The sequence below is a fragment of the Leucoraja erinacea genome, chromosome 21 (assembly GCF_028641065.1).
Source record: "Leucoraja erinacea ecotype New England chromosome 21, Leri_hhj_1, whole genome shotgun sequence".
In the NCBI taxonomy this organism is placed as follows: domain Eukaryota; kingdom Metazoa; phylum Chordata; class Chondrichthyes; order Rajiformes; family Rajidae; genus Leucoraja; species Leucoraja erinaceus.
The window spans coordinates 26,148,282-26,220,370 of NC_073397.1; positions in this window are offsets into that span (position 1 = coordinate 26,148,282).

Sequence of the window (72,089 nt, forward strand, 5' to 3'; positions counted from 1 at the left end):
CAGTTTGTTGGTTGATTGCCTTCAGTAAAAATTGCAAATTGTCCCTTGTGTGTAGGATAGTGTTAGGTTATGGAGATCGTTGGTCGGCACGGACTCGGTGGTCTGAAGGGCCTTTTTAAGCGCTGTATCTCTGAACTAAACTAAACTAAGATGTTCAAATTTGAATGCACAATGGCATTGGTTAAGTAATGAAGGGAAGCAGCCACACTGAAGCTTAAAAATAATTGCCTTGTGATATTTGAATTAGGAAAAGCAGAACACAAAGAACCACACCCTCAGCATTTTATGGCAATGTGATGAATATCAGCACATGATTAGTTATAACTCATTTTAAAATTCATACTTCATGTCAGTCTTTTTATGAGATTGCATAAACAAGCTTTCATTGTTGGTAAATTGCATTTCATTCACTGAATTAATTTTCAAAAGCAATGCTAATTGTCTTCGGGTTGAAAATTGTAAAGCTTTCCATTGCCTTTAATAAAATTACTTCCTCAGCTTAATTCTTCCAGTTTAGATCTTTATTTCTTTATTCTCTATTTACTAATTTCAGAACCTTGTAAGGTGCATCCTGGCACAACATGGGTTTTCCTACTGTAACGGACATAAATACACGAGTAGCACAAATGTGGAGTTTCCTAAATCTTTATAGACTCCAAATATAATCAACCATATACCCAATAACATCTTCTCAGAGAATACCTGCAGTTTAGTAGCAATATAATGAGGTGTTCCAGTCTGGATTCATCAGCCTTAACTTGCGATGGTTAAAGCCAAAGATCTGGTTAAAGCCATCCACAGCTTCAGAATCCGCTTTCTTGTAAGAAGTGCATCTTGGTAATAAATACATTCTCTATCCACATTCTAACAATTTTGCTTGCCCAAGCCCTGACTATGATGGTTGATGTTGGCAAATCCAATGTTTAAAGAGAATTGATATGTACCACACAAAACACTGGAGTAACTCAGCAGGACAGGTAGCATCTCTGGAGAGAAGGAATGTGTGACGTTTCGGGTCGAGACCCTTCTTCAGACATGTACTACTTGATATGTTTTACTTGTATTTCAAATACTGAAATAGCATTTCTTAGCTGAGGCTTTAGAAGACACTGGTCAGACTGCATTTGGAGTATTGTGAGCAGTTTTGGGCCCCATATCTGAGGAAGGATGTGCTCATACTGGAGAGGGTCCATAGGAGGTTTACGAGAATGGGTTAACATATGATGAGCTTTTGACGGCACTGGGCCTGTACTCGCTGGAGTTGAGAAGGACGTGGGGGGACTTCATTGAAACTGACCAAATAGTGAAAGGCCTGGAAAGAGTGAATGTGGAGAGGATGTTTCCACTAGTGGGAAAATCTATGACCAGGGCCCATAGCCTCAGAATAAAATAACATACTTTTAAAAAGAAGATGAGGGGAAATGTCTTTAGTCAGAGTTTGGTGAATCTGTGGAATTCATTGCCACAGAATGCTCTGGAAACCGTCAATGGCTATTTTTTTAGGCAGAGATTAACAGATTCTTGATTAGTAAGGATGTCTGGTGTTATGGGGAGGAGGCAGGAAAATGGGGTTGAGAGGGAAAGATAGATCAGCCATGATTGAATGGCCAAGTAGACTTGATGGGCCAAATGGCCTAATTCTGCTCCAATAACTTATGTACTTACGAAGTATGGGCACCAGTAATACTCGATTCATCAGTCTTCAAGATATAACTCAAACCAGCAGTGTTCCATAAATAATCCACTCATCTAATCCAAAGAAGATTGCCACTGGTTTTGTGTTGATACAAGGGTGATTTTGATCCTTCGTCTATGGTGTGGCAAGTAATGCAACTCATCATAAGAAATGTAATGCGTTTGCATTATCCTGATGACTGCATCATATTTAATGAACAATGATCCCATCAATTAAAGATGCTGAAGTTCATAAGTAATGAAGTGGTTCTTTATGACTATACCCTATCATCAAATCCTGATTGAAGTATCAAATTATTTTAATATGAGCTTCAGGTTTAATATATTGACTTCAGCAAAGACTTTCAAAGCAGTTATCATTCAAACCAATATTTCCTCAATTCTACACAACATTTAATCCAAACCAGCTACATACACCCGTGGGCTAAAATTTTAAAACAAAAACAGCTATCTTTATTTAATTTTCTTCACCTTCAGTCTTCACCAATTATGCAGAAAACTATTATACAGATAATTGCTGGCTTTACCTTGCACTAAACATTATTCCCTTATGGTCAGAACTGAACGAGGAGGAGGACACAAATGCAGGCTCGGTCACAGGGCAGATCAGTTTTCAGAGTTTAATCGGTCCAAGTCGGTACACAGGTAAGCAAAAACGGAGGCAACAGTACAATCAAGGAGCAGGCAAAAACAGTGGTCGAAAAACAGGCAATGGTCGAGATAACAAGGTCAAAAGATTTCTAGAGCTGGCACGAGGTGATACGAAGTAACATACACAACGAACTGACAATGAGAACTAAAACACGAAGGGCTTAAATACAGACTAGCAGGGGATAACGAGACACAGGTGAAACACATCAGGGCGGGGCCAACAATCACATGAGGGTAAACAACCTGACAGGAAATGGGACCTGAAACAAGAGGAGATGTGGGACACCAAAAATAAAACAAGAATGCAAACTCTAATACTAATAACCAATAAGAAACAGAAACTAGATCAAATGCGAGACCTGACACTTATCATGTATTTATACACTGTAAATGGCTCGATTGTAATCATGTATTGTCTTTCCTCTGACTGGATAGAACGCAACAAAAGCTTTTCATTGTACCTTAGTACATGTGACAATAAACTAAACTGTAACTGGACTTCATTTTTTTTCTTGGATTGTGACCCTTATTTCTAATGATGGTGAATCATTACAGGCCATTCTGTATTGCCAACCATCATGGATTCTTATAGTTGTCTGTCACTTTGAGAGGGAAATTATTTGAACAGTGAGCTTTCAGCCTTTATCATAGAAAGTACCAAAATAATTTATTTCAGGCTTCTTCAAAGCCAGCCACTTTCAGATATTTCACTCGTCTAACTGTATAAACGTGGACCAAGGGCAATATCTGCAGCATTACAGCATTTCTCCCATATGTATGATCATAGGAAGCAGTGTAAGTGAAAGCCTCCATAATAGATGCTGAAGCTTGTTGATCATGAGCTAAAGTATTCATATTTGACAACAATAGTCTTGGTAATTTTTTCCTGATTAGTGTTAGTTTTCATTATTTTAGTAATTACATTTTGTTTTGCATTTTGCTCACAATGCCTTCTAAACATAAGTAAAGTAACTTGAGCGAATTTAAACATACTTATCTTGACTAAAATGTTTTATTGAAAACTGGGTCTTAGGAGCCACTAGGATCTCCTTCTGGTCTTTGCTGTTTGAGGAAAGAAGAGACCAGAAGAGAAAAGAAGAGACTATTAAGGCAGCATGGTGGCGCAATGGTAGAGTTGCTGCCTTACTGCGCCAGAGACACAGGTTCGATCCTGACTAATGCTGTTGTCTGTATGGAGTTTGTATGTTCTCCCCGTGACCTGAGTAGTTTTTCATCAGGTGCTCTGGTTATCTCCCATACTCCAAAGACGTACAGGTTTGTAGTCCCTAGTGTGTGTAAGACAGTGTTAGTGTACGGGAATCACTGGTCGGCACAGACTCGATGGGCCGAAGGGTCTGTTTCCACGCTGTATCTCTAACCAAAAAAAACTAAATTAAAGCAGAGAAGGATGAAGGACCCAGCATAGGCACAGCAGAGAGAAAGAACATTGCCCTACTCTCCACAGCTCATGACCACATCCCCAGGTAAACTACTTCACTTTGACCCATGGCGATGTTTTCAAAAGGTTGCAATTCCCTTGTTAAGCAATAACTGAGGTTGTAATAGCTGTAAGATGATTGCATTCAAATCTCATAACTATGATCAAAGTCTATTGTCAAATGAGTCCCACCTGTCCAGTGCAATTTTGGCATCAAACTTAATTTGATCGTTTGGCTAACATGAATTTCTCTTTTACAGTGTATACAACTGTTATTTGTAGTTCAAATTGTCTCTCTTTCAAATTACTCTTCCTACAATAATTAAAAGCAGAAAGTGTTGAGAATACATGGTGGGTCAAGAAGCATCTTTGGAGAGAGTTGACATTTGTGTTGGATCAATGATACTTCATCAACAATTAAAACATTCTTCCATCATGCCCCAATGTGTATCTCTATAGTGATGGAAACATTGAACTAACAACATTTAAACTGGGAAAATACAAAACTGCCAATGGTGCTAATCTGAAAGAAAAACAGCAAATACCCAGTGGGTTAGGCAGCAGTGGTGAAGAGAGAAACAGCATTAAGATTTCATACCGATAACCTTGCATTAGAATGTAATTTTTTTTTAAATCCTGATGACTAACAATCACCTAAAATTCAATCATCTCTCCTCAGATAGTATCTTATTCACTGAGTACTACCAACAGTTTTTTGGTTGTTTTTATTTCACACGTTTATACTTCCACTAATTACTGATATGGTATCCAATGATTTGAGTTAGAAACTCAAATATCGCTCCAGACATGTGACCAAGATAATCCTGGTCCTCATTTTTAAATCCTGCCACCCAGCTTCCCAAGCCATTGTCTTTTAGGAAGAAATAAACCGCTGGCAACAAAAAAAAGGACAGAGGTTTAACATGATGGAGGGTTACGATGTGATATACGCCTCTGTACAGCTATGGCAGAGAAGGTGTCTGAGGCTATTAAAAATTCATAGAAGAATTAGACATAATCAACCAGAATTGGATGATATAATCCTGTTGTAGCTAAACCACCTTTTCATAATGGTTCTCCATAGTTTCTACGATTTGTACTGCATTTCTGAGTCCTACGATCCTACAAGACTTTTAACAATTTCTCAACCTGCTGCACCACTCTCAAAAATGTATCAACAAAATCACAGGTTTTTGTGGCTGTGTAACTCCTCAAGAATTTCACAGTTAGTTATATTACCTCTCCATGTTCTTTCCACTGAAGTGTATCACATCAGACTTTACTTCACTAAATTTAATCTGGGATGTGTCTACACATCTCATTGTTGCTCCTCATATCCATATATAAATATCAAGTTCTCTCATTTTGGTGGTTACCCTTGATGCCTCATTCAGAGGAGCGGTTTACATCTGTTATCATAGGTTTCTAAGTTAAAGTAAGCTAGTGATTTTAACTGCCGACCAATTCAATTTATACTGTGAAGGCAGAATTAATATTGAATTCATCTTACAATCGTAGTCATACAGAACGGAAACAGCCCCTTCAGGCCAACTCATCCATGCCGACCAAGGTGCCCAATCTAAGCTAGTACCATTTGCCAACAAAAATGGACTTCAAGTACTGGAGTAACTCAGCAGGTCAGGCAGCATTGATAGAGATCATGAGTAGACAATCTTTTTGGTCAGGCTCTTTTTCAGATGTCTGCCCATTTTTGCCTACATTCCTCTCAATCTTTCCAATCTTGAAAAAATCATCCACGCATTCATCTTTTCCCGCCTTGACAATTGCAACTCCCTATACACTGGCATCAGCCAATCATCCATGTCCCGTCTGCAATTGGTCCAAAACGCCGCAGCAAGGCATCTGACGGGTACCCGTAAAATGGACCACATCACCCCGATCCTGGCCTCTCTCCACTGGCTCCCAGTACGGTATAGAATCAACTTCAAGCTCCTCTTATATGTTTACAAAGCCCTTAACGGGGCTTGCCCCCCCTCTATCAAAAATCTTCTAACCAACCATTCTACCTCCAGGTCCCTCAGGTTGGCTGACTTGGGGCTACTGGCTATCCCGCGGTCTAGGTTTAAGCTCAGGTGTGACTGCGCTTTTGCGGTTACAGCACCTAAACCGTGGAATAGCATCCCGCTCTTCATCAGAACTGGCCCCATCATCAACTCCTTTAAGTCACGACTCAAAACCTATTTCTACTCCCAAGCATTTTTGAGCCCCTCTGAGGGGGTGCTGTAAACAGTTTATGTATGCATTGTTGGGTCTGTCTACCATTGTATGTATCAAATTAGTACCTGCACTGATGTGAAGCACTTAGGTAAACGTGAGTTGTTTTTAAACGTGCTATACTGCCGACGTCAGTGAGAGGTACGGACAGGGGTTTCTGCGGCAACAGACGGGATTCGAGGATGGTGTGCTGCCTCCCTGGTGCCAGGATCCAGGATGTCACGGACAGAGTGCAGAAAATCCTCAAGGGCGAAGGTGAACAGCCGCAAGTGGTAGTGCATGTCGGCACAAATGATGTCGGAAAGAAGGGGATTAATATTCTGCATCGTGACTTTAGGTAGCTCGGAAAAGTGCTGAAAAGCAGGACCTCCAGGGTGGTTATCTCCGGTTTGCTTCCAGTTCCTCATGCTGTTGAGAGCAGGAATAGGGAGATACAGGACCTGAATGTGTGGCTGAGGAACTGGTGCAGAGGGCAGGGATTTAGATTCTTAGACCACTGGGATCTGTTTTGGAGTAAGGGGGAACTGTACAAAAGGGACGGATTGCACCTTAACAGTAGGGGCACCAGCATTCTGGCAGGCAGGTTTGCCACGGCTACACGGGTGGTTTTAAACTAAATAAGGGGAGGGGGGTGTCAAATGGAATAGTCAAAAATGGAGTTAAAGTGAAAGAGAGTAAAGGGATAGTTAATGACCACAGAATTAACAGGAAAGAAAGCTCACAAATGGATAGGAGAGTATGGCCAAGTGTAATAGGGATTGATGTGAAAGGTGAGATGCGTAAGGAATTAAAAGTATTGTATATGAATGCGCAAAGTATAAGAAGTAAAGTAGATGAGCTTGAGGCTCAGTGAGAGGTTGGCAGATATGACATTGTGAGGATTACTGAGACGTGGCTGCAGGAGGATCGGGCCTGGGAACTTAATATTCAGGGTTATACATCCTATAAAAGGACAGGCAGGCGGGCAGAGGAGGGGGGGGGTTTGGGTGGGTAGCTCTGCTGGTGAGGGATGGAATTCAGTCCCTTGCGAAGGAAGACATAGGGACTGACGAGGTAGAGTCACTGTGGATTAAGTTGCGGAATTGTAAAGGCAAGAAGACATTAATTGGTGTTATCTACAGACCCCAAATAGTAGCCCGGATGTAGGGTGTAAGTTGCAGCAGGAGTTAAAACTGGCATGTAACAAAGGTAATGCCACTGTGGTGATGGGGGATTTCAATATTCAGGTAGATTCGGAAAATCAGGTTGGTTCAGGACCCCAAGAAAGAGAGTTTGTAGAGTGCCTCCGAGATGGATTCTTACAGCAGCTTGTAATGGAGCCGACCAGAGAAAAGGCAATTCTGGATTTAGTGTTGTCTAATGAACCAGATTTGATAAGAGAACTCGAGGTAAAGGAACTGCTTGGAGGTAGTGATCATAATATGATTAGTTTTAATCTGAAATTTGAGAAGGAGAAGGTTAAATCGGAAGAGGCAATGATGCAGTTGAACAAAGGGGACTGTGAAGCAATGAGAGAGGAGCTGGCTAAGGTAGACTGAAAAGGGATTCTAGCAGGAATGACGGTGGAACAGCAACAGGCATGGGTTATTGATTTGGGATGATCAGCCATGATCATAATGAATGGCGGTGCTGGCTCAAAGGGCCGAATGGCCTCCTCCTGCACCTATTTTCTATGTTTCTATACACATACTTTATTATTATTATTATTATTATTATTATTATTATTATTATTATTATTATTATTATTATTATTATTATTATTATCCATGTAAATGTCTAAATGTATTATGCAATATGTACATGGGAGGAAAGAACAATATATAGAATGTACTTGAGAATGGTTCAGGGCATAATTATATATATGTATATATATATATAAATGTAAGAGAATACATTGACTGTGCTCCCATAACATTTTGCACAGCACTCCCACCCCACTCATTAAAGATTAGAATGAGAAAATAAATGCAGCAAAGCTTCATCAGTCTATAAAACATGTCCAGAGCAATCCACTAAAATTTTACTTTTTGTTAATTGTTCTTCATCAAGCAGAGAGCAAATGAGAAGGGCAGGCTTGCAAAGGTTCCATTCAGGGGAGTCTGGACCGCGATGATTTCTTTTATAAAAAGGTATTGATTTTAAATATGTCTCTGTTACTTCCAGATAGAGTACAAAAGCAATGAGTTGAGCTCTGGTTTAGACATTCATTCTTCATATACAACGGACATTGCAATACTTCAGTATGTCATGAGAAATGTTTTCCAGACCCCCAGGCTCAATTTTTTAAAGTTTGCTGTAAACTATTACTTCCGATATGTGCAATGTTTGCAATGTATATGTAAATCATCATTGCAAGCTCAGCAATAAACAAATAAAATGCCAAAAATATACTAAAGTCTGATAAGGATTTGCAGCGACAGATATATAAGAATGTAAGGGGCATTGCTTTCAACAACCATTTACTCCTGGTTATCTATGCATTTTACTCGACTTCTGAAATTCAGTTCTACTGAAATCAATAGACCCAAATTTCAGAAGCAAAGTTCAACACACAGCCACTATTTTATCAGCTGCTAAGCACTTGTGGTCAAGGACAAAATTCTATCCTCTGTCTTTTACCTTGCATTTCTACATTAATCAGAGGTTTCATGTGAAAAAAGGTGGTACTTTGCTGTAAAAATGCAAAAGATTGTCTTTATCTCCTGATGATTGCGAAATAAATGTTTAATACCACAGATTACAAATTAAATAATTGAATACAAAGGAAAATAACTTTAAACTGCAGCCAAATAATTGCCTTTTATTACCAAACCAGAATCCTGAAAGGGTTAAAATGATAAGCCGATTAAAAAAAAAAAAAATCTGTGCATCAATGTTGCAGGTCAGAATGTGCAGGTCATGACTATATCTGCCACTGCACACTGTGACAACGTCAACTATTCCCAGGTCTGCAGCAGCACGGATCAGATGCAAAGAGGAGCATCTCTGCTTTACCTTGACAGAGCTTGGTCCTCAGCCTCAAAGCAGTACCCTACTGCCGCAGTGTGCATGTTCCACTCCCCGCACTGTCTGTCCTCGTGGCCTTTCCGCACAAGATTGCTGAATTAGCACTTTCAGGAGCATTCCATCCTAATTAAAGTATAGACCATTATAACAGTTTGAAAGTAAATAATTAGTGAAATTCCGCAGTGCCATTCTTACTGTGGAAGCTGCCTCAGTCCAAATGTTATCTCTGCAGCATTTGCTTGCACTCGTTAGCTTTTGGAGCAACACAGAGTGGGGGTCAGGGCTTATTTGGCAACTTCATCTTTGCCAAGGGGTCTTTACTAACACTAGGCTACTCTTGCAGGATTATGTTGCAAGACATCTGATTTGTGTCATGGCTTTCAAGCCAAATTATGAATATTAATTATTTAGATGTGTGCTTCTCTGCATTATTTTTTAATTATCCTTTCAAAACTAATGAATGCCCATTCTCAAGTTAAGTGCCTTGGGGGAACAGAGTACAAATAGATTTTATTAAAACAATTCTGGGGATTTTTTCTGCATTTTCATGGTGCCAAAGGTACTAAATTTCCGGTAGCTTTGTACTTTGGTTTCCTGTCTGGAGTCCTGAAAGAGATTCATCAACTCCTTTATCTTTTCATGTGGTTTCCTTGAACAGTCTAATGTTTTAATTATTAAGTAAAAAATGGGTGCCTATGAAGAAATGCCCAACAATGCTTCCTTTTGCACTGAAAAGTCAGAATAACATTAAAGTTGCAGCTTTGCTTTCTAAAACTTCTGAAAACAATTTGCTGATGATGTTATCGAGGCAATTGGAGGAATGTTTGCAATATTTGTTTTAGTGTTTCTGCCCCTATGAGTTATTTCTTGTAGATGCAGATAATGACATTATAAATCTTACTCTCAGGCAATTACTAAATGCTGGCACAGCCTATTCCCCACTGGGTGATAGTTTCAGCCTGTCTACATATTACAGCTACACTTGCCTTGGTCATTAAGAACTAATCTTGGATTTATGGCAAGTCCTTAAAGTTCACAGCACTTTAATAATAAAAAGCAAAAAAAGAAATAGCGGGCAGGTGGTTACAATAGGATGTAACAATGAACATCATTTCTGGTTCCAGTGGGACAGACTGTAATATGTTTAGAAAATTGTTGCACATGAATCTAAAGACCCATTTACAAAGACATCAAGAGTAAATTTGGATTGACTTTAGCCAAATTATCTGACTTTAGTTCAGATGCTTCCGCCGTTTCTTTGGGAGGTGGGATGACCCATGGGGAGTTTGAATCTAATCTAAAAGGATGACACAAATGCAGAGCACATGCATCACTATAACCCACACAGTGCACGTAAGCAGAGAGCATTTTGAGATATGCTGTGCTTCGTTCTGTTTCCTGCCGTTGCACGGGGAAGTCTGGAAATAAGCAGAGCGAGTTTTAATATGACTTTTCTCATAAAGCACATTTCATTCAGCCCCGAATCCAAATTAGCCTGGGATACATCATTCAGATACTGCGGTTTAACGTAAATGATTCATTTTGATTAAATCTAAATAAAATCTGTCTCTGGAAATGATCCTGAAAGGAATGCTCTAAGCCTGTCATCCAAAGGATATGTGTCAGCAGATATTGATGCAAAAGATTAAGAATGCAGAGAAGGAGAACAGAGCTGCAAATTGCTTGATACCAGTGCTAAAAGTTGTTTGCCTTGAGATGCTTCTTGAATGCATACGTGGCATGAATATTTAAACATTGAAAATCAGATTCTTGACCTGACTTTTGCATAGCAATCACATTATACAATTTGTTATCAAATGGATTTGGATGTTGGTGATCTCTTTGTTCTGACTGCCACCTAAACACTGTCAATACTCTGAGTGAGAGCTTTTATTGGTTTGATCAACTCTCTGAGTGCAAGGTCGCAGTCTTTTGTTCTGCTTTCCAGTGTGTTCAAAGACATACCAAAACTCAGCATGGCAACGCTCCCATTTGCATACATCCTATCATCAATGTAATAATGATGGTTTATCACGCAATGTTTTTTGAAGCAATAGAACAATAACATTCCCACTTAACCAAATGGCTGGACTCTCAGCAGTTGACTAACTACAAGCCTTGAATAAATCTAAGGCAGGAACAATCTCCGTATTCTCTGTTTCTCCGTATTCCCGACTGATTGATAAATTAAACTGGGATACTTCTGTTCAAGAGATCTTTGAAGGACATGTTCACATCATGTGGCCTGTGATGACATGGAATCATGTGGTCTATGATGACGCTCCTATTGAGTATGTCTATTGGTTAGAAAGCATATGTACATAGAAACTGACATTCAATTTATCATCAACAATTTATTGCCTGTCAGCAAGAATTTACCATTTAGAAAGTGATTACATAGGAAATCAAAGCACACAATGGAAATAACAGACCCGCTGCAAACTTTGAAGTATTGTGCGTCTTATTTTCCACACTTTGTTAATTTTGGTAATGAAATGAACATGATGGTAATGAAATGAACATGACTTAAGACGTTGCAATGCCCCCAAAAAAAAGCTCGACATTGTTCAATATTCCTGTCCCTTAAAAATAGAAATTAAAGCATTCAATGTATTAGCACAAAGTAGGTGAAAATACCATGTGGTATCTTAATGTGGAGCCAGTGTGTGGTGAACCAATCTACGTTGTCACTCCCCCACAGCGAACAAAGAACCATTCTACATTTCCTTGGTCATCGTCTGCTTTGATCTCTCATTTTCACACCTTGCCCTTCCATCTTTCTAGTTTCCCTCTCCTCTGACTCTCAGTCTGAAGAAGGGTCTCGACCCAAAAATGTCACCCATTCCTTCTCTCCAGAGATGCTGCCTGTCCCGCTGAGCTACTCCAACATTTTGTGTCTATCTTCGGTGTAAACTAGCATCTGCAGTTTCTTCCTACACTCGTGGGTTAAGATGTAGGTGAACATAGTTAAAAATGTATTGCACTCCATCGATGAGCAATGGTTAATACTGTCAGTAAAACCTTCATGTTGATGGATACTTTATTCCTAAGGAGTTGCAATGCTGCTTTCACCCTGAAACAACCCAACCTTCCTTACTTCATTGGAGCCATAAACATGCTCACAGGGTTGCTAATTGGTGGTAGTGTACACGCACTTCATACTTGGCTGATGACAGCAAGCACTGATCCAGGCAAAGAAGCCAAAGTGAGTCACAATGAAAGAAACCAGTTATGTCAATGAACAAGCTATTGCCATACACAGAATGTACTTCAAGTGTTTGGGCAGATCTAGAAGCACTCTTTATTACTCATCAGCCAAGTTTACAGTGTATGCTACTCTGCACGATATTGGACAGCCTTTCAGCATTAGCCAGTAGCATTGCCATCTGGAAAGCAATGGATTATGTTACTGCTGAAATATTTAGTTAGCCACTACTACGGGACATATGCAACAACCTCATCCAAGGAAACTCTTGATTTATTGTAAGATTGCACCACACTCACTGACATAAAGCAATCCAGCTAATACTGTGACTACTTTCTGCACATCCTCCACTGATACCCTCAATTCAACCCTCCTCATTCATTAACAAACAATGGAAAAGCCAATTTATCCGAAAAAACAATAAAAAAAATGAACAGTACAGAAAGTGCCAAGGGATAAGTTAAAAGTTCAATCAATGAATCGACACTCAACAGTATAATATATTCTAATATATCCATATGTTTTTCCTCACGTAATTGCTAAGTTTTACATGTTGTTTCCGCACTGCTCCCAGATGGTGCAACATGTCTGTTCGAGGTAGATGGCTTGACAGGAAGACAAATTTTGGGAGAAGCAGCTTTGACGAGGGCTTCGAGGTGAGTATAGTTATGGAGGATGATAATTTGGGGTGAGGGAGAATGAGATAGTATAGTAGTGAGAAGTTGGGATCGCTCTAGTCTCCACTTCCATGCCTTCTTGCGACTTCATCATTTGTTTATGTTTCGTTTTTTTAGTTTTAGTGATACAGGATGGAACCAGGCCCTTCAGCCCACCGAGTCCGCACTGACCAGCGAACCCCACACATTAACATGATCCTACACAGCTTTCGTTTACTCTGATTAGCCAAAGATCAGGTGATAATGTGGTGATGATCATTCATAGTGCATTCTCACTTCCATGGATGCTCAGGATACTTCCTACACAGTACTACCTCCTTTATGAAGTGGTATAAAAAAGAACCATTGGCTGCTGCGCTCCACTAATTTGAGAGCATCCTTCTTTTATTGACCCTAAACAACAAATAAGGCATTAAAATGACAAAGAGGAAACGATTGTGCAAAGTATTAATTCTTCTCTTGGCATTCTGGAAGCAGACCGCGCGCTGACTAGTGAAATTGTGTTCCAGACTGCACAATGTCTAAACAAATAAATTTAAATAAGCATAATAATAAACTGAATGTTCTTATGAAACTTCATATATTCATGTAATCAGCCCGTAAGCTAATGAGGTATGGTAGCATAATGGTTAAGTTACTAGGCTAGGATTCAAAGATCTGGCCCATTAATTTGGAGATGTGATTTCAAAGCTTATCAGAGCAGTAGTGAAATATATTTCAGAGTAAATATGGGATATGAAGTTAAGATTGGTAATGGTAGCTACGATACCCTGGATTGCTGTAACGATCCATTTGACACATTGACTTTCTTCATGGAAGGACATTTATACCGTCAAGCCTGTCTGTGACTTTTAAAAGCCTTCTCGTCAGAAAGAATTAGGATAGAAATTAAATGCCATCAAAGTCCCCATTCCCTTTCTGATCACCCCAAAAGACAGTTCCCTCTCATGCATGGGTACTGCAGATATATACAGTAGATGCCTGCTGCTAACTCTATAGGGTTCATGTTGATGGTCCCCTTCACGTCTCAAGGCAATTCTGAAGGGGATCTCAGCTTCCTCAGACCACTTATGTGTTACTCTTCTCATTGGATGCCTTTTGCATCCATCTGAACATCCACAGAAGCACCACAGGTGATCAGAATGGGCAAAGTGTGGGTGAGGGATGGGGCCATAGCTAAACTAAATGGTGGTGTGGTAATGGTTCAGAGTGTTAGCACCGTGCATGGAACAGGAGACATGGTGATGGTATCTGGGGAGGATGTCCCTGATCTTTGCTTGATTAAAGTCACTGATGATGATGGATAGGGATCTGGGCTTGCTGTCTGAAAAGGGTTGACAACCTGGTAAAATCCATCCGATGCCTCCTTGGCATGGCTTGGTTGCTATGTCAACTGATGACACGATAGTAGAGGTGAATTCCCTGGGTCGATGAGGCGGACAGCATTTTATGATGAAGTATTGCAGGTTAAGACAGCAGAACTGAGTTAAAACCATCACATCAGTGCACCATGAGGCACTGAACATAAAACAGGCTCGAACATCTTTCCCCTTCCTTGAGGATTCAGTATGGTCCATACGATAAATGGAGAAACACTTAGGTTGCCCAGCAGAGTCGGATGTTTCAGACGTGAACTATGTTTCAGTCAAACAAAGTAGTCCCTGATCTCCCTATGAAACAGCGGCCTTGCTCCGAGCTCTTTAAGGGTCTTCTTAAGAAATTGCACATTAGATTGTAGGAGATAGACACTAAGTGCTGGAGCTGCTCAGCAGGTCAAGAAACATCTCTGGAGAAAAGGAACGTGACTGTTGAAGTGAAGAAGAAGAAGAAGAAGAAGAAGAAGAAGAAGAAGCCTGAAGAAGGGTTTTGACCTAAAACGTCACCTGTTCCTTTTCTCAGGAGATGCTGCCAGACCTGCTGAGTTGTTCCAGCACTTTGTGTCTATCTTTGGTATAAACCAGCATCTGCAGTTCCTTCCTACACATTAGCTAGGAGTATGCTAGTGAGGGTGGGGGAGCAAAACACTCTTGTTTCAGTTATACCTGCATAACCCCCCTCCCACCGCACCCCTCCACTCCGCCCTCCTCCCCCCCCCCCCCACCCAATCAACCCCCTTAAAAATAGTTCACTTTAAGACCGGCAGGACTCGTGGGATCAGAAAGTTCAAACAAAAAGTATTGTTCAAAGTAACATTAGCAAATTTACAGATGACACAAAGCTGAGTGGCAGTGTGAACTGTGAGGAGGATGCTATGAGAATGCAGGGTGGCTTGGACAGGTTGGGTGAGTGGGCAGATGCATGGCAGATGCAGTTTAATGTGGATAAATGTGAGGTTATCCACTTTGGTAGTAAAAACAGGAAGGCAGATTATTATCTAAATAGTGTCAAGTTGGGAAAAGGGGAAGTACAATGGGATCTGGGGGTCCTTGTTCATCAGTCAATGAAAGTAAGCATGCAGGTACAGCAGGCAGTGAAGAAAGCGAATGGCATGTTGGCCTTCATAACAAGAGGAGTTGAGTAAAGGAGCAAAGAGGTCCTTCTGCAGTTGTACAGGATGCTAGTGAGAACACATCTGGAGTATTGTGTGCAGTTTTGGTCCCCTAAGTTGAGGAAGGACATTCTTGCTATTGAGGGAGTGCAACGTAGGTTTACAAGGTAAATTCCCGGGATGGCGGGACTGTCATATGCTGAGAGAATGGTGTGGCTGGGCTTTTATACTCAGGAATTTAGAAGGATGAGAGGGGATCTTATTGAAACATATAAGATTATTAAGTGTTTAGACACGCTAGAGGCAGGAAACATGTTCCCGATGTAGGGGGAGTCCAGAACCAGGGGCCACCGTTTAAGAATAAGGAGTAAGGCATTTAGAACGGAGATGAGCATTTTTCACACAGTGAGTTGTGAGTGTGGAATTCTCTGCCTCAGAGGGGAATGGAGGCCAGTTTTCTTGATACTTTCAAGAGAGAGCTTGATAGAGTTCTTAAAGATAGCGGAGTCAGGGGATGTGGGGAGAAGGCAGGAACAAGGTATTGATTGGGGATGATCAGCCATTATCACATTGAATGGCGGTGCTGGTCTACTCCTGCACATATTGTCTAATAATAATCTGATGATTCAGGAGCTGCTTTGATATCGCGATGATTCAGTGTAACTGTGTGTTGTGGTCTGCCTGTATGTCTGTGTATTGTGAATGAAGGCAGGGTATCTGGAGCGCATGCTGAAGCAGCAGAGGTGTCACCTGATGTATCTTATGAGGGCATAGTACTCTTCTGACACTGTCCTCAGTCACTGTGTTTCATCCTCAAGAAAAATTCCACGTCACAGTATGAAAGCTTAGAGGCCAGCTCCTTCCTCCCTCCAGCCATTATACCTGTTTGAAAAAGTAGTTAATCGCCTTGAAGAGGTCACTTTAAGACTGGCAGGCCTTGTGGGATCAGAAAGTTCAAACAAAAAGTATTGGAACAGGTGCTGCTTCCTTTATACAGAAACATTAAAAGAAGGATCTCGACCCAAACATCACCCATTCTTTTTCTCCAGAGATGCTGCCTGTCCTGCTGAGTTACTCCAGCATTTTGTATCCATCTTCGGTGCACTAGGATTGTTTAGTAATATTGCACTCCAAATATATTGGAATCAATTTGAGGAAGACAAGTCATGCAGTATTATCTCGATTCTTCAGAGCTAGGGTTAATGGATTTTCAGGCTATAACACTTTATTGACCTTGCGTACGTCACCAAATCTCAGAAGCTACACTGAATATTGAATGGGCAGATTGAGAGATCCATCGTGCCCTGCTGAAAATCTGATTGCATCCAACATGTCCAAGTCTGGTCATAGAGCCAAACGTGTCTTAATTATATGTCAACCTATCTCTGCACTAATTCATGCTACACTGTGTTATTATTGATCCTTACAATATTTGTACCAGTTTGATGGTTCATTAGAAGCTTAAGAAGCTTTGCAACTGTGTTGTGGTTGACTGCAAGCATTCCATTCCCACTGACAAATTACAATCTGGTGATGTGCTCATATCAAAGTGATGTGTATTATGCAGGTCAAAATTAATATGTAAAATGTAGAAATTCATCCGTTATCCTTAACATAAACGCAGACAATCTTGTGCGTTATCCTTAGAATGTCACTTCCTTACTTTCAAAATAACTAAATTTAGTTTCAAGGAAGTTTTCGATCCTACTTTTAATGTAAGCACATCATAATTATAGGTGCAATCCTGCCATTTTTTAAATAATATTTTTATCCTGCCTCTTATTGATATTCTGTGCAAAATATACAAGCTGGAAGAACACAACAGATCAGGCAGCATATGTGGAGGAAATGAATGAATGACATTTCGATTCGGGACACTTCTTCACACTGATGTGTTTTGCTCAAGATTCCACCTGCAGTTTCTCGTGTATTTCTTATTGATATTTATCAGCCCTGAATGTTCTCCGGTATTTCCATCAAATTACATGGGCCCACATCCTTCCTGATTAAAACACAACAATATACAGGACAAAAATCAGTTAACAAGCATTTTGCATACAATACATCAGAGTCCACTTAAAGTAATTGACTTTCCTTAAATATTTTATAAATAAAATGTTTTTATGCAGGCTTCAACTATTAAAAATTCCAAAGCATGTTCTAAAGATGCCCAAGCACATAATTGATTATGTTTTTGAGTTTACTCCTCAAAACTAAATGTCTTCCTCTCTCAAAATTACAATGAATAATAAGTTAGGAGTCTGCATAGGATGGGGTCATGTTCTGTCATCCTCTTAACATGACAGTGCATAAGAACTAGTAACATAAATATAATTGAGATCTTTTGAAAGTTCCCATCATATTTGAATTCTCTGCATCAATAAGTGAATCCTCCTGGGTAAGGGAACAAAAATAATCCAGGGTTATTCACACAGCAGTAATTAACTACCAATAATAATTCTGAAGAAGGGTCTCGACCCAAAACGTCACTCATTCCTTCTCTTCAGAGATGTTGTCTGTCCTGCTGAGTTACTCCAGCATTTTGTGTCTATCTTCAGTGTAAGCCAGCATCTGCAGTTCCTTCCTACACAAATAACTACCAATGCCTTGCTACCTTAAATTTAGAAAGGCATATTGCCATTATATCATGTGCTATTCTGTCGTGTGCTTGCTTCCTGAATAACTACAGAACATCATGCAGTTTGTTCACTGTCAAATAATCATTTAAATAATTTCCAATGAGATGAGTTAATACCATTGCATTATGAAAACTACCAATAACTCTCAAAAGAGTTCAGTGTGTCATCTGACCACAAAATAACTCCAGATAATGTGAGCATTAGTTAGAAGGCAAGTTGACAGATTTTCCCCTTGACTAATTGAAAGAGGGCAAAGCTTGCCTAAGCCCCCAGGGTGACTTTATTATTAAAGTATGTCCTCTTGCAAAGTACAATAGCATTCGCAGAAGACAACAGATGGGGACGGATTGAACGCGGCATGAAATTTTAGTGACAGTGCCACACAAAGAGCAGTTTCCATTTATATAGCAACTCAATGCAGCTAAAATATCCCGGCTGGTACAGGAATTTCATCATACAAATTGATGCTGAACCATGAAAAGAGTTATTCAGACAGATAGAGTAATCGAGTCATACAGCATGGAAACAGCCCAACGCCATCACCAGCCAACATTTCCCAGCTACACTAGTTCCATCTGCCTGCATTTGGCCCATTTCCCTCCAAACCTGTCCTATCCATGTACCTGTCTAACTGTTTCTTAAATATTGGGATAGTCCCTGCCTCAACTACCTCTTCTGGCAGCTCATTCCGTACACCCACCACCCTTTGTGTGAAAAGGTTACCCCTTAGATTCCTATTAAATCTTTTCCCCTTCACCTTAAACCTATGTCCTCTAAGATTGGATCAAAACAATCTGTTTGGAAGTGCTTTAAAATGGCAGAGAACTGTGGAGAGGCAAAAGGAGGGATCTCTAGAGCTGAAGGTGAGAAACCAAAGGTAAAACTGGGGATAAGCCAGAGGCCAGAACTAAAGAAGCAAGATATCTCAGATGATTAAAGAACAAGTGGACATAACAAAAATAGGGACACAAATTGCTGGGTATAACTCAGTGGGTCAGCCAGCATCTCTGAAGAACATGAATAGGCAACATTTCTGGTTGAGACCCTCAATTAAAATGTCATCTCCCTACCACAGAGACCACTCCCGCCACAATTCTTTGGTTGACTTATCCATTCCTGTCCAAACCATCCCCTCCATGGGCACCTTCCCCAGCCACCAGAAAAGATGTTTATTTTTAATATACTTTTCCCCATCCGTGTTCTACTAAGGCTATGGATGGATTTGAAAGTAAGGATGAAAATCAGTTCGGGGGGAGTTCCCACCGCCATGGGTACCATGTAATCCCGTGCAATCTGCTCCATGGTTGGATAGTCGGCGACTATACCGTCTCCCCCGCCTGGTTTGCCAGGTAAGGAGGGGGCTGTGGACCCCCGCAGGACCAAAAACAAGACCCGTCAAAGGGCGGATGAGCTCCAAGTGAGGCAACGACCATCCACACTTCAGTAGAAGTTGCGATCACTGTCATTTATAGCATTGTAAGGCATTGATGTTTTCAACAATGCTGATGATGATGAGAATTCTAAAATTCTCACGTTAGGGGAACTACTCATGTTCTCACATGCTCAATTCAACATCTTCTCTGTCTCTGCTCTTGTCCAGGCAATCATGATTCCAAACACCTTTACAAATCTCCTTGCAACCTTCCCTCTCTCCATTAACAGACTCGCTCATTTCTGTTATCTGCCGTGTGAATCTTTCTTGTACATTCTCCATTGCCTCTGCTTCTTTTCTATTGTACACAGGTCAGAACTGTGAAAAGTACTTGTGACCCAGTGTGACCCAGCTACGACCCAGAAAAACTTAGACAGTAAAATGCTGGAGTAACTCAGCGGGACAGGCAGCATCTCTGGATAGATGGACTGGGTGATGTTTCGGGTCGAGACCCTTCTTCAGTCTGAGTCCCGCTGAGTTACTCCGCCATTTTGTATCTTTCTACAGAATAAACCAGCATCTGCAGTTCCTTTTTACACAATTTAATTAACTCCAATGTTTTGTTTGCATTTTTTAATTGCTTTGTTGCTCCATGTTGCTGTTTCTAACCAGTTGCTTACCTTTGTCACTGGATGTTTTCCTTATTTCTACAGCAATCAAATGTAGGTGCTGGGAATGTTTCTGTTTTGCCACTGTGAGCGCAACATTGTCTGCTGTGAGTGCATCACCTCCTACTAGTTACCTGTGTTGAAGTTCATTTCCCACTTGACTGCTCAGACTGAAGATCACCATCATGCAGAAAGATGCACTTGGAATCAACAGCTTATAGTGTTGCTTGTTCCTTCAATTGCATCCTTAGAGAGGTTAATTATAAGAATCCTTCCATTTGAATGTATTATCAACATTAGTTGTAGCACTGTTTCTTGCACATGCATTAAAATTAACATCCTTCCAACTGTATTTCTTTACAAGTAGACTTTCAGTCTGAATTATCAAACTTCTTTAGGCTGAAAGATTTCCCTGAAATATATAAAATGCAAATGCTAATGGAGTTCTATTGTCTGGATCAGCATAGAAATCGAAGTGCTATGATGCACAAAAGAAGATCCTCTACCTTTAAATCTCTTCATTCCAATAAAATTCAAATTGTCAATCAATCATGATCTAAGAAACAATAATTGCAGACTGCAGCAATGTTAAATCACAATATCATTACAAAAATATGGCATGGATTAGAAAGGTATACACATGAGTACTGAAATGCATCATTCTGGAGGCAAATACCTGTAAGTCACACAATTTGGAATTAGATTATAGTGGAGGAAGGTAACCACAAAAAGCTGGAGTAACTCAGCGGGTGAAGCAGCATCTATGGAAAAAAGTAATAGGGTCGAGACCCTTCTTCAGACACTGGAGATTCTTCAAATTCTTCCTCTTGCATGGAGGAAAGACTGGATATGTATTTCACTGAATAACCAAATTAAACATGATATTAAAACAAGTCCATGTTGCTAATTTGGCTTCCTTGGAAAGATGTATCAATAATTCGCAACACTGCAAACTTATCCATAGCCCTATAAATAATTTTCCCATTTTTGTTTTTAATATTATTTTTGTAATTTCCTCTCAGTTCCTTTTGGGCAGTAGATTCCTCATTGTAACACAATTTGTTACAAAAAATAGAATATTTATCCTATTAGTTCGGCTGGCTTTTAAAATTCTGCCAGAATCAAGATCAGGAACCTTCTGCAACCATAGGAGGAAATAGCAGCTGGAATAATATTATTCATTAGACACTAGACACCAGACAATAGACAATAGATGCACGAGTAGGCCATTTGGCCCTTCGAGCCCGCACCACCATTCAATGTGATCATGGCTGATCATACACTTGCTAAAGGATCAGCTTTCATTTCCCAGACCCATAATGTGCACATGCATGAACTTGGACTATCTTCTTGTCAAAATCTAAAGAGAACCAACAAAATTCTCATGATAGACACAAAGTGCTGGAGTAACTCACCTGGTCAGGCAGCATCTCTGGAAAAAGGACATGTCGTGACCCTTCTTCAGTCCCGTACTCGAAACGTCACCCATCCTTGTGAGTTATTCCAACACTTTGTGTCTATCATCGGTATATACCAGCAACTTCAGTCCCTTTCCACCCAAAATTCTCATTAGGTCATTGTCTCCTCCTAATTAAACAATCCACGATGAAATGGCCACAGAAAAGAGAAAAATTCAAAATTAGAGCATTCCAGATATGCTTTTAAGTCATTTGAATGTATTTATATTGTCATAAGATCATGATCATTAGTGATAGGTGTAGAATTAGGCCATTTGGCCCATCAAGTCTATGACATTCAATCATGGCTGATCTATCGTTCCTCCTAACCCCATTCACCTGCCTTCTCCCCATAACCTCTGACGCCCATGCTAATCAAGAATCTATCTAGCTCTGTCTTAAATATATCCACTAACTTTGCCTCCACTGACTTCGGTGGCAAAGAATTCCACAGATTCATCAACCTCAGACTAAAGAAATTCCTCTTCATCTCCTTCCTAAAAGAATGTACTTTAATTCTGAGGCTATAACCACTAGTCCTACTCTCCTATTAGTGGAAACATCCTTTCCACATCCACTATAAACAAGCCTTTCACTATTCTGTCAATTAAAATGAGGTCCAAATAAAAACCTGCCAATTGAGGTCCCCCCTCATTCTTCTAAACTCCAGCGAATATAGTCCCAGTACCATCAAATGTTTGTGTCCGCTTATACAAATATAACACTTGTTATATTGTGACAGTGTCCACAGAAATGTCACTCCTTCTCCTGTGATATGAAAACCATTTGATAAAGTCCATTGTTAAAAGACATTAATTGAACTCACAGGTTGAAGGGTAAAAATAATGAGTGTGAATTTTTACGAATTGTGTTGGTAAGGTTGCCTCGGGATTAACTGCTAGTTCTGTACTAAAATACAAGGCTCAGAAACCTCAAAATAAATGGTTAAACCTGCAGTGGATACCAAAGTTGAATAGGTAGTGGAATTGGAAGAGGTACATATTGAATTAAAGAAAGATTTTGGCACAGTAGGTGGGCAGGAAAAGACAATGCAACCCACGTGAAAAGTCATGTACAAGAAAGGAGAAAATAAGGTACATGAATGGAGTTGAAATGGGCGAAGATGAAACTGGAGATAGCTTGGGCTCTTGGTAGCCATGATCACCAACCGATGTAAGGTAGTTATCTAGAGTATGGTTGATATAGCTTTATAAAACTTCGAAGAACCTTTTTTGTGCACTACTTAAAACATAGTTACAAGCGCACAACTATACAGTAAGAAACAAAAGAAGCATTCAGTTAGCAAGACGCACAGCTGGACTTTTGTTTAAGACTTTTGATTTATGAAGAAAGTCTGGAAACTACGATAAGCAAACTAGAAATAAAGAAAATTTGTTTTTATTTAGAGTTTGTTAAGGTCGCAAAGTCTGCAGGACATTTTAATTGAAGTAAATGCCAAGACCACATAATAATTTCAGAGCTGTATGCTATTTCCAGGCAGCTGTTAAGATCTCTCTAAGATGAATTAAAAAGGGCTGAAAGACATTACCCATTTCTCATTACCTTGCAACTTATCAAACCAAGGTATTACCAAATTTCACACGTATGGGTAAGTATTACACAGGAACAACTCTTTTAATGTTAAAGCAACTGAAAACTTCAATAAACACTAATATGGAAATAAATACAGTATGTTTATGTAGCAGCTGAAAATACAAGTATTGTTTAATTATCACATTGACATTACCAACCAAGTTAAGAAAATTGTTAGGAGATTGTATCATATAAAAAAAAGAAAATGCCAGGGATCTAGACCAAGAGTGTAAACAAGAAAACAACAATCAGAGGCTATATAAAGGATAGCCAATACGATGTAACCAAATGCCCAAAGTTAAGTATGCCCAAAGCAACCATTATAACCAAGCAGAATTAAATCAGGAGAGGTAATTGTTGAAAACAAGTGAAACACTGCCCACTGCCACATTATTGTTAACATATTCATGGAGCTAATGATGAGATAATTCACACCTAGGCTAATTCAGACATTAGCGAATGCAATGGAACAAATTACATCGAAGTAAGAAAGAAATTATTTAATGTTTCAACTTCATGAAGAATGTGAATTATGCTGTAAAAGATGATGCAAAGTGTGTTTAACAAAAGCAGGTTTAGGGCAGCACAGTGGTGCAGTGCCAGAGACCCAGATTCGATCCTGACTACAGGTGCTGTCCATACAGAGTTTGTACGTTCTCCCTGTGACCACGTGGGTATTCTCTGGGTGCTCCAGTTTCCTCCAACAAGACATACAGGTTTGTAGGTTAATTGGCTCCTGGTAAAAATTGTAAATTGTAAATTGTCCCTGGTGGTAGGATAGTGTTATTGTACGAGGTGATCGCTGGTTGGCGTGGACTCGGTGGGCCGAAAGCTCTAAAGTCTAAAATAAAGATAGATTATTTAAATCAGCAAGTGGCCACTCTGTACATGAGCCACATGCGATACATTTTTTGGCACTTTATTCACACTATGCCAGCTTAAGAATTATATTGCACATTTAAACAAAGAAGTCTCACAAATGAAAATTATGAATTATTGCATTAGTTTATGAGGTTATGGAGGTAACTCCCCATTCCCTCCACCTGCTCTTTCCCTCATATCTCCAAGGGTTTTATGTATTAGCTATGTCCATGAATGGATCCTGTTTATCTTTAAGGCTGCATAGCACTATTCAAGCACTAATTCCTTTTTCTTTCATCTAAATCCACACAAAGCATTATTAGGCTTCAGAAGATCAGGGCCTCTGGGATTGAGAGATTAATAGAGGAGGGTACAATGATGTAGGCTGGCATGTGAAGAAATAATTGGGAAGTGCAATTTGATGGAGGATTATGAGTTAGTCATGGGGGTGAGATGATGGAGAATAAGTTAAAGAGTCCTGACCCATCACAGTCCTAGGGAGCTCCCTTTAAAACCATACTCTTGATGAGAAAGTATCACAACAATTACCATTAGGGATCAGAACTATGTTGACTAATTTCTCCTGGCATGCTTGAAACAAAACTCAAAAGAAGAATTATGTTGTCATGTTTCCATCTTACACAGAAAATGCATTGGCAGCAAAATCATAATTATTTCTTAGTGCCTTTCAGATTTCTGGAGTGCCACGATTCAACCCAAATTCATTGTAATCAACAAGTCAGGCAGCATCTCTGGAGAAAAGGAATAGGTGACGTTTCGGGTCGAGATTCTTCTTCAGACCTGACCCGAAATGTCACCTATTCCTTTTCTCCAGAGATGCTGCCTGACCCGCTGAGTTACTCCAGCCTTTTGAGTCTGTCTGCGGTTTATACCGGCATCTGCAGTTCCTTCCGACACATTTCATTGTAATCACGTTCCATTCTGAGGGAAATCAGGTTTCAAACACCCACGACTTAACAAACAGCACAACTCAGTTCATTTTCTTGGCAGTCATCTACTACATTTGTTTAGTTTGTATTAATTCAGTCTCGTCATCTGTCCATTTCCCTCCACAGATGCTGCCTGACCCGCTGAGTTCCTCCAACATTTGTATTTTTGCTCAAGGTTCTGGAGTCTCTCATGTCTCCATTAAATTAATTCATGATGTTTTTAAGAACCACTCTGATAATAAATGAAGGTTCAGAAATTAGCTATCACCTTGGAATTAAAAAGGTTGTTTCTGCTTTGCTATTGTATGCGTCCAGACGTAAAATAACACCGATGAAGCATTTTTCCGCAGTTGCTTTCACAACGACGTTGTATCTTTACAACTGTGATATTTTCATTGTAATTAAAAAAAACCTATGCCAGTTTGCCATCTGTGCCAAATTCCTTTGGCAAGGTAACATGAAGTACCTGGCAATGACAGCATTGTGGTTATCATGGCATGTTCTGGCCTCTGCCAGTACATTCTGGTTTGGCACAATATGATGAATGGTTATATTGGCTATGATGGTGCACTATGATTAACATGTTCCTACCACATTTACTTTTTGAGGATTTTCTTCAGAGCAGAAATCAAATTCTGAATTATTCCAAACATGTATTCCTGGCTTTAACTTCCGATGTTGGGAATTTTGTTTGATCTGTGTCATTACTTTTGGTTTCATATGCATATTGACAATTGGAATATTGCTTTACACCACTGAATGTGTATACCATTGTCTAATAGTCAGAGTCTCAATTCATAAATTTGTTCAGGGTTTTTAGAATTTAAGCCAAAACCTGCATTTGTTATAGAAAAGTTAAAGTTATAATTTTAATATCCGTCACCCAGAACCTATTCAAAACCAAGAGTAGAAGAGAGAATAGAGATAGAAAGAACTATAGCTAACCTCAGCAATGTTTATACATTTTGCCATTCGGTTTTCTATATAATAAAAGAACAATGTTCATTTTGATTTATCATTATTGTCACGTGTACCAAATGCAGTGAAAAGCTTGTTTGATATGAATAATGGGGCAGATATTTATTTTGGTCAGAAACATTAAAATCACAATTTGGCAATAACTGCTTCCAACATTCGATCCAATTGACGTCAATGGAATGAATGTTCAAAAGCATGACACACATGCATGCAGTTGAGGATGAATTCAATCTATTGAAATTAAAAAAACAATTCTAAAATCACCCAAGCTTTGTTTTAATAGTCAACTATTAAATGTCTAAAATTGGCTTTCCCTGAACATACTGAAAATGTCCAATCTGGTAGCCAGACCTTAACAAAAATCACGTGATCTCCTCAAGTAAAAAATGACTATAAACGTTCTTATCTTTATATTTTTATTGTCACATGTCTTCTTAGCCTAAAACACTAGAAAATGAAAACTGGCTAAAGGATAGTAAATCTGTAAAATTGGGCATAATTTAACATGTGACAAATAAAGATTTCAGTCTGAACATGTAGCTAGATATGCATATTTTTTCTGAGTATGATTATTAACAATAAGAAGTTGATATTGATCATTCAATTCATAGCTAGTTGAAGCTTGTCAAAAATTCAATGTTTGACCAATTCCTTTTTATTAGGAATCAGCAGTTTAATCTGTCAGGTTGCAGCAAGACAGTGGCACTGTGCACAGGTTTTAACAACATATACATTGTCAATATAATGCAATGATTCATTGCAGAATAAAAATCTTATGTAGATCTTTGAGAGTTAATCAAGGCTGTCACTGGTGTTTTGATCTAACGTTGATTGGCTGCATTTTTTTTTATCAGAAATGGTGAGCTTCAGTGTCCTGGTGATTTCCTGAGATAATTTGAATCTTTGCATTCCAAAGAACCTTTGAGAGTCAATTTAAGTGGCTTTAAGTAAGATATAATCAGCAAAGAGTGGGAAATAAAGTCTTTGTCTCATCACATTAATGCCAGCACTTAAAGTGGCAGTTTATCAAGAGGTACCGCACAAGGTTTTAATGAGCATGCTGCCTGTTCATGTACAGCACTAATTAATCCCATTTTTTTCACAGGGACGTGATTACTTCTTGAAACCCCCATTGTTTTTGCTCAGTGGTGAAGCACCTCACACAATTTTAATCTTCTGGCTGAGCTGGATTCTGACAACTGAATTATATCTTACTGAAAATAATTGCAGGTATCAGCTAATAAATCTAGCACATCACAAATAAATACATTTAACCAAGCACCGCCAAAAAAAGGTTTGATATTTGGATAAAGCAGTATTTCATTAGGTGTCTGTACAAGAACGCATTGTCGACCAATATAAAAACATAATTAATGCTAACGCACCAGGCTTTCTTAACACAATAGCTTCTTAGCAGATATATATTATAAAAGATGCCTATCTCATTTCAATAATGAGAAAGGCCAGCATAGCGGATACATTGAAGAGCATGGCATAAAAGAAGGCTTGCTATTTTTACAGTCAGCCATTTCTAACAGAGCCTTTCACCCATCATTCCTGGCTGTGCTTGTCTAACATTATTATTATTATTTTTCATGCAAGACTCACTCCCCGGATATCTCCTGAAAATATCAACTGAAGACCAATAAGAAATGCACGTCGCTATCCCCAAAATTCTACAAATTGTAATTGGAGCTTTTTTTGACATCATTCTGGAGTAAGCAGCCCAGTCACAGTGAGGGATAAAATGGTTACTATCCTTGCTGGAGGAGGGACTTCAAAGTTTTGTATTATAGGGTAAGACTATGTATTTTAAAAAATGTGAATAGAGAACTGTAAAATATTTATGTTAGACAATTGCAATCTATTAGTGGATCTTTTGGCAAATTCAAAAGCTTGAATGTGAATTTCAGATAAAGCAGTTATTTTTCATCTTTCAAGAGGTGATATATTTTATTTTTGTCACATTACGAGTTTTTTTGCAACTGTGCGAGTTAAATAAAGAATTCTTCCAGGTTCTGTTAAGCATTGCATCATTTTATAAACACCCTGTGTCCCTCCTTGATATCACAAACCCATATCTCTGCGAAACATATTAATTACACATGGACAACCATCAATTAGTCTCTATCTAAACAGTTGTAGATAAATTAATGCAAAACAACTACTCGCTATAACTAAACATTAATCCAAACCATGCATTAGGACTGAATCATGCTAAATATAACAAATTGCTGGAATGTACACCATCAGAATAAGTTCCTTATACAGTAAATTTGCAAATTTGCAGGTCCTGCAGAAAAGGTGGAGTTAATACAAGGATTTCAAAATACTACCGTAAAAATAATTTGGCAAGGCTCATATATTTGCTTGGAGCTACGCTGCCTTAAAATTATATTGTAACGTAATGCCTTATATGGTTGTATTTCATCTGAACACTGGTCGATGCCTTACTGCATCAATCTAGAAGCTTGTCATCTCATTTCTGTGTCCTACGTGTATTTGACGCACTAATGCAAAAAAGCACAAAAACCTGTTTGGTGACATCTAATGGCACGCAACCTATGTCGGAACAAGGAACCTATGTCGGAACAACCTATGTCGGAACCTGCAGATGCAGGTTCACACAAAATAACACAAACTGCAGGAGTAACTCAGCAAGTCAGGCAACATGTGTAGGAAGGAACTGCAGATGTTGGTTTACACCGAGGATAGCCACAAAAAGCTGGAGTAACACAGCAGGTCAGGCAGCGTCTTTGGAGAAAAGGAATAGGTGATGTTTCAGATCAAAGGGTCTCGACCTGAAGCATCACCTATTGCTCCAGGTCAGGCAACATCTCTGGAGAACATGGATGGTGTCATTTTGGGTCGGGACCCTTCTTCAGACTGGATTGTGGATGCAAATGTCACGTGTGTATGTATGTTCCATTAACAGCATAAGTCATTCATACAATATCAAACCTCAGAAGCAACATGAGGTTCCTATGGTGAAAGTTTGTGCAATGCAATGCTGGGAACCAGCTGCACATCAATGCCATCAAAGCTAAAGTTACTAGTCACTATACCATGTCCGGCTATCTGATTACGGTTGTCATTACATCTAAATCATCCTAACACCTTCAAAACTGCAGCCAATTGTACCATTCATTCTATTGATCGAACCTCCAAACAATGACACCCTGAACCAACCCATGAGGTCCTTGGGATTGTGTAGGAAGGAACTGCAGATGCTGTTTCAACCCGAAGATAGACACAGAATGCTGGAGTAACTCAGTGGGACAGGCAGCATCTCTGGATAGAAGGAAGGGATGACAACCTGACTCGCTCTCCCTTAGTTTCAAAATCCCTAATCCTGACACATTGACCTCTCACCATGACAGCGCTTGGCCATCATGCCCAATAGGAACCCTGCCGCGGCAGATTCCCCAAGTGTGATGGCCACTGCATGGCTTTCTCAGCGCTGGACCTCCTCCACACTCCTCCCACGAAAGACACACATTTCACTAAATGCATCCTTTCATCACCTGCCTATGATGCCATCATGGTACAAAGAAGAAATCTGCCTCTTCTGGTTCACGTCCAGACAAATTAAATGTTTGCCAAAGACAATGACGATGCTGCTTTTACATACAATAGATTAGTGAGAATAACCTTCAAGGCATTTGAATAATAATATTTATAGAGATCAGAGGGACAAAAGCAAATGAAAGAACCACATTTGGAAGGCCACCAACCGAGTGGTATGAACATTGAATTCTATAATGTCAGATAACTCACGCACTATAATTTTAATCCCGCACCTGTCTGCATACTTTTCTTCTTCCTTTGTTCATCTCTGGTGAGGTGAGAAATCCTCTCTCCCTACCTGGTTCCATCTGGCCACCATCTCCTCCCCACATGATTCCATCCATCACCTCTCGCAATGCTCTGCACTGGCAATCTTTCCTCTTCCCTCTCAGTCCTGATGCAGGGTCTCGACTTGAAATGTCAACTTACGCCATTTCCCTCCAAAGATAAAATATAGAACATAGAAAATCGAACAAGAAGATAGACACAACAGGTTGGAGTAACTCAGCGCAACAGGCAGCATCTCTGAAGAGAAGGAATTGGTGACGTTTCGGGTCGAGACGCTTCTTCAGACTTGTCTTTTTGTGTCTATCTTCGGTTTAAAAACCCATTCCTTCTCTCCAGAGATGCTGCCTGTCCCGCTGAGTTACTCCAGTTTTTTGTGTCTATCTTCGATGTAAACCAGCATCTGCAGTTCCTTCTTCTATGTAAGAACAGTTCAGCTCAGGAACCACACTGTTTGTGCCGAAAATGATGCCGCTAATCTGCTCTCATTAGCCTGTACATGATCCGTATCCCTCTATTCCCTGGACTTGCATGTGCCTGTCGAAAAGTCTATTTAATGCCACTATGGTATATGCCTCCACCACCACTCCTCGCAATGTATTCCACGCCCCCACCGCTCTCAGTGTAAAAAAAAAACTCGCCCTACTCATCTCCATTAAACCTCTCCGCCCTCACCTTATAGCTGTGCCCTCTAGTGTTGGATATTTCCACCATGTAAAAAAACGTTCTGACAGTCTATCTAAGCTCGCATACTTTTATATACTTCTGTCAAATTTCCTGTCAACCTCCGACATTCCAGAGAAAACAATCCAAATCTATCCAACCTCTCTCTGTAGCTGAAACCCTCTTATTCAGGCAGCATTCTGGTAAACCTCATCTGCACCCTCTCCAAAGCCTCCACATCTTTCCTGTAATGGGACAACCAGAATCCACACAATGTGGCCTAACCAAAAAGTCCTACAGAGCTGCAGCTTGACTTCCAATATTCTGTTTTTTTAAAATCAGATTCAGATTCAGATTCAGATTCAGATTCAATTTTAATTGTCATTGTCAGTGTACAACAAAATGCATAAATCTGGAATCCAGCATGCACAGTATCCTTTGTCCCCATAGAAAAGCAAATAACACTGAGTGACAAGATGAACAACTAAAATTATTTATTGCCTTTTGTAACACACCAAATCATTTATTTTTGAATATGTATCTAACGCAGCATAAACCCTGACGTAGTTTTGCATATCAGCTGCTGGTTTTTTTTCTACTGCCCATACTCTGATTATAAAGTACAGAATATTTTGTTTAGCAATTGGATTTGTGTGCTACATGCAGGCGTTTGCATGAATAGTTAAGAGCAGCTGTTTTTTCTGGAAGTCAGTGCCCTGCCTACGAGCCCGTGAAGGTTTATAGTAGTTCACGGAACCTGAAGCCTCTCCTCTGGTCTGACTGATTCGTGTTTTCAGCTCCTTAGCCCATGACTGCTGCTTTCTTCTCCCTGGGGTCCCAGTCAGGTGCAGCCTGCTTTGATGATACCTGCTTTGAACATCGGCACTGTCTCAAGCAACTGAAGTGCTGTTTAGCTTACATTCCTGCATACTAAGCTGTTGTTGGCAATGAGCTGGCAATCCAAATGCAGCGTAACGCTACAATAAGCACTCTTAGCCACTAATAATGACCAGTTCCACCGTTCTCAATTCATTGAAAGCTGATGCATGCAACTTAGCTGGAAGTCATTTTTGAAAGACTCAAAGACATTTCCATCAAGCAGTTATGATATAGAACTGCTATCCTTTCATGGTCAAATCTTAATACTGCTTTAATTGTTTACCTAGTATTTGACTATAAAATGCATTGATATATTTTCGAGTAAGCAATTGTTGTGGGTATTAAATATTGTAATTTTAAAAATTATAAATTTGTGTTGATCGTCAGAGTCAGGAATTTCACAAATAGTTCATCCCTTCCATTTTGCAATCAAGGCTAACCCCAAACATCCCAGGTTAATTTAGGAACAAATTTTCCTCCATTGCAATATAACATAGATAGGTGCATTCATACCATTCAGTGACATTTCTCATTGGATATCACTGGGAGATGACTTCCATCTAATTCTTCTGCATTCTAATGAAACGTGGAACACAGGGTGAAAAAGATCTTAGCTGCTTTTTTAAATATATTAGGGTGCCACAGTGGAGCAGTGGTAGAGTTGCTGCCAGATCCTGTGTTCGATCCTGACTATGTGCTGGCTGTCTGGAGTTTGTATGTTCTCCCCATCGCCGCATGGGTTTTCTCCGGGTGCTAGACACAAAATGCTGGAGTAACTCAGCGGGACAGGCAGCACCTCTGGATAGAAGGAATGGGTGACATTTCAGGTTGAGACCCTTCTTCGGACCTTCTTCATCCCATTCCTTCTATCAGAGATGCTGCCTGGCCCGCTGAGTTACTCCAGCATTTTGTGTCTATCTTCGGTTTAAACCAGCATCTGCAGTTCCTTCTTACAACTTTTCTATGTGTACTCTGGTTTCCCCCCACACTCCTAAGACGTGCAGGTTTGTAGGTTAATTGGCTTCTGTAAATAATCCATAGTTGGTTGGATGGAACTAGTTTCTTTGAGATTGCTGATCAGCGTGGGCTTGATGGGCCGAAGGGTATGTTTCCACACTGTGTCTCTGAACTGAACCAAAGTGAAACGAAACTATTTTAATTATTGCTTAGCTCCAAGAAATAACAAGGTTTAGAATCACAAAGTACTAACACATGAAGCAAGAGAGAATCTACTGGTTTGGAACAGGCCGGAGAATACTAACTGTTCCATGGCAAATTATTGGCATTTACCTTTGAAAGTACCAACAAGTTTCCAACATCAATGCCAATGTACAATTCATGAGCTTGTTAGCAGAGCTCTGACAGTAGTTTGTGCAAAGTCCAGCGCATAAACATACTGACTTCCCAGCATTTCTACTGAGAACTCTGCCCACCGAATTCACACGTTAAACCAGACAAAGCAACAGTGAGCTTGTTCTTTTGAAAGAGGAACCGCTGCAAAGGGGAAGGTCAGGAACAGAGGCAAGAAATTAGGTTTTAATCGTCATATGTACTGAAACAGAAGAATGAAATTTTTACTTGCAGCAGCATAAGTCTGTAAACACAATAATCAATAAATAGCATAATAACAATAATTATTTTTCAAAAGTTAAATGAAAAAAAATATTAATGCAAATCAAAAACAATGACCAAAGTCTCTAGTGCAACCAGGACTGTTTGTAGTTTAAAGTTTAATTGGTATTTGTAATGTTTAATAGCCTGATGGTTGATGGGAAAATGATGTTCCTGAACCTGAATGTTACAGTTTTTCAGACTCCGGTACCTTCTTCCTGATGGTAGGAGGTACAGCGTGGCCAGGTAGGTGCGAGTCCTGGATGGTGCTGGCTGTCTTTTTGAGGCAGCATCTCCTTCGATGATGTGGCAGTCAGTATAGTGATGGACCAGACAGTGTCCACCACTTTTTGAAATCTCTTTCATTCCTGGGCATTCGAGTTCGCTGAACCAGGTCATGATGCAACCAACCAATATGCGCTCCATTGTACACCCGTAGAAGGTCAAAAGAGTACTTATCGACATACCAAATCCCCACAATCTTCTAAGGAAGTAGAGGTGTTTATGGGCTTTCCTTAAAATTGCATCAATGTCTGACCTATTGCATCTATGCACGCCCAGGAACTTTAAGTCGTCGACTCTCTCTCCACTACCTGCCCATAGATGAAAACGGCTTGTGGATTCTTGACCTTCCTCGTCTAACATCAACAGTCAGCTCCTTGATCTCATGGATGTTGTGAGCAAGATTGTTGTTCTGGCACCAATGAGATGATCAATCCCTCTCCTATACTCTGAATCAACGTTACTTGTACTCCGTCCAAAAACTATAGTGTTGTCAGCTAATTGAAAGGGTGCTTTGAGCTGCACAGTCGTACCATACGATACAATAAACCTTATTCATCCCCAGAGGGAAATTGGTCTGCCAACAGACACAACACACAAGGTACACAAAAACTTGAAATTAAAAATGAATAAAAAAGAAAAGGACAAGTGACTGTTGTCTGGCTGCCGTGTGCACAGCGCCTTCACTGGAACAAATGAACAAACAAACAAACAAACAAACACAGACTTATCCCCTGGGCAGAGGATTCTAAACTAGAGTGCCCCCCGCCTCCCCCCACACCGAGTCCCCCTTTGCTCTCCCACCGTCCCTCACGGCGGTCTCCCCACGGCAGGTCCTCCGTTGTCTTCAACTCCCCCCTCACGCTCCAAGGCCACTGAGGTTCCCGCTGCCTCCGCTGATGCTCCATTGCCGCCTCTGTTGCCCGTAAGGCCCCCGTTGCTGCCGAGGCCCCACCACCGCTGAGGATCCCGTTGCCGTTGAGGCTCAACCTGCCACCGTGGCTCCCATCGTCGCTGCCGTTGAGGCCTCACCTCACGGTTTCTCCGCAGTTCCCTGGGAGGCCTGTGTGGTGAGTCTGGCCCACCAGGTGCGTTCCGGTCGTCGGCGCCGTGGTTGTTCAGCGGTGGACCGGGCCCGCATGGCTCCCCGGGACACCCCCGTCACATACTCATGAGTATGGAGTGGGTAGTCCAGATGGCTGAGCACACAACCTTGAGGTCCCCTCTGCTGATTGTTATTGACAAGGAAGCGTTCTTGCTAAGTGGTTCAGTGCAGAATGGAGAGCCAGCAAGGTTGTGTCCCCCTTGCCTACTGACTTATTGTAGTAATATGCAAATTGTAATGGGTCCAGGTTCTTGCAAAGGTGGGATTTGATAGGCACCATAACCATCCTCCCAAAGCACTTTATTACTATGAACATTAGTGCTACTGGGCCTGTCACCTTACTCTTCTTAGGCACCGGTAATATTGATGTCCTTTTAAAGCAGGTGGGAATATCAGACGTCATTCATGACAGGTTGAAGATGTCTGCAAAAACCCCAGCCAGTTGGTCCGCACAGGTTCTGAGAACGTGACCAGATTCACCATCAGGTCCCAGTGCTTTCGAAGGATTAACCCTCATGAAGGATCTTCTGAGGTTGGCTTCGGTGACTGAGATGACATTACCATTAGAGGCTATGTGGGCCCGATAAGGCATATCAGTATTCTCCCTGTTGAAGTATGCGCATGATGCAAAGCACATTGAGCTCATCCAGGACTAATGCCTCAATGTCACTTGAGCTGCCAATTGGTTTTGCCTTGCGATGCCATACAAGCCCTGCCACAGTTGCCAAATGTTTGTTTCATCATCCAATTTGAAAGAATAATCGACAAGATTCACTTGGAGTCAAGTCAAGAGACATGGAAACAAACCCTTTGGCTCAACATGTCCATGTCAACCAAGATGCCCCATTTTGAGCGAGTCCAATGTGCCCGCATTTGACTCCTATCTCTCTAAACTGTTTATGTTACCACACACTCGATCATCATCTGCAAACTTACTATTCGTGTCTTAATAATTCTCATCTAAATCGTGGACATGAACCACAAACAGCAATGAACGCACAACGCAAGTCACTGCGTTTTTTTTAAGAATTAACTTGTTTCAATTTTATTCAGGTTTTTAAAGGTTCTTTGTGTTTCCCTCTATTGAAAGTATAAAAATTACAAACATTTTGATGATTAAATTATTGTTAATAGTTTGAGTGTATCTGTCATCGGTCTTTCTTAAGCATTCAAAGTCCTTGGCAGGTGGTAAAATCTGAGGCATAGATATTACTTTCATCAATGTTAACATCAATGTTACTTTCACACACAGATCATTTGTAGCTCAAACATTTTGTATCATTAAGCTGAGGAAGCCTCACCATCTGGAATCAGAGGTTACTGAGGAACAAGTTTACGGGGCGGGGTCCACAAAAGGTAAATCAATATTTTTCCATAGATTATGGTCGGTTGCCAGTTTCAGCCAAATATTTTGCATGGTGCACTGATTCATTGTTGTCGGAATTTGCAGTCATTTTCAACAGTGTATCTTAGTTTTTAGTTTTAGTATTAGTTTTAGATTTACAGTGGGGAAACAGGCCCTTCGGCTCACTGGCTCTGCACCAACCAGCGAGCACCCACACACTAGTTCCATCCTGCACACTTGGACAATTCACAGAAGCCAATTAACCTACAAACCTGCACATATTTGGAATGTGGGAGGAAATGGAGCACCCAGTGAAAATCCATTCAGTCCCTGGGAGAATGTACAAACTCCATACAGACCACACCCATAGTCTGGATCGAACCTGGGTCTCTGGTGCTGTAAGCAGAAACATTACCTTGTGCCACTGTGCTATTCCACTGTATCTTTAATTTTTGTTTTAGGCCTGATGTGTTAAAACCAGTTCTTAAAACAAAGTTTTCACCATCTTTGAATTTGCCAAGCAGATATGAAACTCAACAATCAGGTGATGCTGTTGTCTGTGAATTACTTACACTAAATCATGACTGTCTTTTCTCTTTTCAAATGTTCATTGGCCTCTATATATTTGCAACATCAGCTGTTGCATTGTATCATTTTATATTAATGTTAACCTCTGCTTTCAACACTGATTTTTGATGATCATAAACCTGGGAACAGGAGATCAATACCAGACTTAAACCTCCACGAGAAAAAAAAATGTAATTTACTATAAAGAGAATCGCACTTACAATGTAGAATTTCATGAAGTGAAAGACAATGCTTTGAAATTTCTTTCCCAAATTAATTAAGGGCACTGCAGTTGAAAGATGGCATTTTGCTCACTATCCTGGTGCAGACCATGATGTCACTGTCTACAATGTATTGAACTTCCTACAGTAGTATCTAACTGGGATCAGATATATTTATCTATTTGCTTATGACAAGCCTTTAGCTTTGATAATGAATTAGACAAATTTGCAATCAGATTTGAGGCTATTTATATCGGATTTAAGTTGAGGCTCTGCAGTAATTTCAAGATTTCCAAACCAGTTAATTGCACCTCGTAAGGAATGATTCTGGTGAGGGTGAGAAACCTTGTGAACTTTGATTCCTGGTTCCTTTTTACTTCTTTGTCCTTGTCGGTGTTGCACATGCACAATTCCCTGCTGAGAAAATAGCCCTCTGTATCTACAGTACGCCTACAAAGGAACTGAGTAACTAGGTGATTAATGGCGACAGAGCTAAAATACTGCATGACCTGACTGAGGTGAGCTGGTCAATATCTAGTGACATCTCAAGTAAGGTTTGCAGCTTACTATTCACATTTGGTTCGAGCTGGTGAATATCCAGAACCCTGAAAATACTTACTCACTTATCGGGATGTGAAATATGTGGCAGAATTCATTGCTACTTGGTTTCTTGTATATTTATTCAGCTAAGGTGGAAGGATTTGTGAAACATAAGCTGCTTCTTAGAGTAATTGTTTTTAGTGAGATACGGTTGGGCAGCTAATAAAAGTCGCACTGTTTGTTATGTAGAAGGTGACTGAAATGAGAAAACAAAAGTTCGCAAAAGTTGGTGAAAAAGAGATATGAAAATAAACAACAGGTTAATCAGCATTTGAGAAAATTGAGATAGTTTGAATGTTTTGGGAACAGTCCTGCTGAAAATATTAACTTCATTGTTCAGGCAGGTTTAGTTTAGTTTGTTTTGGTTTAGTTTAGTTTAGTTTAGTTTAGTATAGTTTAGTTTATTGTTATGTGTACTAAGGTAGAATAAAATTATTTTGTTGCATGCTAACCAGTCAGCAGTAAGACAATACATGATCAACCCATCCCACTGTCATTCTTGATGACTTTCTTCACTGTCTACAATTTTTGTGTTATCTGAAAACCGACTGAAAACTTCCTTAGATGATGTGGATAACACACGACAATGGCCCAGCATCACTGGTTGCAGGCTCCAGTCCAAGAAACACCCTTCCACCCATCACCTTTTGTTTCTTACCATCAAGCCAATTATGTATCCACTTAGCTAGCTCTCCCTAAATACCATGCAATCTAATCTTCCAGAGCAGTCTTTACCCAGTTCCCTAGCCCTCATGTCTTTCTCCCTAATAAAACAAGAGGAGATATATACATAGAGGACCTCACCATCTCCTTGGCTTCAAACATAGATGTCACTTTGGTTATTACAGGGTCCTCCCCCACTCCCCCTATTTACACTTTTTCCCTTAATAAACATAAAATCTCTTTGGATATTCCACAATCTAATCTGCCAAAGCTATTCAATGCCCTGTTTTTTTGCTCACCTCAGTTATTTCTTAAGTATATTCCTGAATCCCCAATAACGCCTCCAAAACTCCACTTGATTCCTGGTGGCTGTACTTGACATATACCTCTTTTTTTGTTTTCTCCAGATCCTCAATATCCCTTGCCATCCAAGGTCCCTTACTCCTGCCAGCCATGCCCTTCACAGGAACATGCAGATCTTGGACTTTCACTATCTTCCTTTTTAAAAGTCTCCCACTTGCCAAGCATCCCTTTGCCTGAAAACAACTTACTTAAATCAACTTTTGTAAGCCCCTATCTAACATGTTGTAGTCCGTCTTGCTCCAATTTAAAACTTTAACTTGTGGGCTACTTCCGTACTTTTCCATAACTATTTTTTAACTAATAGAACTATGGCACTGGTCCTAAAATGTTCTTGCACTGACACTTGCCCAGCCACATTTCCCAAGAGTAGATCAAGCTTTGCCCTCTCCCTAGTTAGGTCCTCTATAACACAGTTTAAAAAACAACTCCACACTATCTAAGCCCTTAACACAATGACAGTCACGGTCTATATTAGGAAAGTTAAAGTTCCTTATACTGACCACACTATTATTCTTCCAACTCTCCACAATCTCTCTGCATACGTGTTCCCCTAATCCCTTTAACTGTTTGGAGACGTATTGTACAATCCCAACAAGGTAATCATCTTATTTCTAGACTCTCCTCAAGAAGCCTCACTGGATGATCCCTCAGTAATTTCTTCTCAGATTCTTGTGATGATGGTCTCCTTATTCAGAAATGCAACTGACCCTCCTCTCATTCCTTCACTTCTACCCCGCTTGTAGCACCTGGACCCAAGAGTATTAAGCTGTCAGTATTATACCTCTCCTAGCTTTGATTCTGTAATGGCCAAGTCACACATAAATATCACTGTCCTGAGTTCATCCAGATTGCCTGGCGAGACTCTTGCAAATAACTGGAATTTAATATAACAGGTTTTCTGCATTCGCTGTTGTGCTTCTCTTGTGCCTGTCTTATCCACTGAACTTGCTGTCATTGACATCTATATCAACTTACAGCTTCTCATCTATCTCACTATTTTGTAGGGTGTCTACCCTTACCAATCGAGTTTAAACCCTCCTTTGTTGCTCCAGCATATCAACCCACCAGAGTATTAGCCCCCTCCAGTTTATGTACATGTTGTCTTCTTCTACAGGTCACTTCTGCCCCAAAGGTGATCCCAATGGTCCAAACTCTGAATCCCTGTCCCCAAAATCAACACTTCAGTTCATCCTCCTATTCCTACACTCACGAGCACATAGCACAGGGTGTAATGCAGAGATTACTACCTTCGAGGTCTTGTTTTTTTAAACTTTTGCCTAACTACCTAGATTCACTCTGCTGGACCTCATCCCTTTTTCTACCTTTGTCATTTGTGCCAATGTGGGCAATGACTTCTAGGTGCTACCACTTCATATTGAGGATGTTCTGCAGAGACACCCTCAATCCTGGCATCTGAGAGCCAATCCTGGAGTCCTTCTGTCTGTCCTTCTAACTGTAGAATCTCTTGTCACTATCGCCCTATGACCTCACCCTTCCCTGCTACGTAATTGTTCTAAATAGTCCCTTCAATGTTAAGCATTTTAAATTTCATTCACTGTCTGCGGCATTTCTAAAGCAATACATTTCAAAGCTTTGACAGAACCACTGCTCAATGCCTTCCGTTTCAACTGGCAAGAGGGCATTCTGTGAACAAGATCCCAGCACCATTTCATTTGTTACATTTTCTCCATTGAGACATTCTATCATGACTCAGAGGTACGAAGGGGCCAGCTGTGGTATTATGCAATAATAGTGTAAGGCTGAGCAGAGGGGCACTAGGACCCTGTGTGCCAGAAGCCAGGCTCCAGTAACCGGATGTGACTGGAACCCAGGGTGTGGGCAGTTAGGGAGTTGCCTGGGCTTGCACACGAGGCTGCTGTTGCTATTGCTGCTGCTCTACAGAGAGGCTAAATAAAGGTATACTCTGTTTACGTCATCGTACGAGCCTTATTACAAGCATAACTCGACACCAGCCAGCCAGATTGGGAATCAATATCAGGATTCAATGCCACTTGGGACACTGGTTGGTAATTATGGACACGCAAACAGGTCCAGATAGACCTGACACACATTTTAAATGATCACTGAAAAATATTTTACATTCCTTGTTGCAAAATAATATCGTTTGACAATTCTCAAATAGCTCATTTCATTTATTTTAGTTTGTAGGAAAGAACTGCAGATGCTGGTTTACACCAAAGATAGACACAAAATGCTGGACTAAATCTGCGGGTCAGACAGCATCGTTGGTGAAAAGGAATAGGGGACGTTTCAGGTCAGAACCTTCTTCAGGCCCTGACGTCTGAAGTCTGAAGAAGGGTTCCAACCCGAAACGTCACCTATTCCTTTTCTCCAGAAATGCTGTCTGGCCTACTGAGTTACTCCAGCAGTTTGAGTCTACCTACTGTACATTTTTTGTGTCCTTTTCATGGAAACGTACTGCCCCACTGAAAATGAACAGGTGAGGGAAATATGAAACCATTAACTAATATAAACCACACAGAACTAAAGCATAAGGATTATGTGTATATTAAAAAGGAGCATTAATTAATTTAAAAATGTGTCATTTTAGCAAGGATACCAATATGAATTTTACAGGTCCTGTTGTATTAAATTGTGTGGTAAAATACTGAATTTTTGCTTTGAGTTCTTCTCTGCATGAAATGATATTAAATGTATAATAAAATATAGCATTCAATGATTGGAAAGATTTCACTCATGAAAACAAATTGTGAAGCCACAAATTAAATGTCATTTTCACCAGTAAAATAAGCTCAGTATACACATCAACACATTCTTATCTGTTGAAGGTGGCAGTCTTGCATTTTTCTGTCTACTTCATTGTTCTCAATGTGAAGAATAAAGTAGATACCAGAGGGTGGGAAGAGGGTTCAGTCAGTAATAAATACAGGCAATGGTATATTTGTATGTAAATATGCAAATGAGTTATGTGTGCATGTGACATAATGATGTTGTCATATGTATGATTTAAGTATGCATAGTGATTGCCGTTCTGCAATGAAATATATACACATATTCTGAAAGATATTATGTACAGACTGGATCAAACACACCTTCAAATACACCGCAACTGACGACATGGGGCGACATGCTGGTGCAATGGTAGAGTTGTTGCCTTACAGCGCCTGAGACCCAGGTTCGATCCTGACTATGGGTGATGTCTATACAGAGTCTGTACGTTCTGCCTTTGGCCGCATGGGTTTTCCCCAGGTGCTCCAGTTTCCTCCCACACTGCAAAGATGTACAGGTCTGTAGGTTAATTTGGCTTTCGATAAAAAATGTAAGTTGTTCCTAGTGTGTGGGATAGTGGTGGTGTGTGGAGATCGTTGGTCCGCGCGGATTCAATGGGCCCAAGGGTCTGATTCTGCGCTGTATTTCTAAACTAAGCTAAGCTAAACTGACAACACAGATAGCCAGGACAACCAAAGCTAATTCATTCCATATAGGAAACAGTGGTTTTGAAGAAACTATTCAAAACACCCACTGAGCATTGCTGATTGAAGTCAATGACCACAGGATCTCAAAACTCGCAGTCGGAGAAGAGTAAACAGCTCAAGCAATGAAGTTTCCTCAGTCCACAATGAGTCAGTAATGTGCACAGGCAGTGAGTGGCAAATTAAAAATAGAACGACGGCAATAGTCTGTGGCACTGTCTGAGCGAGGCACTGATAACAAGAGAATTAAATAAACATTGTGCATAATGCCGAAAAGCTTTGAGAGCAGCTGTGTTATGATTTAGGTGGCAAGTAGGTCAAAATGGCCAAATAGACTGGAGAGGCAATCTTAACATGCACGATCGAATATGATCCTTCACAGTGTCAATGGAGAGGATGGATTTTTTTTACTGCTGATAATATCCAACAAGTGAATTACATTGAAAATGCACAGGCACTTAATACTACTATAAGAGTCCATAAGACGGCAGTTCTATTACTAGAGATTGGCTGGGATCAATTATATGTTTACTAACCTGAATGGGAAAGATATTGCATGCACATCCATGATGACATTTTTAGACGGGATCAATCCACAGTCATTTGCAATTACAGGTTCAGCACACAGAATTGTGCGGCACTGTGGAGCAGTGATAGAGTAGCTGCCTTTCAGCGCCAGAGACTCAGGTTAGATCCTGACTAAGGGTGCTGTCTGTACGGGGTTTGTATATTCTCACAGTGACCTGTATTGGTTTGCTCCGGGATCTCCGGTTTCCTCCCACACTTCAAAGTCGTACAGGTGCGAGGATCGCTGGTCGAGACGGACTCGGTGAGCTGGTGCCCGTTTCCGCACTGTATCTCTAGACTAAAAAAAACAAAGCTAATTAGATGGTGAAAAACTGTCAGTGACAGTATTGTTGCTTTAAAGGATTAATCCAAATCTTGTAACTTTGTTGAATTCTTGAACCATGTACTGTGTATCTGATTATGGCTTAAACTAAGAATAAATTCAAACCAAATGTTTAAGCACACAGTGTCTATACCTGCAGCATGCATGCAAAATAGCAATCCTGTGGAATTGCAATCAAAAGACGCCCAGAATTTAATTCACCTCAAGCGCAAATATATTAGTAGCTTATATTCAAAAGGTTGCAGTGAGAGATCCATATTTGAAATATTGTCAGTCTTTGTGAGGAAAGGTGGTGCAGAGTCTTCCTGCAAAACTCTTCAGAAGCCCCTGCAAACTACAGCCTGTTCCTAGGGACACAGAGTCAGACAGACAACAATTACAGCAAGAAGCCCTTCAACTCAGTAAAATACATACTTTGTTCTGCCCGAAGCCCTTTGGTCTTCCAATGTAAGACAATGTCCACAAGCAAGTGTTGCCAGCTGGTGCATTGAAAGGTGCAGGAGCATGAGTTGAAGGATGCACTAAAACTTGGTCTGCTCAATGCAAAGGACCACTGTGAAGGATTGCATTTGATTGTACATATTAAGATTGTCTTTCCGGTCTCGGGTCCCTGTCACCACTGGACACTGAGAGGCTTTCAAACACTTCATGGCAGCATTGTGAAAGGAAGAACTATGTGGTGTTGATGCAATTTAAGAGAATGCATTGAATTGATGATACAATGAATGCAGAGGAGATATGTTCCACTTGTATTTGGTGTATTCTAGGTCCCCTTCGGTCATGACTAACCACGGGCATCTCCAGGGTGCTATTCCTTATATGGAGGATGCCTGTGCATGACTTTCTTTAACGTGGGGAGACTGGTGCACAGGCAGCCACCCCACGGTCCTTGACAGATCTGGGTCAGGATCCAGTGGCATGAAGTCCAAGACGACCAGAGACCCTTTTCTGCTGCAGCCTTCATCCGCCTTCCCAGCCGTGACATTCCACTAAGGTCAGCCATCATCCTCCGCCTGCTCCACCGTTGAGGTCTTGGTTGGATTGCTCTTTGTCAGAGACCTCCCCCTCGACCTTACCGCCATGGGTGGCCATACCAGGAGCTTAGCTCCAGACGGCATCGCTCTCAGGATCTCGGGTCCGCACAAGCTTCTCCACTACAAGATGGTGACAATCCACGGAGAAGAATGAATAAAATATATTATTGAAAAAAACCTTTCCGCAAAAACAGTAAAAGCAAATCTATTTCTTTAAGAACACTTTTAAGAAAGTGTTATATGTATCAGAAGGGATAATAAATCCAATTATAAATTATAAATTATAAATTCGAACAACAAACCAGAGCAAGAGCACCAATGCAAAGACAAACTTGATGTGACAGGAAAGTAAAGAGAGGGGTAATGCCAAAGCTTATTCACGCAGACCACATCAAGATGTACAAAACTACTAGAAGTAATGGGAAGAACTGTGAAGAAGAAAAATAATGATTAGGCTGTAAATACAGGAGTGGGTTTTTCCATCATGGGGAGAGATTATTGAGATAACTACAGCTGTAAATTCAACCATCTATCATCAACATAATGTATAAATAATCTTAAGACATTTTCTGGTGAAGTACCATATGGAAGAACAATGCATGTGTACCAGAATGGCCAATAATTAGGATTGTCAATGATGGGATTTCATGAAATATTAGTTAAGACCAGAAGCCCATTAAACATAGGAGCAGAATTAGGCCTTTCGGCCTACCTATTCTGCTTTGTCATTCAATCATGCCGGATTTATTTATCCCTCCCAAACCCAATCCTCTGCCTTTGCCCCCTAACCTTCTGTGCCCTTACTAATCAAGAACATATCTGCATTTTTCCACTTTAAAAATACCCAAGTATGGCCTCCATAGCCATCTGTGCCAATGAATTCCACAGAATAACCAACCTCTGGCGAAATAAATTCCTCCTCATCTCAATTCAAAAAGTACATCCTTTTATTCTGAGGCTGTCCTCTCCCCCACACTCTCCCACTACTGAAAACATTCTCTCCACGTCCAGTTTATCTAGGCCATTCGTTATTTGGTAGGTTTTAATGAGAGACCCCCTCATCCTTCTAAACTGCAGTGAGTACAGACTCAGAGCCATCATGCGCTCGAACAATCAACATTGTGATGTATGTATTGTGATAAGAAGAGCAAAGATGGATTGAGTAGATGCGTTTCTTATTTATAGAGACACTTTATTCAGATCACCAAACCACACTCTCAAAAGCTGGATCAATTCAGATAAGTGCCCAAATGTACGTCTACAAGTATTCTACAATGGAAGTATGCAAAACAAAACGATGACACTACTCCAACAGACAAAGAGGAGGCTGACAAAGCCATTTTGGTGAGTTCATGTTGATTTTAGTCAAACTAACAATGACAACTTCCTTGACTTATGGAAGCTCATTCTGGATAGACAACGGTTTGGCACATGGGATTATTCACACTAGTGCAACACTCAGTGGAGGTGCTGAGATTGAAATGTATAAATCCTGACTTACCTGTAGTGTTGGCGCCAAGTAATGGATTCAGTTCCGTTCATTTTTTTTGCAAATAATGTAACGGTGTCAGTCTTCATCAATTCCCCCCAAGGTGTGGCGGCGAGACATATGTGCATAATCTTGTTGTGAGCTTAACCAAGAATTATTATTAATATTTTATTTGTTTTATTTTATTTTATTTTATTTCATTTGTTATATGTTATTTATGTTCCACCCCGGTGATTCCGCTAATAGTGTTGCTCGTTCACAGCGTCAATGATCTGGATTCAATCCGATTCTCCAGTGCTGTCTCTGTGGAGTTTGCACATTCCCAGTGTGAATACACGGTTGCTTCAGTATTCTTTAAGTTCAAAAGACATGCAGGTAGGTTGGTTAAAAGGCTACCATAAATTGTCCTATTCTGTGGGTGAGTGGTAGAATTTGATGATGTTTAGTTTAATTTAGTTTATGTTTAGAGATACAGCATGGAAACAGGGCCTTCAGACCACTGAGTCCATGCTGACCAGCAATCCCCACACACTTGCACTATCCTACACATACTAGGGACAATTTACAATCTTTACTGAAGCCAATTAACCAACAAACCTTTATGTCTTTGGAGTGTGGGAGGAAACTGGATCACCCAGGGAAAACTCACATAGTCACGGGGAGAACGCAAAAAACTCCATACAGATAGCACCCGTGGTCAGGATCGAATTTGGGTCTCTGGCACTGTAAGGCAGCAACTCTACTGCAGTGCCACACTGCCACCGATGATGTGGGAAGGTGTGGAGAACATCATAGGATTCACATGAACTGCTGCTTGACTGTCTACGTGCTCAGAGGGTTGAAGGGCGTGTTTCAATGCGGATACATTCTTTTAAAGACTGTAAACTCACTTGAGTTTTCTCCAATCCAGCTTGCAGGACAGCATTCAGAACAAAAGTAAATTAATGATTATTATCCCAGCAACTCATTGCGAGGGGGCAAAGAGAAACAGTGCCTGGAAGCAAAAGTGTTTAGAATAATGAACAAATAGAAACTCAGAAGTCAGCAGCACGCAACTTGTTCCAATTGGAGGTGATGCTAAATATGGCCAAGTTGCAAAATGATGGTAGAAAAAATAATAACTAAAGATTTGAAGCAGGGTGGCAAAATTGCACAGCTGTAGAGTTGCTGCCTTAATGCACCAGAATCCTGGATTCCATCCTGACTGTGGGTGCTGTCTGTACGGAGTTTGCACGTCCTCCCTGCGGCTGCACAGTTTTCTCTGGGCACTCCGTTTTCCTCACACACTCCACAGGCGTACCGGGTCAGCGGTCGCTAAACCGCTTGTCGGTGCAGACTCGATGGGTTGAAGGGCCTGTTTCCACACTGTATCTCTAAAGTCTAAAAGTCAGTATGTGATATGCAGAGAGCAACCTTAACAGAAAATATGTCACCGTACTGTGGTGACATTTTGCAAGCAGCAAAACAGGTCAAGATCAAATATAGATTATATATTATCCATGTACATTGGGTTTACAGGCCTGTTATGCTGCTGCAAGTAACAATTTCATTGTTCTGCTGTAGGTGCATATTACGATTAAATTTGACTCTTATTGACACCAGAGGGAGTGCAGACATTTCACCACATCTAATGATACTTTTTAGTGACATTAGCAGTGGCAAAATGAACTCTAACTCATGCATACTTCCTTTCGGCAAATAATGGAGAACGACACAAAAGGAAAATACTGCAGTGTTTTGAAATGAACCCCACAAATGTGGGATTAATCAGCAGATCAAACAGCATTTGTGGGGAAGGAAATGGTGTTGAAGCTGCAGGTTAATAACCTTTCACAAACAAATCAATCTCAGCAACTTAAAATACTAGTTTTTATAAGGGGTCATTGACCGAAACCTTTTCTTTTCCTTTTACAATGGAGAATGTCTTCCTATTCTGGGCTGGGCTTGTGCCTGACATGTGCAATAAACAGGACTTACAGTAACACCTGGATTGACTATTGACATATTTTTGAACCGCATTCAAAATTGCTTCTGGCGTCTACAAAGGACAATTAACATATGGTATTACACATGCTTCAAATGACAAATAATGCTGAGGGAGTTACTGTTCATGCCGCTGGTGAACACCCTCTGGATGTGTTGGTTCTGAACATAGCAACTAACCGTATTAAAAAGTCCCATCACCAAGGATCGACAGTTTAGGCCTAAATTCAAATTTCATTATCTTTATTACATGCAATTTTTTTTAAGCTATGATTTATTACCCTAATTTGTACAAACTGATAGTATTACTGTTTGTCCTGCAACAACGTAATTCACTTTCTGTAATGTGATACATCTTTTTTTTATCTTATATTTTTGGCGGGCTAGATCATACCTTTTGTTGTCAGCAATCATAATCATCAGCCTGGAAAAAAAAAATTATAGCTCATACAATAACTCTTGCATTATATATATATATATATATATTGTTGTTTGCTTCTTGGCACCAGAATTATGGACTCCCTGTGGAATGTAGCCAGAAGCCGTGCTTAAAGTGCGCTAATCTGAGGATATATTTGCCATGTGCTTGAAAGCCCTGAGTTTTATCGAGTGTGTTAGATTTCACTCTTGTCTCTATCCAACCATGACTGTCTTTCTTCCTTACTGACAGTGACTGCAGGACCAAATTGACAGGACTTTAAAGTCAGCTGACGAAATCCAGCATTAATTAAGTCATTGCCGGACTGTAATTTTGTTAAGAAGTAAAAATCTAATACGAGGAAAGGTTACCGAGTCCTTTCCCATGTCAGAATTTCCACACAGCATGAATATTAATATGTCTAATGAAGACAGTCTTTGCTTCATCAAACATCATTCTCAGCGCAGGTGCCAGCAGCAAACTCCATTGATTTGTGCTGAAGACAAATATGTCAGGACAGAGTGACTGTCCTACTCCTTATCTCAAATTCCCAACCTCTTTCTTTTTGTTTACTAATGGACTTTTGTTTAATGGATCTTCCCGGGATGCATGTAGCGCAGGGACATTAAATTTACAGGTTTTAACAAGGAAACAAGTCAGTACAAATGATCCACTTATGGGTTGTCTAAATCATTTTGGTTGCCATCCCTGGCTCTGTCTCTTCATCCCACATGTAGTCTCAGGACTACTGATACAGAAAAACAATTAAGTGATAAACTTAGAAATCCTTATGTTTATGAGTCATTATGTGGCTCCTGTGCACTGAATAGATGTTCTGGTAAGGTGTTTATTAGCTTGCAGCAGCCATTTATTGTTGAGAACACTGTGGGGTTTCTAGGCTTATCACAATTATAGTAAATGTTTGAGGGTTTTTTAAATTGGAAAAGCAGTTTGACAAAAACATGCACTAATGACATTGTTTCCCAGCTTAGAATTGTGGGAGATGTTCTATGGAGGACTGATATTTTTTTGTGTTTAACCGTTGTCATGATGTGATTTTCAATAAGATCATTACAGTCAGAGCTTATGCGATGAATGTGATCTTATACCTTATAGTCAGCTAAGTGTTTGGGCATTATTTTTCTCCTCCGCCAACTTTAAGAATGATATACTTGCCTTTTAAAATTAAGAGCAATGAAGTGACATGGGTGTGTTGTAAACCTTAGAATGTGATTCAAAGTTGTTCTGTTTACAAGATTAAGAAACACTGGAGGGGAAATTACTGGAAACAAAGGAACAAAATGTAACTAGACAGCCACACATGATTGAATTTCCATTAAAATAGGATTTTTTTTTCCTTCTGCATAATTAGGATCTCACCCAAGTCAGTGGCAATAAGTATGCTGGAGACTCAAGGAACTGCGAATGCTAGAATCTTGAGCAAACAAAATGCTTGAGGAACTCAGTGAATCAGGCAGCATCAGTGGATGGAATGGATAGGCGACCTTCAGTCTGAAAGGGTCCCGACTTAAAATGTCGCCTGTCTATTGCGTCTGATTCGTTGATTTCCTCCATCACTTTGTGTTTTGTGCTATAAGTATATTATTGAGTAGCTGTAGAACTATGTATTTTGCCTCAGAAAATCACTCCAAGTAGAAGTAATGTTGGATGCAGAGTGCACCACAGGTAGAGATGCTGCCTTACAGCGCAAGAGACCCGTTTAAATCCTGACTGCGGCTGCTGTCTGTATGGAGTTTATACGTTTACCTTGTGACTGTGTGGGTTTTCTCCAGGCGCTCCTGTTTCCTCCAAAGACGTACAGGTTTGTAGGTTAATTGGCTTTGGTAAAAATTGTAAATTGCCCTAATGTGTAGGATAGTGCTGGTGTACGGGAATCGCTGGTCAGCGCTGACTCTGTCAGCCCAAGGGCCTGTTTCCTCGCTGTATCTCTAAACCAAACTGAACTAAACTAATATTCAGTCTCTAGGCATCAGACTCAGTCAGATTGCTTAAATTATTCAATGATTAAGTTGGGTTAAGAATGCTTTTGTTAAATGATTAAGTTCAGTTGAAACCTTGTGTTCCCATCCATAAGTGCAAACAATATGAAAAAATAATGCCGACACACTTTTATGTTTACTGATGTTGCAATTGACAAAGTGTCTTTGATTTGAAGCATTAGCTCCGTTTCACTTTCCACAGATGCTGCCTGACCGGCTGAGTATTTCCAGCATTATCTGTTTTAATTTCAGATCCCCAACAGCTGCATTTCTTTTTCAAAGATCGATGGGTTGGATCAACAGTGAAAAATAAGAAAGTGCCGCTGCACGCACTTACAATACTGTGTCCTGGTTTTGAAGAAAGAACTGGGTGCCATTTCTGTCAGTCATAATCCCAAAGTTATTTCAGAGACTTACACAGGACCTGCAAGAGTGATTAACACCAGACCCCGGTATTGTACATGGTGTGACCCCATTTTCATCTTTGTAGGTCACTTAGTCACTGATGCAGTGATATTATAAAGCTAAAAATTGAACCACTTTCACTTTTCTCCAAGATTGTTACAAGCGAGGTTATACTGAGGGGAAATCCTGCTTTACACTCCTCTGTTTCTTTTTCCTTTCTTACCTCATATATCAACTCTTGACTGCTGTGTAAGTAACTGACTGCCAGATTCCCCCAGAATCCAAATAACACTCAAATAAGGCTGGAGGAAAGTTACCAAAGAACCGCAGCCTTCAGAAGCACACAGTGAAACAAAGAGATGACATTCTCAAGGCAACTGAGTTTCAGGTTGCAGAAATGAAGATTAAAGTAACTTCGAAACAGGAAAGGGTGGTAAACAGAATTGCTAAGCAAAGTTCATAAGTTGAAGAAGCAGAATTAGGCCATTTGGCCCATCAAGTCAACTCTGCCATTCAATCATGGCTGAACTATCTTTCCATCTCAACCCCATTTTCCTGCCTTCACCCCATAACCCTTGACACCCATACTAATCAAGAACCTGTCCTCCTCCATGCACCTGTCTAATTAACCGTTGTGATAGTCCTTGCCGCAACTACCTCCTCTGCCACCTCATTCCATACACCCACCGCCGTTTGATGTTGGAGTGAAAGTGCATCAAGCTCCTTGGATCAGCGAAGCCATCTTTAAATATTGTATTCCATCCACCACACACGCCACCGCTCACCAACCACACATGTCAAATCAGTCGGGACCCACACCAATCATTCATGACCTCCAGCGCAATCTGATCATTGCTGCAAACCTCTGAGTCCCACGAGGACACCACAGCTGAGGAATGTCCAGTGCTCTCCCCAAGTTAATCAGACATGCAGACTAAAAAACTGACATGTGGATGTCCAGCTTGTGTGTACATGGTTGGGATAACCATGAAAATTAGAAAGGATCCTGCATCAGTTGTTGACCTGAGAGCAGTCTGTGCTGATAAACGATCTATCATTGCTCTTTTGTATTGTTGGAAAATCGGGATTCATTTTAGGTTTACAGCACAAATCCATTTCTCTGTTCACGCCCACATCTAATTTCCACATGTCCAGATCAATATTTCACCGACAGATTCAAGGCCGAACATTTCAAAATGATTTGTAATATTTTAAAGATATTTGCATTACATCACTACAGTGGAGTCTAAAAAAAGTTATATTAATAATAAGTCTAATATTCTCACGTCTGCAAGTGGGAGCTGCACAAAGTTGATTTTGAAAACTGTTCATGGTACACTTCTCTCAATTTCCATGGAATATTGTTTATGAAGCAGACACAAAGTGCTGGAGTAACTCAACGGGTCAGGCAGCATCTCCAGAGAAAAAGGGTGGGTGACGTTTTGGGTCGGAACTCTTCTTCTAACCAGCGTCTGCAATTATTTCCTAAACACTTGTTTATGAAGCACATAATATAAATAAGATTATGATGCTATGGCACCCATGGTTAAAATTTATCCTGGAACAGGCTTTAAAGTGGATCTTTTGTATCACATATTTGAGGGATTGAAGATACTGACTTGTTTGGGCTTGAATACAATGGTTCTGGGCCTTTGATAAAATCCAAATTAATCAGTAGTAAGATAGCTAAGCAGCAATGTGCTCCAACGAATTTTGACCAGTGATAATAGGCAATCCGATGAATCTGACACAGCCACTATGCTGAGCCTGCTGAAGTGGCAGCATCTGAGATATTACACCGATACTCCGCAGATCAGCAAACACAGGGAAGGATGAGCATAAAACACAATAGAAATTTCATTCAGAAACAACGAGCATTAAACTTACTGTCAGCACACAACCCCAGTGGAAAGATTGCTGCAGAAACGTCTGTAGTAAACATTAATCATGACTGGCAACATCAGGAAACTTATTCAAGAAGAAAGAACGACATTTGATCTGTTTAAAATCAGAAGGGTGAATCGCCGGGGTCTAAACCTCTCTAAATGAAACATCAAAGCTTGTGCGGCAGAGCAGCAGGTGAACTGTAACGGTTCACATACTCAATGTACATTTTAACATTATTGTTCGAGGAGATGTAACAAGGAAGTAGCCAAGGACTGAAACAGCAGTACGACTGACAGTGGCAAGGTTGCACAGTACAAATCTAACCCACGTATTGCAACTATAGAAGGGTTTTCCAATGACAATACATGTACATGTGTAGAGCATGAGAGAATTTTTATTGAATGAATAGGTTATGTGATTTTGTTTTAAACTATGATTGTATCATTATCTTCTGAATCTGAGTTATTGATCAGATGGTGGTTTGGATATGGCGGCTGCTCCTCGACATAATCATAGTCATAGAATCATACATCATGGAAAAATGCCCCAGGGCCCAACTTTCCCATGCCATCAAGATGCCCCATCTACACTAGTCCCACCTGCCTGTGTTTGGCCCATTTGCATTTAAACCTTTCCTATCCATGTACCTGTCCTAATGTATTTTAAATGGTATTATAGTACCTGCCTCAACCTTCTACTCCAGCAGCTCATTCCATACACCCACTGTGTGAAAAAGTCGCCCCACAGATTCCTATTAAATCTTTTACCTCTCATCTTAAACCTATAGCCTCTGGTTCTTGATTCCCCCACTCAGGGTAAAATACTCTGTGCATCTACCCTATCTGTTCCCCACATGATCGTATACACCTCTGTAAGATCATCCATCAGCCTCCTGAGCTCTAGGGAATAAAGTCCTTAGCCAGGCCTTGAAGTCCAGGCAACATCCTCGTATATCTTCTCTGCACACTTTCCAGCCTAACAACATCTTTCCAATAGCAAGGTGACCAAAACTGAACACAAAGCTCTAAATGTGGCCTCAACCACCTTGTACAACTGTAACATAAGATCCCAACTTTATACTCAATACCCTGACTGATGAAGGCCAATATGCCAAAAAAACCTTCTTGATCACCCTATCTACCTGTGATGCTACTTTCAAGGAACTATGTCCCTGCACTCCTAAATTCCTCTGCTCCAGAGCCCTGCAATTCGTTGTGACGGTCCTGACATTATTTGACTTCCCAAAATGCAACGCCTCACACTTATCTGTTCTAAATGCCACGAACCGTTCCTCAGCCACGCCCAACCGATCGAGATACTGGACAATAAACTCACTTGAACCCTTGAACTTGAACTTGAGATACTGCTGGTATTTTCGATAACCAACATTGAAGACCGATATGGCCGTAGATTCCTAGAAATATTGTCCTGTGAGGAGACCGATCACCTACGTGTCTGATCACCTAAGCAATCTAATCCTGTCCTGCTGGTCCCCTATCAGGAAGCACAAGAAGAAAACAAAATTCATGTAAACTGAAAAAGGAAAGTAAACTGAAAAAGATCAGAAGATCAAAAAGAGGCCAGGAGATAGCTCTGCCGGGTAGCATTAAGGACAATTCTAAAATATTATATTAACACATAAGGGGGGAAAGGGTAACTAAAGAGAGAGTAGGACCTCTCAGGAATCAAAGGGGTCACCTCTGTGTGGAGCCACAGGAGATGGGCAAGGTCCTCAATTAGTATTTCTCCTGTGTATTTACTAAGGAGAAAGAAAGTAGGATGGAGGAACTTGGGGCAGTCAATGGAAGTGTCTTGAGAGCAGTCAGTGTTACCGTCGAAGAAGTACTGAAGGTGCTGTCGTGTGTGAAGGTAAATAAATGTCCAGGACCTGATCAGATATATCCGAGGACATTGCAAGAAACTGGAGAGGAAATTGTGGGAGCACTGGTTGAAATTTATGAGTCGTCCTTAAATACAGGAGAGGTGCCAGAGAATTGGAGGGTGGTAAATGTTGTGCCTCTTTTCAAGAAGGGCTGCAAGTAAAATGCTGGGAACTAAAGGCCGGTGAGCTTGACATCTGCAGTTGGAAAGTTACTGGAGAGTATTCTGAGGGATAGGTTATCAAGGCATTTGGATGGGCAAGGGCTGATTAGGGATAGTCAGCATGGATTTGTATTTGGGAGGTCATGTCTCACAAATCTGATTGATTTTTTTTGAAGATGTGACCAAAAAGGTTGATGAGGACAGAACTGTAGATGTTGTGTACATTGATATCAGTAAGGCGTTCAACAAGTTTCCGCATGGTAGGCTGCTCTGGAATGTTAGATTGCATGGGATCCAAGGAGAGATAGCTGAATGGATAGCAAATTGATTCCATGGAAGGAGGCAGAGGGTGATGGTGGAAGGATGCTTCTCGAACTGGAGGCCTGTGACTAGTGGTGTGCCTCAGGGTTCAGTGCTGGCCTGTTACTGTTTATCATCTACATCAATGATTTAGATGAGAACATACAGAGCAAAACTTAATACAGAGAAGTGTGAGGTATTGCATTTTGGGACATCGAAAAAGGGCAGGGCCCACACAGTAAATGGTAGGTCTCTGGGTAGTGTTGTAGAGTGGTGCATGGCGCCTTGAAGGTCGAGTCGCGAGGTAGATAAGGTGGTCAAAAAGGCTGTTGGCACTTTGACCTTCATCAGTCAGATTATTGAGTATAGTTGGGAGGTCATGTTGCAGTTGTATAAGAATTGGTGAGACCACATCTAGAATATTGTGTTCAGTTCTGGGCACCATGTTACAAGAGAGATATTGTCAAGCTTGAAAGTGTTCAGAAAAGATTTACGAGGATGTTGCCTGGACTAGAGGGTGTGAGCTATAGGGAGAGGTTGAGAAGGCTGGGTCTCTATTCCATGCTCGATTCCATGGAGCGCAGGAGAATGAGAGAGTTCATAGAGTTTTGAACCAATTGAATATTATAATTGATTTAAAACTATTGCGGACATAACTGATGTCCTGCCATTTCCCTAATGGTCCTAATGCATCCAGGTGGGATCTGTTTTGCGCATTGTGATGGCGATATTGATCATGTCTTCAGTTAAGCCACTGGATGTGCCTTTCCCAAGGTTATCATTTTCACCCCATTCCCCACTGTTAAATCACCTTTCCACTTATGGTGGCACGGTGGCAAAACAGTAGTTGCTGCCTTGCAGCACCAGAGACCCGGGTGCACTCCTGACTATGGGTGCTTGTCTGTACGGAGTTTGTACGTTCTAGCCATGAGCTCCGTGGGTTTTCTCCAGAATCTCTGGTTTCCTCCCACACTCAAAAGACCCCCAGGTTTGCAGGTTAATAGGCTTGGTATAATAGTAAATAGTGTTTGTAGGATAATGGCAGTGTGCGGGGATCGCTGGTCGGCGCGGACTTGGTGGGCCGAAGGGCCTGTTTCTGCACTATATCTCTAAACTATACTAAACTAAACTAAACTAAATTGTAGCATTTCTTCACAGGAAACCTGGGATGTAAAACTGTTTTAATTTGTGGCACGTGGCACAAATACAAAGCATGCAGTTTCTATATTCCTTTTTAATGTTTCCACATATTATCAGTTATTATCTGGCGTTTTTTTCTATGAAATCCAGTTTGTGTTTTATTCTGCTCCTCCTGGGATATGCTTTGTGCCTGATTTACACATAAATCTATCATGGCTGCTTTTGAAATGGAAGGTGTACATAATTAACATGCAGTGGCAAATATCTTTGATGGAATGTCATAATTCTCAGGGATCCCTTTGAATTTTGTGAATTTGTTGCACATAAGCTGAAGATCAAATGATCCAGTAAAATCGTAACAATAAATTTCAAAGTAAGGTTCAGGACATCATCAGATAAACACAGCAGGGTCCATCCAGACTTATCTACCCAGAAATGATTATAATTCACTGGCTTTTCATTCAATTGGACCTTTTTTCTCACTTCCATTCTCCTATACAAAATCCTTCAAACTTCATGACACCAATCCTAAATTGGCATTTCATCCATTTTAAATCATGTCCCTATTTTACCGATGTGGCTTATCATTAAATACTGTCCATGATTTATCCCGGTCAAGTTAATATAAAGGATTGCACACCATTTAGAGACACAAGGACAAAAAGCGCTGGAGTAACTCAGCAGCTCAGGCAGCATCCTTGGAGAACATGGCTAGGTGATGTTTCGTGTCGAGACTCTTCTGCTGACTTCAGTCTGAAGAAAAGTCTCAACACAAAACGTCACCTATCCATGCTCTCCAGAACGGCTGCCTGAACGGTTGAGTTACTCCAACACTTTTGTCCTTTTGTGTATTAACCAGCATCTACGGTTCTTTGTTTCTACTTCATTTAGAAAGTTAATTATCCATCGTCATTGAGGTTAAACTCTTGTCCTCAGGAAGTGACGGCTAAAACCATAATCATTCTCTCTGGACATCTAGACTTGATCTGGAAAAGTGGTGGGAGTGGAGTGGAAAAGTGGTGTTCCTGTGCCACTATCAGACAGAAAACTGCATTATTTCGCACCTTCCACGAGAAAGATATACAGTAGCAAGCGATATGTTTCTTGCGAAGGGGAAATTTATACAGGGTAATGACACTGAACACCTCTGACCTAATTTAAACATGAGCGATCATGGAAAAGCTGTAGAGAAGGTCCAAGGTAGATAAACAAGGTTTAAGAGGGAACTGCAGAGGTAGATAAACAAGGTTGTTTATTTGGAAGAAGGATTGCAGTGTCAAGGACTGATGGGAAAGGCTGTGACTGATACTGAGAAGAAAAGGTTGAAGGGAGATTGGTTTGGAGGATATTGAATTAAGAAAGTTCTGGATATGAGAAGGCCATAGCCACGGATGGAGAGGCCGAGGGCCCGATGTCACAGATATAAGAGGGAAAAGAACGAAGAGTGATTAAAGGAAAATCATTTATGCATCCTGCAATTCGAATTTAGAATTCACTGGAGACACAGTGGAGGAATGTTCCATATTGTCCTTCAATATGTGATGAAATAAATAGATGGTAATGACAAATTAGCAAGGCTTTGCAGAAGGTGGAGTAGCTGGATGATTTGGTAGAGAGCCAGCACAATATAATGGGCCAAATGTCCTCCTCCTGTCCTGTAATTATCCTATGATTCTGAATTGATAAATGTTTACAATTATACCTATCACTTACATGAATAAATGACTTGGTAATAAATGAATAAGAAATTACATTTTGAAACATCCCTTATTTCAGTGCATACATAAGATGAGGAACAAGCTTTTTTTGCACCGCAGTCGTCGGTCTTGGCGTGCATTATGTGTATTTAACAGATCTCAAATTCCACTGAGATGTCTCGATTTGTAGGTGACATGAGTGTTGATTGATAGAGACTGCCCTGGGTGAGTGATGGGTATACAATGCATTGACCATGTAGCAAATGGCATGTGGTGCTGCATCCATGACCTTGCTCGCTGATAATTTTATGGCTGTACCTCCTGAGGCTAATAGTTTCAAAGGAGGCAGCTGACAGACGTCTCTCAGAGACAGATCTTCCCTGGGAATGCTGAACATCTTGGCTCGGAGTCATTGACACCTAATGTATTTATTGTACATGGCTGTAAATATCTTTTACCAATTTAATTTGTTAAAAACCTCTCTCACCTAATGCAACAGCCACTGGCACAATCAGTAGCAAACTAAATATATACAAGGGTCAAGAAACACATCAAATGTCTACAGTTTAGAATTTAGCCAGGTCAATACAGACTGTGAGGGGGATGCTCGCTAGTTTTATCCTCTCTCGCTCAATTGAGGGCATCATGTCCTATATAGCTGCAAATTGGAAGAAGTGTCTTATAATAGGTGCCAATCTTGCAGAGCTAGGAGGTTCAACATTATTATGCTGATACAATTCCCTCCCTCTTGCAGGAGGAAGTGGTGTAGAACCAAGGTCAGCAGAGCAAATCAGCTGTGACAGGCACTGTAGCATCATTTTTGCTCTCTGGAGAAGCAAGTAATTGCTATAAATGGAATGATGGAGTCTGTGGCTGCTACAAGCTGAGACTATTGAAAATGGTGGTTTCCCTTTTTCACAATTCCCTCTCAAGTCCAACTTCCCATGCAGCTCGCAAATACTTCTGAAATAAAAGCTGGAGCGAGCTAAACACACATCCTTATATTGTAATCTCTCCCTTCCTTATTCTGTGCCTTATATAATGAAAACAGCAGGAAACAAGACACTAAAGGGGCTTTCCTACTTGGGCGACCTAATTGGCGAGTTTAGAAGAGTTTGAAAAAGTGAAATGTTGAAGACCTCCTTCGACTATGTTGAAGACTAGCTTCAACTAGCTATGACTAGCCACGACTAACTTCGGGAAAATTGGACATCGAATAGTGGAGAGTGAAGACGACCTCCTTCGATCTTCTTCGACCTCCCTTCGACTATGATGAAGACTACTAGCTCCGACTACCCTCGATTACCTTCGACTAACATGCCGACTACTACGACCTACTACGACAACCTACGAACAAAAAAATTACCATGACTTCTAAACAGTAGAGAATAAAGGCCCCAAGAGTTTAAACACAAAGTGAACAGAGGGCCAAATAATTAAAGTGCCGTGGTAAAAGATTATGAGGGTATAAACAGGACAGGAACTGATGTCATTAGGACAGCAGGCCAAGAGGGTCAAAGAACTTAAACCTGGTCAAAGTAGTGCCTCTGCGAGTTAAAAACAACAAGAAAATGACTGAAGAGTTGAAACAAAGGGGAATTGGATTATATAAATGTAGCAGGAACAGAAGCACCAAGAGATTAAAGGGGCTTAAATGCAGCAAGATTGGGATCGCAAGACTTTAGACCTTAGAAATACAACGAGGAAACGGGTTTTTCAGCCCATCGAGCCCACACCGACCAGAGATCCCCATGCACTAACACTATGTTACACACTAGGCACATTTTGCAATTTTACTGAAACCAATGAACCTACAAACCTGTATGTCTTTGGAGTATGGGAGGAAGCTAGATCTCCCGGATAAAACGGTCACATGGACAATATGCAAACTCTGAATGGACAGCACCCGTCGTCAAGATCTAACCCAATTCTCTGGCACATTAAGGCAGCAACTCTACCGCTGCATAACCGTGCTGCTCTTAGAGTTTAAACAAAGTGGAAGTGGAGGAAGCCAGTATATAAATATTGCAGAACAGCAGCCGCAAGTGTTTTAAAGCAGCAAGTATGGAGGCTGTGGGAGTTTAAAGGCTGGGGAAATAAGGGTCCGAGCATGCAAATGCAGCAAGAACAATTTCAAGAGTTTAAATCCAGTGGGGATAGTGGCCCTGGAAATTAATTGCAGATTAAACAGGGGCCACTAGTGTTTAAATCCACCTGTGCCAGATTCCCTGTAAGTTTGAATGCAGAGGTAAGAAGGACTGATAATTTAAATGCAACATGAACAGAGGCCCAAGACATTAAACATAATTAAATGTTATATGGATAGGAAAGGTTTAAAGGGATATGAGCCAAACACGGGCAGGTGGGACTGGCATAAATGGGGCATCTTGGTCAGAAAGGGCCTGTTTCCATGCTCTATGACTATGATTCTATGAAAAGTGGTCCGTAAGTGTCCCAACAAAGTGGGTATAGAGTCCTTAGGCACTGAAACTGAGCCCCAACTATTATTTAACAGTGGGTATAGGAGCCGAGAGTGCATAAAGACAGCTGGGACAGAGGCCATAAGAATTTAATCGCAGAGAAATTAAGTAAAGTGGGAGTAGACTCCGAGGAGTTTAAATATAGCGGGAAACATGACCCTGGGTGATTAAATGCAATGGAATCCTGGTACTCATTGAGTTTAAATACAGTGGAAACGGGCTCCCCGGGACTGTAAACAGCTAAGAAATGGACCCCGTTTTTTTTAATGTTTAAGGAACAAAAGCCCTGAGAATTTATTTGCAGAGTAATCAGGGGCTGTGAGAATTTAATGCAAGAAAAGAGAAGTCATGAGATTTTGAACAGTGGAGTACTGGGTGTCAAGAACACAGGGGCAGGACTCAGCTACTTAGCTCTCAAGCATGCCCCATCATTCATTGTGATCACGGCTGATCAACACTGGCCTCAACTCTTCTTCTGTGCCAGTTCCTCCTAGCCATGGTGTTCCAAATATTTATCTCTCATCACTTTAAATATATCTAATGGTTTTCCCTCCACCACCTTTATGGGGCAGAGAATTCAAGGTATTCGCTACCCTTTGAGAGAAGAACTTTCTACAGTCAAACACTCTTCATCAGTAAGAGTAATGAGTATAGAAATTGGGAGATCATGTTGCAATTATATCAGTCATTGCTGAGGCCATATTTAGAATATTGTGTTCAGTTCTGGGCACCATGTTATGGGAAAGATGTTGCTAAGTTGGAAATAATGCAGAGAAGATTTACAAAGGTGTTGCCAGGACTCGAGGGTCTGAGCTATAGAGAGAGGTTGAGCAGTCTGGGACTCTATTGCCAGGAGCGCAGGAGGATAAGGGGTGATGTTATGGAGGTGTATAAAATCGTGAGAGGAACAGATCGGGTGGACACACAAAGTCTCTTGCCCAGTGTGGGGGAATCGAAAACCAGAGAGCATAAGTTTAAGGTGAAGGGGGAAAGATTTTATAGGAATCTGAGGAGTAACTGAGGGGTGGGTTTATGGAATGAGCTACCAGAGGTGGTAGTTGAGGCAAGGACTATTGCAATGTTTAAGAAGCAATTAGAGAGGTATATGGATAGGTTAGGTTTAGAGGGATATAGGCCAAACACAGGTAAATGGGACTAGTGTAGAAGAGATATGTTGGCCGGTGTGGGCAAGTTTGGCCAAAGGGCCTGTTTCCACACTGTATGGCTCTGTGACACTATAACGCTGCACATCTCAGTTTAAAATGATCGGCCCCTTATTTAACACTGTGTTCTATTGACAATGATTTTCCCACTAATTAAACCATCTCAACATCTACCCTGATCAAGAAGGATCTGCAGATGCTGGAAAATCGAAGGTAGACAAAAGTGCTGGAGAAACACAGCGGGTGCGGCAGCATCTATGGAGCGAAGGAAATAGGCAACGTTTCGGGCCCAAACCCTTCTTCAGACTTTACCTTCAACATTTACCCTGCTAGGATCTTATTTGTTTGAATAATATCAGCTCTCATTCTTCGAAAGTCCATGAAATACAGTCCCAAAACTCCCTTTACAGGAGAACCATCTCATCCCAGGTGAATTTCCATTGGATTGCCTCCAATTACTACATCGTTTTTTTAGGTGTGGGAACCAGGTGCTGCCTCACCAGTATTCTCTACAACTGTAACAAAAACTCCTAATTCTTAAACTTCAACACTTTAGTAATAAGCTCTTTAGTGTGCGTTCCGATCCGTCCCGATGTCTGAGTTTTGATCATCCCGACGAGAGGACCTGTACATCGGGCCGTCCATAGCGGTGACTATGGAGGGATCATGGTCCCGACCAAGGGTGAACAAAGAAGAAAGATTGACTGAATGTTATTGCCTTCCATAACAGTGAAGAATGTTGATTCCACTGTGGTGGATGTTTATGTTAAATTCTATTGTGTATTGTGTTCTTTTTGATTGTATGGCTGCATGGTAACTCAAATTTTACTGTACCGTGATTGGAGCATGTGGCAATAAATGCGAACTTGAACTTGAACTTGAACTAAATGTAAATGGCATGTGGGTCTTCTCAACTATTATTGGACCCATCTGCAACTTTTGGTGATCCATGCCACAAAACACCTAGATCTCGCTGATTCTAACTCATTTGATAATAATTCCTCCTTCGATTACTCTTACCAAAGTGCATGACTCATACTTCCCCATATTAAATGACATTAGCCAGGTTTTTGAATAGCCACTCATTGTATCTGCATCCCATTTCTGAATCACAACATCCTTAGCACAACATGCCATTCCACATATGTTTGTATTATTCACAAACTTGGAGGGGTGGGAGATTGCAACTTTCACGTGGTCTACCCTGTTTCGACAAATGCAATCAACCTGACTTTCCCATCCATGCTGACTTGAAAAATCTGCCCAACATGCGCCTGAAGTCAAACCCTTCTAGTCTTCCGTTAAATCCCTGGAAGACTTTGACTCCAAGGCTGAGTGGCGCAGAGTCTGGAAAGATGCCAACACCAACAATGGAGAAGTCTTCACAGGCCCCACAGTGAAACCGCTGGGTTTTGACCTCCATCGCAAGCAATGGCTAACCCTGTACAGAATCCGCACCCTTCAGGCAAGAAGAGACCATCACCCGCATGTGGGGGATGACAGACAGCCCAGCTTGCGCATGCAGTCATCCAGACCAGTCTATCCCACACAGCATGAATGACTGCCCACTGAGGCTTTCCCTGGGCGCATCAAAGCCATCCACCCAGTAACTGATGCTGTCCTAGCCTGGATGTCTACCCTTGATCTACAACTTTAGGCTGTGCACACCATATGCAAGAAGAAGAAGACAAACTTGGAAACATTTTGGAAACAGTGGGCAGCAGAGTGGCGCTACTGTAGAGCCTCGGTCTCACAGCGCCAGAGACCCAGGTTCAATCCTGACTACAGGTGCAGGCTGTGCAGGGTTTGTATGTTCTCCCTGTGACCACATAGGTTTTCTCTGGGTTCTCTGGTTTCCTCCCACATTCCAAAGTCATACAGGTTTGTAGGTTAAATGGCTCCTGTAAATTGTCCCTAGTGTGTTGGATGCGAAAATGGAATAACATTGAACTAGTGCATGGGTGATCAATGGTCAGCGTGGACTTGGTGATCCAAAGGACCTCTTTCCACACTATCTCAAAACTAAACATTTTCTCTTCCAGTTCATTAAGGTAAATATTCATAAATAGGCAGCCAAGAACAGATCCCAGGGATTCTCCACAAGTTACACCAGTCCAGCCTAAAAGGACCCATTTCTTTGAACTTTGTTTTCCACCTGATATCCAATTATCATTCCATGCTATCACACATCCTCTGATATGTTGACCCCTTAATTTATGCATTAGCCTTGCAATTTGTTAATTGCCTTTTGGAAATCTAAATACACTACATCTACATATTCCCCACTATCAACTTTCTCTGTCACACCCTCAATAAATTCACTCAAATTTGTCATGCATGATTTATTTTTCATAAACCCATATTGATCAGGTTTGATTATATTCTACCTGCTTCAATAATGAGTTGTTTTCTCTTTGATTATGGACCCTAAGATTTTGCCAACAATATATGTTAAACAAATTAGCTGTTGGTCTCCACCTTTAGTATTCCTGCATCTTTGAACTGTCCAGTCACATTGGTTGTTTTCCAATCTTTTGGTACACTCTTGGAATTTAATAAGTTCTGAAGAATTTCAACCAATGGGGCCACAATCTCTGCAGACACTTCCTGCGCACAGAAGATCAGGTCCTGTCAATTTGTTAATAGACCTGTAGATTTTTGCTCATGCAGAAAGGTTTTAATATAGCAGGAATAGTATCCCTGGACAATTAAACATAGTAGGAATAGAGACCTTGGGCATTTGCACCGTCAGGAACAGTAACCCTAAATTTAAACATAGCATGTTAATGATCCCACGACTCTCCCGCAGTTTAAAAGCAGTGTATAAAGGCACTGGCAATTTAAATACATTGATAGCTCTACGATTTCAAACACAATGAGAAAAGGAGTCCAGGAGATTAAATGCAGCAAAAGATTGGGCCCACAAATATGTAAATAAAATGGAAGCAGAGACTAATGTCATCAACTATATTAAGCACAGAGCCTCAAGAGTGTTAGGACAATGAGAATTGAGAACCGAGGAGACTAAATACAGCATAATGAAGTTCTTGAGTATTTAAGCCCCAAGCATCTAAAACAGTGGGAACGATGAATTGGGGAGAGAACAAACATTATGACAGTTTACACAGATGGCGGAGGAGACCAAGTCATTTTTTTTACAAACGGAGATTGATAGGTTCTTGATTAGCAAGGTTGCGGGGAGAAGGCAGGAGAATGGAGTTGCGAGGGAAATATAGATCAGCCGTCATCGAATGACTGAGCGGACTCGATGGGCCAAATGACCTAATTCTGTTCCTATATCTCATTATCTCATGGCCTTATGGTTTTACGGTCACTCACGACAGTTTAAATTAAGCAGGAGTAGAACTGCAAGAATGTAAACGTAGCAAGAACTGGCCCTGAGTGATAAAATGCAATGGAATTTTGGGCCCCTGCTAGTTTAAATCGAGTGAGAACAGGGTCTCCAGCATTTAAGGTGAGAACAAGCTTGAGAGTGGAAGCATATAAGGAATGAGCCTTAAGTGTGTAATTGCAGAACACGGGCTCTAAAAAGATTCATAAAGCAGGCTGAGGCATGGGAATATAATCACACTATGGATAAAGACCCTGGGGAGGTTCAATTTATCGGAAACAGGAATCCCCAAATTCTAATCCCAGGGATCATTTAAGACTAGGAGCATTTGAACACAGCGGAAACAGGTGACCCCAAACTTTAAAAACAGTGGGAACATAATCCACGAGGGACTAAACACAACAATATCTTTAAATAGTTGTCGGTGACATTATTCCTATAGCTGAATGCAAACTCCTCATTTGCTGCACAGTACATGGGGAGTTAACTTGACAGTCCAGCAACACTGGTGTTAAATCAACTGGATATTACCTGATACCATCATGTGTCAACTCTGCACATTCTTACACAACCGGCAGTAAGATCCATCAGTATCATCCACAGTACGCAGCAAGCGCAAGTCACATTAGCAGTTTGCACATGGTCATCAGGCGACACACTGGAGGCACATCATAGTTTAGTTTAAAGATACAGCGTGGAAACAGGCCCTTCGGCCCACCGAGTCCGCGCTGGTCAGCAGTCCCCACACACTAATGCTATCCTACACACACTAGGGACAATTTACAATTTTTTACCTACAAACCTGTACGTTTCTGGAGTGTGGGAGGAAACCGGAAATCCCAGGTAAATCTCACGCAGATCATGGGGAGAATGTACAAACTCTGTAAAGGCAGCAGTCGTTGTCAGGATCGAACCTATGTCCTTTGCGCTGTAAGGCAGGAACTCTACTATCGTACTGCCCACACCTGCACAGTATTGGTCACATTTTGCAGCCATTTCTCACAGGGTTCCATACTTGGACAGCACAGTGGTGCTGCTGGTAGACCCATTGTCTCACAGTGCCACACACCAGCGCTCAATCCTGACATTGGGTGCTGTCTGTGTGGAATTTGCACGTACTTCCTGTGACCACATGAGTTTCCTCTAGGTGCTCTAGTTTCCACCCTACATCCCAAAGACATGTGTTTTTAAGAGGGAACTGCAGATGCTGGAGAATCGAAGGTTACACAAAAAAGCTGGAGAAACTCAGCGGGTGCAGCAGCATCTATGGAGCGAAGGAAATAGGCAACGTTTCGGGCCGAAACCCTTCTTCTGAAGAAGGGTTTCGGCCCGAAACGTTGCCTATTTCCTTCGCTCCATAGATGCTGCTGCACCCGCTGAGTTTCTCCAGCTTTTTTGTGTAACCTCCCAAAGACAAGTGTTTGTAGGTTAATTGACTTCTATAACCCCTGGTATGCAGGAAGTGGATGTGAAAGTGGAATAACATAGAATTGATGTGAGTGTGTGAATGATGGTTGGTGTGGACACTGTGGGCCGAAGGGCTCAGCAAATGAACTACAAACAGTAGGTGTACAAATGACTGTTACTTAAAAACTTTACAACCTGTTTTAGTAGTTGATTGAAGGATAAACATTGGCAAAGAAACCAAAGCCAAAAGAGTTTATTTGAATAATTTTACATTAATCTCTTATACAACACTTTTCTGACTTCAACCATCGCTTCAGAAAGACAGCACCTTTCCAAACACCCACCATTCTTAGTGTGGAAAAGTTACTCCTCGGATTCCCATTCTTCTTTCCCCCTTCACCTTAAATCTATGTCCTCTGGTTCCACATTCCCCCACTCTAGGCAAGAGACTCTGTGCGTCTACCCGATTTATTCCATGCATTGATTTTATACATCTCTATAAGATCACCCCTCTTCCTCCGGCACCCCAAGGAGTAGAGTTCCAGCCTACTCAGCCCCTCCCTGGAGTTCAGATCTTCGAATCCTGGCAACATCCTTGGTTTCTAATTATCATTCTACATTTTAAAATATTTGAAATGGAAAGCTTGTAATAACTTTACGCCAACTGTAAAATAGGTTTAGGGTTTGAGCTGACAAGCTTGCTGCACCTACATTTCTGCTTTGAGGGTTTCGAATGCCACAGAGGGATTAGAATTGTATCCAATCAAAATATTATTTCTCAAGCTACAGTGTCTCAAAGTAACATGTGAGCATCATGGCTTGAAGGCCATGTTGGTAATATAAACACTGAAGGTTTGACAGATCCATGCCAAGTTCAATAGTATTAGCAATGTTAATGGTCTTGTTACAGATATCATTAAAAGTCCTTCCTTGTGACTGACTTTTGATGAATGTACATTAAAATATTTAACTTAGAGTTATAACACAAAATGTCCAATTTAGAACATCATTATTTCTACCTGGACCTTTATTTTCATGTGGCTTTTGTCATTGATTATTCCATAATGTTCTAAGTGCTGAAGATAGTCATTACAATTGCTGACCTAGCATGAATCCATGAGAGTAAGTGGGCTGACTGGGGTCTCCTTCACTACAGTGTGTATCAGTATTCTGGCTACATATCCAAGATGCCCTTTGGTAGAGTGATCAATGTACTTGGCTGAGCAGCCTGCTCACAACTGACTGCAACTTGGGATGACGGGTGGCACAGTGCCGTAGTGGTAGAGGTGCTGCCTTACAGCGCCAGAGACCCAGGTTCGATCCTGACTCCAGGTGTTGTCTGTACAGAGTTTATATACTCCCCCTGTGGCGTGGGTTTTCTCCGGGTGCTCCAGTTTTCTCCCTTATTCCACAGACCTACAGGTTTGCAGGTTAATTGGTGTTATTGGTAAATTGTCCTAATGTGTAGAACAGGGCCAGTGTACGGGGTGATCGCTGGTTGGTGCGGACTTGGTGGGCCAGAAGGCTTGTTTCTACTATGCAAGTCTAAAGCCTAAAGACAGGATTTGTTAACTTAACAAACTAACAAATTAATATGCTTGGCAAATATATTATGCAGCGGAAATGCATTTCCAGGAAATATTAAAACAAGAATCCACAGGATATATGTTGTGGTGAGAATATGAATGACAAACAATCACTTGCAACACGCTCTTTATTTTAGCAATATGTTGGCACCAAATGTATCGATGGGAGTCGTTTCTAAGTAACACTGACATTTGTGGATTGAAGAGTCAAAATAATTTAGTACATCAAGTGCTCTTGGACAGAAAATGTATCTTTGGTAATTACATGCAGAATTTTACAGATAAATATGACATTAATCAAAATGGAAATCAACTCAAAAAGGTTGACCTACGTATTATCTTGAGGTCAATAGTTATGAAATTAAGAGGGGGAAAAAAGACACAAAGGTGTTGAAATATTGAGATATGAAATAGATGGATGGAAATATTGTAAAATTGCCAGTTTTTTTAATCATGTAATCACTCAGTTGGTAATCAAAGAAATTTAAAAGAAAACCAGTTTCTCACTATGGATTACATAAATGTAGCAATGGTAGATAGTATAGCAATGTGTGTCTCCCAGTCATTTACCTCTTGAATATCATTTACTTGGGACATGAGTGAATAGAGAGACAAAGAGAATCCTCCTGAAAATACATTCCCCACATAAGTGAAGTTTTTTTTTCCCCCCCATTTCTTTGGCGATTGATCAGCCGACTGGTAGGATGTGAGATGGAAATGCTGGACGCAGTTGCACCAATATAAGTCTGGTGTGGATGATGACCCATGTGGCCTTCTTCTCTTGGTTGCATTCATACTTCCCTTTTTCTCAGTTGCCTGCATTCGATTGAGTGTGCATCGTAGAATCTGATGTGATTAAACCCTTGCTTAATCTGCACTCAAATGAAACAATCAAATGTGGTTACCATCAAATACATTAACATGTTCCTAGCTTGATAGGATAGCCCTGCAGCCTCCATTACTCAACCTATCTGTTTAGTTTAAGTTTAGTTTAGAGATACGACCCTTCGACACCCCGAGTCTGAGCCAACCAGCAACCATCCTACACACTAGTGACAATTTCCAGAAGACAATTAAGCTTCAAATGTCTTTGGAGTGTGGGAGGAAACCGGAGCACCTGGAGAAAACCCACATAGTCACAAGGAGAATGTCCCCATACATTTGACAAACAAGTCAATGCCGTGGTAAAAGCTAGCTTCTTTCAGCTTCGGATGATAGCTAAAATAAAAAAACTCCTCCAGTTTGATGACCTGGAAAAGATCATCCACACATTCATCTCCTCCTGCCTAGATTACTGCAACTCCATTTACACTGGCATCAGCCAATCTTCCCTGGCCCGCCTGCAACTGGTCCAAAAAAACTGGTCCTGCAACTGGTCCAAAAACTGGTCGCAGCGAGACTCCTGACGGCTCAGGGGCGACCGCGCCTTTGCGGTTGCAGCCCCTAGACTGTCGAACAGCATCCCCTTTCCCATCAGAACTGCCCCCTACATCAACTCTTTTAAGTCAAGACTAAAGACTTATCTATACTCCCAAGCCTTTCCTGATGTCCTCTGAGTGAGGGCTACATGTATATATGTATGTAGTTTGTTTTGTTGTGCTATACTTATAACAAATGTAAAGCACTTTGGCCAACGAGAGTTGTTTTTTAAATGTGCTATATAAATAAACGTGACTTGACTTGACTTGACATACAGCACCTGTAGTCAGGATTGAACCCGGGTTACAAAGGCAGCAACTCTACCACTGCGCCATTGTGCAAGAAACCACTGCATTTTTTTATCCAAAATACAGTGGGCGGTAGAGCGGTAGAGTTACAGCCTTACAGCGCCAGAGACCCGGGTTCAATCCTGTCTATGGATGCTTGTCTGTACGGAGTTTATATGTTCTCCCCATGATCTGCATGTGTTTTCTCCGAGAGCTTTTGTTTCCTTCCACACTCCAAAGACAAACAGGTGCGTAGGTTAATTGGCTGATAATAAATGTAAAATTGTCCCTAGTGTGTGTAGGGTGGTGTTAATGAGAGGGGATCACCAGTTTGTGAGGTGGGACAAATAACCTGTTTCTATTAATCCTGGCTAAATTGGAGCAGCCATAGCAATAACATTGAGTAAGGGCATTTGTACTGCTAGGCCATTTTGGTCAAGTTAAATGTGCCTCTGCAGAACTGAGCCAAGCTGCTGAATGGTGCCAGCATGTCTGTGGCATAGAGCTGCAGAGAAAGAAAGGGATATCTGCAGAATTCTTACAATGTGGTGGAAAACGCATAGATCCAATTGGATCAATGCAAGCCAGGTATACATATTGGAAATAATGTTGTTAAGCTTTACTTTGTTAGTTGTTGATTGGTTGAAATGTTAAGCTTTGTCTGGGTTGTCTGAATCTCAAGGCACATGTTGCATTATTCATCTATGTTAGCTTTTTTTTCTCGAAGCCTTACCAGATACAATGTTTTAATCACTATGTTATTGGGTTGGGGAACTGTTCATCATGTACTGTTGTAATTGATATGTGTTATTGGACTGTACAGAGACCACCCCCATGTGGTTCGGCCCCTCAAGGTGCGGGGACCCATAAAAGGCAGCCCCCATGAGGTCTTTTGTCGATCTTCTGGTAGAGCTCTTGGGACTGCGTGACCTTTTGGAGTGTCTCTGCTTGCACGAGGCTAGAAGGGCTTGGCCAAGCAGATACAAAGATCGAACCCGCAGTGGTTAGGTATAGTAGTGGGGAATTTGTGTTGTGTTATCCAAAATAAATTTTAGGTGCTCAAGTGCTTGATTCAGAATTTTATTGACTGAAACTAGACTGGGGGGAGCTTAGAACGAGCTATTTACGTTTCTATGCTGTATCTCTAAACAAAACTAAAAAAAAATTTAAAAATTAATTGTCGCATTAGTAAGGATATATATATATTTTATTTTTTTTGGTCAATTCTTGATGCCTTCACATCTCCGGACACAATATTTAATGTTTTCTTAACACATTGACATTGGTCCCCAATTATTTTGCTGGATCTTGCATTTAGACAGGGTTTTCCAAAACATGAGCCTTTGGATCTTCCAAAGGCCCTTTTAACAAACCAGGTTACACAATATTATCTATCAAAGATCAACAGTATTTACAATGTAAATTCAAGACGGTCAAATAAAATACCCTATTGCATTGATGATATCTGCACTCCTATAGCTTGAGCTATTAAATGATAGCCTGGTTGTAGGAGTCCAACATAATATTCATGTTGTACAATTGGAGATATCCAAGAAAATGAATTGAAATGAAAAATCACTTTTTTATTTAAAAAAAAAACAGTTTACATAATGAGGTGGTTCACTGACAGGTTAACTCAAACTATTCTACTCTTCAATCTAAGGCTTCCGATCAAGAACACATAACAAACGTATGTTTTATGGCTATAAATCTAAGTAATCAATATTTTAAGCACAAGAAAATATCATATTTCAAGTCTCACGTCATGTTCTGACTACCTGGTCATAACCATTTTAATCATAATGCTCTGCAGCAGGATTTGTCAACGGTAAGCTGGTATTGCATAAAGCTTCTCCTGATATTAATGATCCCTGGGAATACTCAGAAATGAAATTCTGTGCACAGTGCAACAAACATACTCAACTCATTACTTGCAAAGTAAAGAAACCTGCATACCATAGATCATAAATTAACTGCCTAAAATGAAATATTGTAGCATCTCCTCTAGTAAAGCACAATTTGAATGTTTCCACCACACCCATGAGATCAGATCACGAAAAAAAGAAAAAAACAGGAACTGGATCATTTCTCAATTAGGAAGCTAAAAAGTGATGATTTATTTCAGGGTGTTGTGAAGTTTAAGACCAATCCTGGCCATGTTTTGAAAGTTCTTCAGTCTCATAATGAGAAACTTTCAGTCGACTCAGCATTGAAGTAAACTCTGAAAAGCAAAACAAAAATCAAGCTTTCCCACTTAATTTGTCTTCACCATTGGAGATCAGTGACAAGCAAATTCACTTCTACCATAACCAAGCTACTTCAACCTGTTTCATTTATCTTATGGATCCATCTCAATGGCGGAAACTCTATGATTCAATTTGACCTTGAATGTTGAAAGTTCAGCTCAGATTGATGGAATACTCCAAAAATTGGTGAATTTTGCTGTATTAGCTTGTGCTGAGCTCATATCACCAACCATCTTCTAAGAAAATGTGATAACCTTTAAGTGGAAATGTACAGAGACTGATTTGATTGATTAACTGCTGTTTAAACAATTTCTAATTGATTTCCAGTTTGTTCATATATTAATATCTAGATCATTTGAAATCTTTAGGTCAGATGTTGAAAATGTAGTGGTGCTGAATGATTCAAGTCATTTTTAATATTCACCCCTCAGCCAGGGAACTCCTTGCATTGTGAATCATTGAGGGTTCTTGGCCAATTTAGGGCACTGTCATTAGCTTTGTGAAAGCAGCATCAGGCCTTTAATTTCTCAATGAGCTTCACTAAATTGCTGTATTTGCATGTTAACTTTCCATTAAATTCATCATAGAAGGTTAAGTCTGGTAATTAACAGTATGCATTCTTTTAACTATGTGATAATTGTAAATGATCACCAATCAATTTCTATTGCCCAGAACATGAACAATTAAGTGGAGACTCAATTTTTTTCAATATGTAAGGTGTTTTAAGAGATTTTCAAAATGTCATCGAACATGAAACCAGGCCCTTTGACCCACTGACCATAACGCGCCCAACCATATTACCCTACACTGATCCCTTTTTCATCCTCCCCAATGTTCTATCAACTCCCCCCAGATTCTAGCACACTTCTACACTTGTGGCAATTCATTGATTCAATGGTTCAATGGAACTTATTGCCACATATGCGAAGTGCAAACGCAAAGTTAGATTATTTTCCTACAAACAGTCCAGTAGAGTAATGCCCCTGTCCCACTTAGGCAATTTTTTAGGCAACTACAGGCGACTAGGCTGTTGCCACATGGTCGCCAGGGTGTCACCTGTATGGTCGTGAGTCGTCTCCTCAGTCGCCCAAAGAATCGTAGCATTTCTCAGGTCGCCGCTGGATTTTGAAATGATCAAAACTTTTCAGCGACAGTCGGTGACAGTTGGCTTGATGCCAATGAGCGTAGCTTGACTTCTCCTGATGTAGGTGCTGCTGTAGGTTGTCGCCAGCATGATGTAAGTTGTCGCCGGTGCGGACTTCAATTTTTTTTTGTTGCTAAAATATGATTCAATTTCAAATTTTATGTCGAAGGGGAGTCCAGT